This window comes from Papaver somniferum, chromosome 1 (assembly GCF_003573695.1).
Source record: "Papaver somniferum cultivar HN1 chromosome 1, ASM357369v1, whole genome shotgun sequence".
Taxonomy (NCBI): domain Eukaryota; kingdom Viridiplantae; phylum Streptophyta; class Magnoliopsida; order Ranunculales; family Papaveraceae; genus Papaver; species Papaver somniferum.
The window spans coordinates 173908558-173972370 of NC_039358.1; the positions used below are offsets into that span (position 1 = coordinate 173908558).

A 63813-nucleotide genomic window follows, 5' to 3' on the forward strand; every position below is an offset into this window, starting at 1 on the left:
AGCCGTGGATTCGATCATAGAATCAGAACAATTGTTTATTGCCATTCCATGGGATCAGGCCATGGATTCGACCATGGAATAGAAGCAATGATAGATTATTCTGAGAATTCAGTAGTGAATGTCACGACAGAGGTAATCTACTTCAGAAAAGATATTAGCCAGTTAAAGCGTCACATCTATTCTGAATGGTGCATAGTCAGGGAGTCACGATGTTGTTTACGACCTAAAGGCGTTGATGCTCTCAATCTACGGAGAACCGCCTGAATCTATGCACTCTCTCCACATAATCAGGGAACGGTGAAGTGTCACCGACGTCCTTAAGGCGTCCGTCGCCCAACTATTCTTCTATGTGGAGGTGGGTCACTCTCCTGCAGTCAGGGAACAGTGAGTATCACCGACGTCCTGAAGGCAAGTCCTCAATCTACGGAGAACCGCCCAAATATGTTATTCTGCATAGAGGGCACGATGAAATGCCAGGGGTCGAACGCTCAGCTGGTGGAGGCTTTTCAAAAACATATTCATCATGGCTTCGTAAAGTATGAATCGTTGCATGCCTAAAAGCCGCGTCAAAAACATGCCTCATGATTTTACGGTTTTGCCCTTCATTGAAAATCCACCATCTACAAGTCCTAGAGGAGATATGGGTGTGCTACAATCATATTACCGTTGAGATTCAAAATCCACCCCTAATTTTGAAGAAACACACATATCTCTGTTATCAAGATACAACTCTGGAAAGAAATTATGTAGGTAGGATTAGTTAATAATTTTTTTTCTATGTAAACTGAAAGTTCTGTTAACAGTGAAAGCCAGTAGAATAGTGAATCTGTTAACAACATAATTATCAAGCAATAGAAGAATCCCACAGTAATTGACGTCATCAAGGACGCTTTCATGGTAAATTTGAATGCTTTCATATTCCCTGATCCTATCTCACACGATTGGATTAGACATTACGCCCATCCGATGCTTTGTATAGATATTCCAGACTTCCCTAATATAAGGAACTGGTGAATTGGATCTTGGGAAATCCACCACCCAACACGAACTGCTTGTGTAATGAAACTGCTCCTATGATTCCCATCACACACCCAGATGCCTTACATTACTTAAAAGATAAGCAAATTAGTGCAAGCAGTTAATAGTATTATAAATTACTATGGTGATGGAGCTTTAAGGGATAACGGGAAATACAATGAGAACTTTTTTTGCCTTTCGAAAGGATATATCCATTGCCGAGCTTTTAATCTCCATATATGCTGTCATTTTGTGTCATCTCTAAGGCGACAACATATTTATGTCATTTTGGATAGCTTGATGGTCTTCTCTGAGTTCATTTCTGGAAGACACCTAAAAGAATAAAAAATATCAAGACAAACAACATCAGTGTCAAGTTAGAAACGTAACCAATGAAAAGTAGTAAAAAATAAGATCTTAATGGTATTCAAATGGTTGAATCTTATTAAATTTCAAAAACATGATGTTCTGGTATATAATCATTGAACATATGAATTACGAACATGTTGTATTCCATCCATCAGGATCAGAACTACATAACTGAGAACAAAGCAGTTGCTTTTCACTATACAAAAATAGTGTTCTTTAAATTGAAGAAACAACAATTTAACATTGGCTTAACACTTTTTGCAAACAGTTCCACTGCATTGCTTATTGATATAAGATTTACAAAGAATTAAAATCCCAGAATAAGCTCTAAAAATACATGAAAGTATGAAACTGACTGAGTTCTCAACAGTGGTTCTCAAATCCAATATTAATAAAGCATCTCATTTTTTACGTAATAAAAATTATTCATATGCAGGTTAGAAACAAACAACAAAGCAATCATCAAACATGCATCAACTGAGGTTTTGACGGAAGCTTTGATTTTAGAAACCCCAAAATTTTGAATCATATACATCAGGGCTAGTCTCAATTTTCGTGTCGTTATTGCGTTCGAAGAAATTTAAGATGAAAATAAATTTCAATCCAGAATCCCTACCTTCATGTAAAGGTCCAATCTTTTGATACTATATATATATATATATACTTCAGGGCAGCACTTCGTAAATCAGAAAAGAAAGAAATCAGCGACAAAGCATGAGAAAGGAAAAATAGCACACCAAAGCAATTCGAAATAAATTGCTTATTATTTGGTACTTAATGAGCCAGTAACGATTGAACATCAGATTCGTAATATGAAGTTATCTTGCAGAATGAGAACCACTAAAATCTGAATATAAACATAAATAAATAATCCCAAATCATCCATTTCCTTGAAAGTTTTTCATAGTGGATAAAAGACTAACCCATCCAGATCCCTGATGTATTTTAGCTGGGTAGAGGTGGTTTCCATATTCAAATGTAATCTGGTCAAGACAGTAGTGCAATTAATTGACACAGGTTCCCATTTGTGGTTCAATTCCAAAAACAAACTTGAAAGAACATAAAATATCATTTCCAGACGTAAGTAGATTCAAAATAATTAAGCACATTCTACCAGCATATTATTGTTACAACCAGAAAGAAGCAGATTGTGTCATGAATCCACCAACCAGGAACTCCACATTTTCGTAAGTATATGTACAGTAGAACATTGCCTTAGTTTTCAATAGAAGAGTAAATAACTTGACTACCCCAGTGTTGTTGCAGAGTCTTTCTCTGTATAACAGCAACTACGCCTTTCTCAGCTAAGCATCCATCTCCACCAAATGCATTGTGCCACAATGCAATACACTTGGTACACATAGGAACGACAGCAAATAAGTGATACACGAAGTATGGCTTTCCTATGAACTATGACTATTTCATAGACATCAACCAAATTTGCAATCAGAACTTCATTAGATTCTACAAACTTGACTGCATGACATGAAATAAGTGATACACGAAGTATGGCTTTCCTATGGACTATGACTATTTCAGAGACATCAACCAAATTTGCAATCAGAACTTCATTAGATTCTACGAACTTGACTGCAGGACATGAAAGTTATCAACTACATTAGGAGGAAAAGAATGAAGCTACCTCTCATTGCGACAACATATCTTAAGATAATTTTAGACTACTTTCTGTAATTCACTAAAGCCTACAAATATTTACAACTTGCAATGCTAAACAGGTCCCTTAATCAGTAGCTTAAGTACTTAATATATATGCCATTTTAAAAAATAAGAAAAATGAGGGAGGAGGAGGTACCCTAATCATGATTGTCTTAATTGTGATCTACATATACAACTATTATTCCTTGGGATCGACCGTTTTTACAGAAATATGCTACTAAATTGATTATTGATACTCAGAGGGATTTCTGTAGCAGTAATGGCAAAGAAAGTTGTTAACCCTTCGATTTCAATGATCGAACCCTAATATCTTGATAAAGAAAGAGATTTAACCAGAAATATGAAAACACAATTAGGAGAAACATTGCACAATCCCGAAAACGAATTCTTAGTAAAAAAAGATACCTTCTTTTATTTCGTCATATCCCTATGTCTTGATGGTACATCCAGATAAAAAAACATAACTCCGATGAAAATTTCAGACGAATTATGAATCAAAAATTTTGATGTTAAAGAATTAAAATTTTGAGATGGTGCTAAAAAGGGAAATATAGAATCCCATTAGTAATCCCCTTTCTTAAAATTGACATCAACGGTTTTAGAGGTCTATTGTTACCCTGCAAAAAAAAAAAAAATGTCGCCAAATGAGAGATACCAAGAAAGAATCTTGAAAAGGCGAGGGTACCCAAATATACCTCAAGCTAAAACTTTTCCTACCTATAAGTCCTTTATCCGAAAGTGATTGTCATTGGACTGAGTCGAGACAATGCAACTAATCGGTTCACACTTCGTTTGATCGTCTATGGATACGAGATCGAGACAATATAACAACGAAGTATGTTTACTTCATAAGAGGTTCGGACTTAACCAAACACAATAGGATTGCTATCAAGTAAATAGGAATTAACGTTTATGTAATTTACTTTAATTATAATAAAATAATTATAATGCGGAAAATAAAAGTAAATGACACAACAAGATTTTGTTAACGAGGAAACCGCAAATGCAGAAAAACCTCGGGACCTTGTCCAGAATTGAATACTCTCAAGATTAAGCCGCTACACAAAATTAAACCAACTTCGTATAGTTGAGACCAAGCAACTAAACCTATAGTTCACCTAGTTCCGTCTGTATTCTCATGCCTCCGACCTGTAATATGTCACGTACTTGGAACAATTCCTTTGGTTCGTATTCCAAACAGTAAAGGAACAACAAATCTGTTTGGTAGCAACTCTCTTCAACCAAGTGATGTGAGTTCGACAAAGACTCTTCTGTTTATCTCAATAAACTCCTTCGTCAGGTTCTTAGATCTATCTTATTCTCAACTACCAAAGGTAATTGTTAAGATTTTGCAATCAATACTTTTAATCACAAAGAATTGTATTGATGCCGATCTACACAACTAATCAATCCAATCTACCACAAGGATAAACCGATTATAGTTGGATCCTCTATATCGAAACAAGTATTGTGCACACCAAAGATTATGAACCCCAAATCAGAAATCTTCAATATCTTCTTTGTCTTCAAATCTTCTTAGATCTTCAATAAACGCCCGCACACAACAACCTGAATCTCTTGTGATCAATCACGCACAGAAAGAAGTCTGTTAACAATGGATTATGACAAGACGTTTTTAGATCTACAAACAGTCTAAATATCCCTGTCGAAACTTCGATCTAGTTTGAGTGAATCTTATATCAGAAGAGAAGATTCTCAAGCATAAACAAACTAGGTGCAATCAAAGTTCAACCATCGTTAGTCAATCAAATTAATCGAAAACACAAGATAAACCGCAATTATCTAGCTTCCCACCAACTCTACTAATAGAGATTCTCAATCCCAAAGAAGACTTTAAACTGAGCGGCCGTAAGAGATTTCGCCTAATTAGGTTACTCTCCTCTCCGAATAGGCGGCTTCACCAGTAACAACACAACCCAGGAAGTTTGCTGTCACGAAGGATTAGTTTTCTAGAAATGCAAACTTCAAGTATTTATAGATAAGGAAGTTTGGACACCAAGGAATTTCCAAAACCGAAAATATTCTCAAGATACGCAATATATTCCAAATTCGGTTTCCACAATTCCTGGAAATGTTTTGTCTAAAATAATGACCGAAAATCTCTTTGGAAAATCTTCAACTAGTAAATGCACATTACAAATTCTCATTTTTCTAAAATAAAATTAAAAACCTTAATTAAAATATTCTTAACTTATTTATGTTTCGATCCTGGGATTTTCTTCCTTTAGCTATTAAGGAATAACTTTGAACAATTAAAGATAAGCGTTACAACTAGAGCTGGCAAACAAGCCGAAACCCGCGGATAAACCCGTACCCGGGCCGTGAAAACCCTAACCCGGCTTGGCTGGTTTATAAACAAGTCGGGTTAGGGTTGGAAAAATGTTGGCTTGTAGGAAAACGGGTTAACCCGGACCGACCCGTGAAACCCCCAAGCTCACCCGTTAACCCGTAATTTCATTCCCTACAGTATATTTATTATGTCGCGTGTCCCATACTCCCACTCCCATTAATATAACGTGTGTCCCTCATATATAATTGAGAAACCCTAGTGGTAGCGGCATCTTCTTTTCTTTCTTTTTCTTCTTCTCTTCTTCTTCATTCTTCCCTGATGGACAAAACAATAGGTTCCTCTTTATTTTCTTCTTAATTTTAATTGAAACGGAAAAGTTATTAATCATCTTATCAATTGATGAAAAGAATTAACACGGATTTAAATATGGAGATAGAAATAGGTGGTGATTACTGTTGATTTGAGAAAAAGATGGAATTGAAAGTGAATCGGGAAAACAGGGAAGTTTCCGAAGAAGCTAGGGTTTGAATTTTCGCTGCTGCTGTGACAAACGAGAATTGATTTTGGTTTAAATCTGAATCTATGTTGCAATTCAGAAGATGGGTTAGTGGCATAAATTGAGATAGGGGTTTGACTAAATTTATGCATCTAAGCCGTGAGAGAAGATGAAGAACAGCTAGTCGGTGTCATGATTGAATCTGAAAAGGTGAATTAAGATATTGATTTTTTTTGGTAAGCATGTTTGATTGGTTAAATCAATCTTACGAAAAAATAATTTTTAATTTTGGGGTTTTGGAGATAACTCTATTAACATTGAAGTTACGAAAGAGAAGATTAATTGATTCTCCAAAAGAGAATTGTTAGTTTTTGGTTGAAGATATCATGAACTGATGAAGTTGTACTAAACAGTCTAAAGTCTACTAATGATTGTTGTTAAGTTTTGCAATTTTGAATCTTGATTCTTTGATCTTTTCATTAAGTTTTTAAATTTTGATCTTTTCAGAGGAAACTCGGTTTCTGGCAAGTTCTAACTAGAAACACGGGCTCACCCATGAACCCGCAAGCTTTACCTGTTACGGGCGCGGGTTGAGAAAATGACCACCCGTGAAGAATATCAACCCGCAGGTTTTGGCCCGTGTTAACCCGAACCCGTGTAACACGTAACAAGCCATCCCCGGCCCGCCCGTTTGCCAGCTCTAGTTACAACACATGTTCAAAGTATGTCGACATCCTTATTTTGTAAGTTCTCTTTCATACTTACAACCTTAAAACCGATTTGCCACACTTCCAAACAAGTTTAGAATTGGTTCATCTGACTTCCAAGAACTATGTGATTGATCAAGAACACTCAATTACAGATCATGGTTTAACTGTTCTACCAAAACAAGTTTCGGTTCTACCTCCATGTGAGTACGTTGCATGGTCACACTAGCTTTCCAAAATTCGGTTGACTAGGTACTAGGATCGGTTCCCCACATATATATGGTATCTAACTTGAATATGTTGCACATGTCCATAGGATCGGTTCCTCTTTGCCTAAAAACGTGTTGCACATGTCCATAGGATCGGTTCCCCTTTCTGCTAAACCATGTTGCACCTCATACAAGGATCGATTCCCCTTTGTGATGTGTTGCACCTCTTACTAGGATCGGTTCCCCTTTACCCATAGTCGGTCATACACAAAATCACAAACTCGATCATACCATCTCAGGTGATTACTTAAGATCGATTTCACTAATAAAAGTCATACCAATACATAAGTCAGGCCTTTGTGAATAGTTTTACCAAGAACACAAACAAGTCATGAGCGGTTATACTAATCACAGATATTGGTTGTTCACAAGATATGCAATGAATAAAAATACCAATAACGCCTGGCGATTTCCTTTTCGATTCGCAAAACAAGTTCATGAATTTAGTTTCTTAAAACACATGTAAAACATTGTTTCCTAGGACGAAATCCTCACCTCATACCCATACATAATCACAATAACATTTAAACGATTATGTCAATATCTTATCTACAAAGTTTAATGGTTAAGCAATAAACCTCGTATTGTATTCCTTAATACTATGTCTATCTAGAGTGTTCATGCTTCACAGTTTTGTTTTCAATATGCACGACTTGAAAGATACGTTAGGGAATGAAACAGTTCAAGTCAAATATCACTGACCTCAAGTGGAAGGATGATGTTGTCGTTGTAGCTTCTTACTTCTTCACTTCTTCAAGTATTCATAATACTTGTAATGTCTCATATCCTAATACTTTCAAGCTAACCTATACGAAGTTGACTCTAGTACATAATCAAGCGACTCTTTAAATGAGTTTTGATTCACTAAAATATGACAACCAAACTTGACATACCAACGCTTGGTGGGTTCAACCGAGCTATGCTCTAACAATCTCCCCATTTGTCAATTTTAGTGACAAAACTCTTACATCATATGGATAAACAAATTACAAGAATTCATTACACATACGCTTGATTCCCGAATTCAACAACACAATAACTTGTATACATTCAATCCTTAAATGCCGATTTTGACATTATAATAACAAAGAATATTACTCCCTCTAAAGATAAGATAGGTAGATTTTATCAATCCGCACGTCTTTGTTATTCCTTTGTAATGGTATGTTACTCCCCCTTAGTCTATGCTTTCAATCTTTCGTTAGATAAACGTTTAAGCACCTATGTTCTTTTCCTTTAGTGATACCAATCAATATAAAATCAATGCCAATATCACTTGTTTACTCCATATATTTCTCCCCCTTTTTGTCACAGAATGACAAAGAAACGAAAAAATAATGGACAAACCGAAAAGAATCTTACAAATCTCAAAATATACTTGCAACCTATAGAATTAAGTACGAGGGTTCCACATACCATTTCTGATAACCAATATCAAAACCGAAACTACAAAGTAATTTGGTTTGATATGTTATCAAGGAAACAATTTCCCGAAGCAATTTTCCCTAATAGTTTAGCAAACCAAAAATCAACTAAGCACCTTAGTTCCTCTGCTAAACCGATTGTCAAATACAATCGCTTGTTCGATAAGACCAAAATAAAGATAACTCTATTTTTCTCATCAGGCTCTGATTATCCATATAACTTAGACCTTTAAGTTTTAAACAAGAGCAGTACTAGGTTAGTTAACTAGTATTTCTTGTTAAGGCATTCGATTAGACTTGAATAACCGAAACCTCCACTTTGATAAGTCTAACTAAGATAAGAATTAACTTAGTTTCTCTTATCCGGAATCGAATTGGACTAAACAATTCATCCCGTAAACCTTTTCTTTCGTTAAGCCATAAACAATTCATACAAACCAAATAAATCAACTTGCATAATTATTCACCTCAACTGGAAGCAATTGAAACAACATAGACATTATAGCACCGCAATTGCACCGAAATTTTGTAAGCCTAAACAATTGATACCACACAATAAAGCAAGATAACAATAGTTTTTCTTAACCGGAAACAATTGAATCACACACACATCCATACACACATCATGGAATAAAACATCAATTGTACCGAAATTTTGTTAAGCAAAAGCAATAAATATATGAAATAAAAATCAGGCTTTTCTTAAACAGGAAAACAATTAACTAACAAGATTGTTACCTCAAATTTCGGATCCTCTTCTACAATACGTTTGCATCTTCTTCCAGGGAGAATTGATATCGAAATATCATTATGTTGTCATCCTTATGTAAAAAAAAATAGTAACAACATCCAACCTTTACCAGAGAAAGGTTGAAAACCGGTTTTTAAATATTGCAAGCAAAAGTTGAAAACCCTCGAAACACATATGGTTTTATGCTAAACCAAAACCGATTCAACATATTGTGACTTTTTCGCATATTGTTTCTACCAGAACCCCTCATGATCCTTTGATAAAGCCTACCAACATGGGCTAGAACTTAATCTTATTAAATCAAAAAGTCACCCAAACCATAAGGGTTCACTACATTATAAGATCGAATATCAAGGTAATAAAACCGAAATCAAACATCTCATAAACATCCATAGAAATAATAAAGCATTCAAGCACAGGCTATGCAAATCAAAAACTACCACAAGAAAAATTATAAATCAAATAATTTTATTCATAATAGTTTTATTCAAAATATACCAAATACAATCATTGAAAGAAATCAAAAATTGATGTCTATTTTCTTGGATTAAGTATTACATCATATAACTTAATCTCTAGTGGTGCTTTCATTGTTTACTGAAGTTTCATCAGTATTCATACTGTTAAAGTATGTCTCAAGGATTTTGTTGGCAGCCACTTTCTGTTTTCCAAGATTTTCAATTTGAAGCTTTAAATCGGCTAGCTCGCTTCTTGCTTCTTCCATTGTATCTTTCAAACTGTCTCGATCTTGTAACAAAGAAAAGAGACTTCCTATGAGTTCTTCAAAACCATGCATAGCTTCATACATACCATCTATGGAAAACCACTTGGTATAATCTGAATCATCGATCGCAAAGAGACTTATTCCATCTTGAGATCTATCAGAGTTGTGATTAGAAACGATTCTTGAGACAGTCTTCCTGATTCTTCGTTTTGAGAGAAAACCTGGACAGTTTCTAACTATTCGAGATTCCCTTTTATTACTCCTTGTAACACTTCGAGTTATAGGAGACATGATTTTTAGTTCAAGACTTTTCCAGGGAAGATCTAACTCTTAAGAGAAGATTTTTCTTGTAAAAATAAGAATATATTCGATTCACGAAAATAGGGTTTCCGAGAATAGGTTATTTTACCGAACTTCTCTTGTTATTAAAGGACATTATCCCCTATTATCGATTAAACGAAACAATACCCACTTGTGATATTGTTTTTATGTGCTTCTCTCATACAGGGTTACGAGCACAAAAAAAAATGGATGAGTTTGTACAGTCTCCCTACAACTAGGTTGTACTGGAGTAAGCCTTTTCTGGCTTACAGTGAGTATCAGAAACATAGTTCATGTTTCTCTTTGGGAATTTTTGCCCAAAATATTTTCTTCGAAGACGATGATCATTTTTAACTCTAGAGATATGATCATGTGGAGAAACTATACTGACGTGAGAATTTTCAGAGATAGATAAAATCTCTCTTAATTCTATCAATGAGATTTTCATAAGTTTTTCTCATTCTAAGGACTTCCTTATGATTCACATCAGTGTGATTATCTGAAACAATTATCGGAGATTCCTGATTGTTTCTTTTGGCAGAGATTCTCTCTTTCCCTTTCTTCTGGAATCGTTCTTCATCAAAACAAGAAATGTTTCGATATGGGTGAGGATGAACCTTTTTCTAGAAGCGATTATCAACTCTTTCCTCTGATTCTTTTGAGCTGATCTTATCGGGTAGTGGTATAATCTGTCTTTCTACTGAGGAATTGTCTTTCATTTTTTTAAGACAAGAAACTTCCTTCAATATTTTTACCACCGTATATTGAAGAAGTATAAGTTTCATGTCAAGTGACTGAAAATTGTATTCCTTAAGATCACTTTCACGGAATCGGTTCAAAGTTTTCTTCGGACAAGATTTCGTTTGATCATCAGTAGATATAAAAGATGGTTTCTTATCCTCTTCTGACTTGATGTAGTTAGGCAAACTACCATCATCTTGATCTGTTTCAGATGTGAATAAACCGGTTTTTTCACAATCTGTAAAAGTCGAGCAAGGACTTTTAGTTTCCTCAACATCAGAAGAAATCACAACAACACCATTAGTCAGAGTCATAGGACGTGTCTCTTTTTCTTGAGAAAGAGTTTTACCAAGAGATTCTAGTTTGACAGTAAGATCCATTTTCTCTATAGCTAGAATATTCAGTTGGATGTCTTTATCTCCGATCTCCTGTTTAAGAAGATTTGTCTCTGTCTTTAATAACACCACTTTAGAAGACAGAGATTTTATAGGCTTTAGGAGTTTTACCAACTCTTTATCAGCATCTTCTTTTCCATGAGAGATGGACACAGATGTTTTCGCAACTCCTGGATCATGAGTCAACGAAGTAGTAACATCTTCAACCTTTGAGTAGTCATACTCTTGCACAACGTTAACTAAATCAGACATAAATTCAATTTCTTATAGGTTGGATCGCACCAAACACAGATTGTTAGATCTTTTCGTGTTTGCCTGCTCTGATACCAATTGAAAAGGTGAGGGTACCCAAATATACCTCAAGCTAAAACTTTTCATACGTAAGTCCTTTATCCGAAAGTGATTGTCTATGGACTGAGTCGAGACAATGCAACTAATCGGTTCACACTTCGTGTGATCGTCTATGGATACGAGATCGAGACAAAAAAACAACGAAGTATGTTTACTTGATAAGAGGTTCAGACTTAACCAAACACAATATGATTGCTATCAAGTAAATAAGAATTAACGTTTGTGTACTTTAATTATAACAAAATAATTATAATGCGGAAAATAAAAGTAAATGACACAACAAGATTTTGTTAATGAGGAAACCGCAAATGCAGAAAAACCCCGGGACCTTGTCCAGAATTGAATACTCTCAGGATTAAGACGCTACACAAAATTAAACCAACTTCGTATAGTTGAGACCAAGCAACTAAACCTATAGTTCACCTAGTCCCGTCTGTATTCCCACGCCACCAACCTGTAATAAGTCACATTCTTGGAACAATTCCTTTGGTTCGTATTCCAAACAGTAAAGGAACAACAAATTTGTTTGGTAGCAACTCTCTTCAACCAAGTGATGTGAGTTCGACAAAGGCTTTTCTGTTTATCTCAATAAACTCCTTCGTCGGGTTCTTAGATCTATCTTATTCTCAACTACCCAAGGTAATTGTTAAGATTTTACAATCAATACTTTTAATCACAAAGAATTGTATTGATGCCGATCTACACAACTAATCAATCCAATCTACAACAAGGATAAACCGATTATAGTTGGATCCTCTATACCGAAACAAGTATTTTGCACACCAAAGATTATGAACCCAAAATCAGAAATATTTAATATCTTCTTTGTCTTCATATCTTCTTAGATCTTCAATAAACGCCTGCACACAACAACTTGAATCTCTTGTGATCAATCACGCACAGAACATAGTCTGTTAAAAATGGATTATCACAAGACATCTTTTTAGATATACAAACAGTCTAAAGATCCCTGTCGAAACTTCGATCTAGTTTGAGTGAATCTTATATCAGAAGAGAATATTCTCCAGCATAAACAAACTAGGTGCAGTCAAAGTTTAACCGCTGTTAGTCAATCAAATCAATCGAAAACAAAAGATAAACCGCAATTATCTAGTTTCCCACCAACGGTACTAATAGAGCTTTTCAATCCCGAAGAAAACTTTAAACTGAGCGGTCGTAAGAGATTTCGCCTAATTAGGTTACTCTCCTCTCCGAATAGGCGGCTTCACCAGTAACAACACAACCGAGGAACTTTGCTGTCACGAAGGATTAGTTTGCTAGAAATGCAAACTTCTAGTATTTATATACAAGGAAGTTTGGACACCAAGGAATTTCCAAAACCGAAAATATTCTCAAGATACGCAATATATTCCAAATTCGGTTTCCATAATTCATGGAAATGCTCTGTCCAAAATAATTACCGAAAATCTCTTTGGAAAATCTTCAACTAGTAAATGCACAATACTAATTCTCATTTTCCTAAAATAAAATTAAAAGCCTTAATTAAAAGATTATTAACTTATTTATGTTTCGATCATGGGATTTTCTTCTTTTATCTATTAAGGAATAACTTTAAACAATTAAAGATAAGCGTTACAACACATGTACAAAGTATGTCGACATCCTTACTTTGTAAGTCCTCTTTCATACTTACAACCTTGAAACCGATTTGCCACACTTCCGAACAAGTTTAGAATTGGTTCATCGGACTTTCAAGAATTATGTGATTGATCAAGAACACTCAATCACAGATCATGGGTTTAACGGTTCTACCAAAACAAGTTTCGGTTCTACCTCCATGTGAGCACCGTGCATAGTCACACTAGCTTTCCAAAATTCGGTTGACTAGGTACTAGGATCGGTACCTCACATATATATGGTATCTAACTTGAATGTGTTTCACATGTCCATAGGATCGGTTCCCCTTTGCCTAAAAACGTGTTCCACATGTCCATAGGATCGATTCCTCTTTCTGCTAAACCATGTTGCACCTCATACAAGGATTGATTCCCCTTTGTGATGTGTTTCACATCTTACTAGGATCGGTTCCCCTTTACCCAGAGTCGGTCATACACAAAATCACAAACTCGATCATACCATCTCAGGTGATTACTTAAGATCGGTTTCACCAATAAAAGTCATACCAATACATAAGTCGGGCCTTTGTGAATAGTTTTACCAAGAACACAAACAAGTTACGAGCGGTTATACTAATCACACATATTGGTTGTTCACAAGATATGCAACGAATAATATTACCAATAACGCCTGGCGATTTCCTTTTCGATTCACAAAACAAGTTCATGAATTTACTTCCTTAAAACACATGTAAAACATTGTTTCCTAGGATGAAATACTCACCTCATACCCATACATAATCACAATAGCATTTAAACGATTATGTCGATGTTTTATCTATAAAGTTTAATTTGTTAAGCAATAAACCTCGTATTGTATTCCTTAATACTGTGTCTATCTAGAGTGTTCATGCTTCGCAGTTTTGTTTTCAATATGCACGACTTGAAAGATAGGTTAGGGAATGAAATAGTTCAAGTCAAATATCACTAACCTCAAGTGGAAGGATGATGTTGTCGTTGTATCTTCTTACTTCTTCACTTCTTCAAGTCTTCGCAATACTTGTAATGTCTCATATCATAATACTTTCAAGCTAACCTATACGAGGTTGACTCTAGTACACTCTCTAAATGAGTTTTGATTCACTAAAATATGACAACCAAACTTGACATACCAACGCTTGGAGGGTTCAAGCGAGCTATGCTCTAACAAATCTAGACAGGCCTAGTTCCTTGTCCAGTTGAATTTTCCTTCGTTCGACAATATAAAAAAAAATATTGCTTCATGGACAATACCTAGATAATACTTAGGTTTTTGATTATTGGAAGATCAAAGAATACTGAGTTGAGGATGGAGAACATTTTCGACCAAGGGAAGGGTTTTGTATTTCAGATAATGGAAAGACTGATCAGATTATGGAAAGACTGATTAGCGTTAACATTAAGGAAGATAAACGGCCGTGGATTTATGTATTGTGAGAACAAATCTGAACCACTCTTTACATAGGCAAAGTTATCCAAACTGTGCTATGTATTCTTGACTGCTTGAGTTATGTTAGCCACAACTAATAATTGGCATTGGTTGATTCTTTTTGCTTAAAATCCCAACACAATCACAAGTACCAAAGTCTCAGGCTTAAATCCCACGCCTTTTGTCTGTAAGTGGAGACAAGAAATGAAAACTTGGAACCACTGTTTTCTTAGAAATTCTTACGAGTCCTGGGTGTTATCTTTTTTTCTTTGTAGAGCTTATATCTATCAATGCATTGATCGTTTTCTCATTCTATAATAAAACTGAATATGAGATACCCGTTTGATGCACGAAACCGACAAGTCCCCGACTGTTTAATAGGGTTCGGTTCTGGGCCCACTAATTTAGGAACCGAAACGGTTAAGACCCGAAACTGAAAAAAATAATAGGGTCCGGGTAGTATGGTACCCGGGAGGACACAGACCAATTGACATCCCTAGTTAAAAAGCGTAAAATTACTTATGTAAGGGGCCATTTCGTAAGAGAGGAACCACCTTGAACAATGACAGAGTGTAAACAGTTGCACTTGAAGTTCAAGGCTGACGCTTTGAAGAATGATACATCTTACTTATACGCCCATGTAAAGAGGTATAGTCGCGTTTTTTTTTTTTTTTTAATTTACTCTAACTGCCAGTTGATTTAGTTCCACACTTCTATTTATTTTTTGTGTTTTTTTGAACTGTCAGTTACATGAAACTGAGAATGATCGGCTTACCAGAACCGGATGGATATAACATAAACCGACCGGCTCGATTTTGGTTCTGGGTACCAAATATCGAACAACATGATTTCGGTTCTGGTTTGAGCAAAAGCCAAACCGAAACGTATCATGTACGACCCTAATTACAAGTGCTTTTATGAATCTAATTTAATGAATTTTTTTGTGTAACAAATATTTATTTATTTTTTCATAAAGAGAAAGATATCCTCCAACATTACAATTCAAAGTTTGTTACAAGGTCGGATTTGTAGTCGACTAAGGTACAGTTTCATTAAAGAATTGATATTGAAAAAGCTGAGCAAACCCCCTTAAGTCGACCAAGATACATAGTTATCCAGCTTATCTCTTTGAAATTACCAAATGGAGATGGTGGCACGTGGAAATAGCGCACTAGAGAGTTCAAAGACGTCTTAAAATATGAAATCATTAATTACTTCCTAGAAGTTTAGAATGCAAAAGCCGACGACTATTATTTTCGTTTATGTTGATCGACCAGACGACTCATATATTATTCAAAATGCAGTCACACTTTTGGGCAAACGTTGCGTGGCAACTCGGCTTTCGTCTTCTTGGGGATCAAGCAGACACACTATTGAGGTTGCCACGATAGTGCTTTTTCTCAACAAGAATACTCACGCCTTCCCTATCCATCCGGACCACATGATTTCACACATTAACAAAAAAAAACATTTGTTTTGTATTTGTATTTTTGGAACAAAAATCCAAATGAAATTCCCCATCCAAAAGTACGGACCAGCCGTACGATTTTTATGCACAAATCTCGTACAAACAGTATCAGCCAGCATTTTGAGATTTGTGCGTCAAGGATCAGTGTCTCGCCAACATCCTCACAAATATCCTACAGACCAGTCAACTAAAAAAATCACAAAACCAGAATTCTACTAAGGTTTAAGTTTTCCACAGTTTCATTTCATCAAATCAACCAATAATATCCGCCCACTTTAACCTTTCAAATCTCCAATGCTTTTCATTAAACCGCCCCTGGTTTCAATCAATTTTATTAATACCCTTAAACCCTTTTACTATTTCACTCACCACTACCATCCACTTCTCAAAAATCGCAAAAAATAGAAAAAAATGGGTTCCCATATTGAACTTGGAACTTCTCTACATCCTTCATCAAACTCGTCACCCTTACATCCAATTGCTTCAAATTCTGCAACACTTGGTAGACATTTAGCACGTCGTCTAGTTCAAGTTGGTGTAAAAGATGTATTCTCAATACCTGGTGATTTTAACCTATGTTTGTTAGATCACTTAATAGCTGAACCAGAACTTAATTTAGTTGGTTGTTGTAATGAACTTAATGCTGGTTATGCTGCTGATGGTTATGCAAGAGCAAAAGGTGTTGGTGCTTGTGTTGTTACCTTTACTGTTGGTGGACTTAGTGTTATTAATGCTATTGCTGGTGCTTATAGTGAGGATCTACCTGTGATATGCATTGTCGGTGGTCCTAATTCTAATGATTATGGTACTAATCGTATTCTTCATCATACTATTGGATTACCTGATTTTAGTCAAGAACTGCGATGCTTTCAGACTGTCACTTGTTTCCAGGTAAAGATTCATTGCGTTGAGTTACTGATTTTGTTTATTTTTTTAATGTTTTTGTTTTTGTCGAATATTTGTTGGATTTTCAATTGATTTAAGTAGCCTAGCTAGCTTCCCACTTCTAGTTTTATCGATAAACTCGGTGATTGTTTATGTTGTTCTTGAATAGCATTAATTATAATTTTTGTTCAATAGGAGCTTGATAAACAAAATTTGAGATTTATATTTTAATTTGATGATCAAGTTAATTTATATTGCTTGCCATAGTGCAAGTTGTGCGAGGCTCGGACAGGCCCGCGTAAAACCTATGTTCAACTCTTAGGAGATTTTCTCTAGTCGACCCGGTACTTGCTACTGGAAATGACTTTGGATTTCGGATTTCGGATCAAGTTAATTGATTAATTAATTCTAAGGATGCTATCACTAGACTGGTTAATTGTAACTGATCCCTGACATGATTTTCCATAGGAAGCCAAATTTGAGAATTACCACTGAAAGAGATTTGTTAAGTTCCGTTTCGATGTTGTTCATCTGGATTGCTTAATTTTGTTTGTGTTTTATATTTCTATGGAGTTGAAAATGCAAAATTATGTATTCTAACTATGTGTTGGTGGATGTGGAGATAACAGGCTGTGGTTAACAACTTGGATGATGCACATGAGCTAATTGACACTGCTATCTCAACTGCTTTGAAGGAAAGCAAGCCAGTTTATATCAGTATTAGCTGTAATTTGCCTGCAGTTCCTCACCCAACTTTTACTGAAGAGCCTGTGCCGTTCTATCTTGCACCAAGGTTGGTTAAACATTTTCTTTACCATTCATACATTGCTAATAAACTATATATTATTTTTTTTTGGTTGTACTTAATATGCAGTATTAGCATATCTCACACTAGGTTTTCAACACCAAGCGTAATTCAATTCAGTCTAAATCATATTGTAGTTTATGTGGAAGTTTCCTAGTTCATGAACTGAAACTTGGAGAAGAATGTCATTTCTTGAGTTGTAAATTGAATTTCAAGCTTCTTGATCGCAGCTACTTTAATAGTTCCTACACCGTCATATTGTAACTCATAATTTAATTGGTTGATAATTGGAAAAAAAAAAGGTTCATATTCGGGTAGATGTTAGTAATGTAAATTGACCAATCTACTCTTGTTCTTATAAATCATACAGGATCAGCAATCAAATGGGGCTAGAGGCTGCAGTGGAGGCTACAGCCGAGTTTTTAAACAAGGCTGTAAAACCTGTAATTGTTGGTGGGCCTAGGTTAAGGGTGTGTAAGGCTCAGCAAGCATTTGTTGAGCTAGCAGATGCTAGCGGGTATGCCATATCTGTCATGCCATCTGGCAAAGGTCTGATACCTGAACATCACCCTCACTTTATTGGAACGTATTGGGGTGCCGTCAGTTCCAGCTTCTGCGGGGAAATTGTGGAGTCAGCTGATGCTTATGTTTTTGTTGGCCCCATCTTTAATGACTACAGTTCTGTGGGGTACTCGTTGCTTATCAAGAAGGAGAAGGCTGTAATTGTACAGCCTAACCGGGTTACCATTGGCAATGGTCCTTCTTTTGGCTGTGTGTATATGGCAGACTTCTTGACTGCTTTGGCCTCGAAACTGAAGAAGAACACTACAGCTATGGAAAATTATCAACGAATCTTTGTTCCACATGGTATCCCTTTGAAGCGTGAAATAAATGAACCTTTGAGAGTAAACATCCTATTCAAGCATATTCAGGTAGAGTCATGAGAAACAGAATTCCTTCCATTGCTTTTAAAAAAAATATTTTTGTTCTTTGATCGTGCTTTCTTCCCTTTCTCTATACTTGCCTAAATGTTACAATTAGCCGCTGTTCTTTTCTCTTTTCTGATCTAAGGAACATTTATTATTGTTTAAGAAGTAAATTAATTGTAGATGGTCCTGATCATTCCTACGAAGAATGCCATAGGTGCACAGTTCTTTTTAGCAAGAGGGTTGGTTTTTGACATAGTGGACCAATAGGAGCACTAGTTTGTTTCAATGAACTGCTTTTAAAACACTTTCATCTGCACATAGTAACACACACACACATGTGACATGTGTATGTCCTTCATTCCTAAATTCTCTCCTTGGAGTCATTCAATGCGCTTTATTGCTGAGTTGTGTTTATTCAATGATGACATCATACAGGAAATGCTGAGTGGAGACACGGCAGTTATTGCGGAAACAGGGGATTCATGGTTCAACTGTCAGAAATTACATCTCCCAGAAAATTGCGGGTAAGCTCTAAGAGATTCTTAAAATTTTCACGCCTGCTTATGTCTCTACAAAATTCACAATTATCAGTAAAGAAAATTTGTGCTTGCAGTCTCAGTTTTAATCTTTCAATGATATTTCCCAGATATGAATTCCAGATGCAGTATGGATCCATCGGATGGTCAGTAGGTGCCACTCTTGGATATGCTCAGGCTGCCAAACATAAGCGTGTCATTGCCTGTATTGGTGATGGAAGTTTCCAGGTGAATCTCAATAATATCTTGTTCCTATACATCGGGCATTCCAAACTGACTATTTGGTATTTGTGCGGTATTTAAGAATCAATAAGAGTTGAAAAAGGAGGAACTTATTTTTTTTTATTTGTTGGCTCATGGATAGAAGTGGATGAATTTAGTTTACATTTCAATGTTTCCCTTGATTGTAGGTTACAGCTCAGGACGTCTCCACGATGATCCGCTGTGGCCAGAAGACTATCATATTCCTCATTAACAATGGAGGATACACAATTGAAGTTGAAATCCATGACGGGCCATATAATGTGATTAAGAACTGGAACTACACCAAGTTTGTTGACGCTATCCATAATGGTGAAGGAAAATGTTGGACCACCAAGGTGAGTGATCTTTATTGCCTTTCTTTTGTTTAAGATCGATCGCTCACCTTTTGATTTACCTGTAAAATATTACTACCTCCGTCCCACTATTAGTTATAAAGTAGGTCAACTGATAGTGGGACGGAGGGAGTACAATAGAAGTGTACTGCTCTTTTCCAAAAGAAGGAAAAGGGTTATTATTCCATTCAATGGGGTTCAGTCTAAGAGCATGATTGGTCTTGTACAAGTAAGATGCATGTTCTATCGGTGCACAGAAGAAGCCTCCCCATTGAACCTCCCCATCCTTGATTTCTGAGGCAAATTCTACAAGTGGTCAACACCCTTGACTGCCATTCTTCATTTGTTTAGCTCTTTTGGCTTTTCATCTTTTTCGACCATAGTTTTCCATGAAAACGAGTGAATTCAGTTGGATAACATTCATGGATTGATTACTGAAATGCAGGTGAAAACAGAGGAGGAGCTGATCGAAGCAATCTCAAAAGCAACAGGAGAAGAAAAGGATAGCTTATGCTTCATAGAGGTCTTGGTGCACAAGGATGATACGAGCAAAGAACTGTTGGAATGGGGATCAAGGGTTTCGGCTGCCAATAGTCGCCCACCAAATCCTCAGTAACGACTGTTCAGAATTATGTGAGCTGTCATACATCGGACCTCGAGTCTAAATTGGTTTCACAATTCTATCTTTCAGTAGGCTTATAAAGTTTAGATAAATAAGAGTCCGATAATAATATTAGTGAGAGATTGTAACCGGGAACACCTGGAATGCACTTCACATGAATTTACCAAGCACTCTAGTGATGTTTTTTTTCTTCTTTTTTTTGAACAAAAGAAACAAATATATTGCATAGGAAGACAATTTACATCATAAGCTAAGTGAGGATATAACAACTCAGGTGGATGTAACCACCATTCCTCACTAAGGTGTAACCTACGAACTGCTTTAGATAGAGCATCAGCAGATTTATTAGCACCCCTATTCACATACACAAAAGACCACCCAGAATTATATTCACATACACACAAGACCACCCAGAATTACAATGTTGATTAAACAAACTTATGCCCCTATTTAACAGAGAACTGGATTGCCAAGGAGGAAGAGGTAAACTAACAGTTACATACAGAACTAACAGTCAGATTCAATTATAACCTTATCCCACTTGTAAGTCGTAGCCCAGAGTTGTAGCTCACAACATAGCTTCAAGAAGAGCCCAAGTTTCTACTTGATTAGCATGGATTGCTCGCTTTAAAATTCATTTTCCTGCAACATATGCCCCTGCAGAGTTTCTCATTATCATAGCAACTCCAGCCAAATAAAAAGAGTTCCCAAAAGAAGCGTCAACATTGATCTTTAAAATGTCTGGTGGTGGAGGAATCCAATGATGTTCATGACCTACTGACTGTCTAAAATGCCTAGTGTGATGAGATGCTGAATCATTGGTAGCAATAGCTAAACTTCCAGATGTGCCAAAAGATTGCAGTGATTCCATGGATAAAATGAGCTTCAGAGGAAAAATTAATTTCTGCATCAAGAGAAGTCCAAGTAGCAAACCAACCACTAAGAGTTTAAAAATGACAAAGATAATGATAATGTTGGGGCAGACAAGCTCTCCATATAGCTTTTGCAAAAGGACAATTGAAGAACAAATGATTGATATCTTCAATATGGGATGTATACAAAGGGTGCAACTCCTTTCATCTGTACCGACATGATGTAAGTTAGCTTTAACAGGTAAAGCATTTTGAATAAACTTCCATAAGAAAATATGCCGTTTATAAGGAATGTGTAATTTCCAGAATTTTAACCAAAAAATGGTATTGAACAAAGAAGTTGAAGGTGCTGAATTGATATTACACAAATGGTTGTAAGTAGATTTTGTTGAGAAGTTACCATATGAGCGGCCACATTAAAGTATCTTCATGATTCAAATTAATTGGAATGGTTAAAATAGAAAATACCTGAAGAGGTGTGAAGAGCTTATGCAAAAGAGAAATATTCCACCGAGAAGTACCTGGTGTTTTTTTTTAGAAGTACCTGAAATCATTAGCTGAGAAACCCGTTGAATATCATTGGTATTGAAATCATCCCAATTATACAAATCACCTGATTCACTTGGAATCCAGTTATGTTCCAAATGCTAATGGAATTACCTCTGCCAACCTGTCACTTACTTAACTGTTGAACAATTTGAACTCCATGAGCAATACTCTGCCATATCCAACTGGGTTTATTATTAACTTGAGGAGGTTCATACTTCAGATCATGATATGAAGAGTCATCAATTAAATTATCAAGATTGATAATAGTATTGCTACATCCATCAAAATTGATAATTTCTCCCAAGAGTGCTACACTTGATCCATCATCCTCTTCGGAATCATAATGATCAGATGTTTCATCAAGCGTTGCACCAAGACTCTTGTTGCCAGTGTATTTCTTATGATTTGGACACTCATTATCAAAGTGATCGAACCCTTTACACTTGAAGCATTGTGGCATATCCTCATCGTCAGTATCGTTAGAATCCATGTTTTTGACAGAAATACGATTATGTGGCCTAGCTGACATAAGAGGCTTTTATCTATAGTGAACCCTTTATTTCTCTTCTTACGAAGTTCTATAAACTTTCTTGTGATCAATGTAATTGAGTTATCAAGATCTTCATCTGAAAAATCAGGATCAACAAGATTGTTCACAAAGTTATCAACACTTTCAATTTTAAGAGTTTCAGTGTTTTTCAGTGCCTTGAATGCAATATCCTTTCTGGCTTTGGATTGCAGTCCATGATCAAAGATCTTTAACTTTCCAACTAGAGTATTCCGGAAATAGTTTGAAGGTTTTTTCCTTCCATGATTGCATGTTTCTTAGACTCGTATCTTGCTGGTAAAGATGAAAGAAATTTATCACAATGCCCTTTTGGGGAATGGTCTTCCCTAATGCAAAACATGCATTAATAATTCCAGACACTTTTTGATTAAACTCATCAAAACATTCTTCATCAGACATACGAAGATTTTCCCAGTCAGAATTTAGGTTTTGAAGCCTAACTTCTTTCTCTTAGGTATCTCCTACGAATACGATTTTTAAGATATCCCAAGTATCTTTAGACTTAGTGCATGATGTCATATGGTGATAAAGATCTTGGAATATGGCCTGGTTAATAGTGTTTAACCCATCAGAATTATGCTCTGCAGCACTTGTCTCAGATAAACTATATTCTCCTAATGGCTTCGCACTAGTAGTTTCGTCTCTAACAACTGTTGGAGGATCGTATCTTGTAACTACAAGTTTCCATGTCTCAAAGTCACGGGCTTGTAAAATGGAGCGCATATCAATTTTCCACCATAAGTAATTCAAGCCATCAAATGTTGGCGGTACGTTTATTGAGATTGCACTCCTGTCCATAAAATCAGATTGCTCCAAACACAAACTTATTAGGTCTTAAACGTGTTTGCCTGCTCTAATACCAATTGAAAACATTGGTGGTACCAAAATATACCACCAACTTTTTCCGTAGGAAATATGTATGGATAAAACCTAAATACAATTCCGAGAGTTCAACTTAATGAATCTCAATCGAGGAATAATATTCAAAGTTATTTCCCTTTCTCTCACAATCAGAAAGTTTACATAACTGAATCTGTGAACCTGATTTACGTGTGAGAGTTCTTGGACGATCTCAAAAATTAATATCCAAGAATCAATCAAGTCGTATCCAACAAACAAGGATGGATGTATCTACTTTGATTGATTTGCGTACAACCTATGATATTTCAATTATAAAGATAAATAATATAATGGGGAAAAAGAAATAACACATACGCCAGATTTTCAAATTTTTCGAACCAATTAGATTTTACCAATCAAATGTTCGTCGATTTATCCCAAATTGCTTTTTGAGCAGGCAAACACTACTTTTATACTTCAAGAGTCGTCGAATTGGTCTAACTATTTTACAGTTTCAAACATCAATTTTGATATTTATTTAAACCAAACAGTTGATGTGAATTAATTATCTCAGTTGGTAACAATCATGTCATCGAACATTGGACTTGATATCCTGCTGGATAGTAATCTCATTGATCTCCGAGTTGGGAATATCTAAGCATATGTCATATACCATAATACTCAGAAATCCCACAAGAGAGTTCCCAACTTCAAATGGACATTGGATCCTACAAATGATTCTCATTGTCTTACTGCAAGGATACAATATTTGTTGCTAAAGTAGTCAGATACCAGCCACCGTTACAACTAACAGTTTTCCGGTTTGCCACCCGTGGATGGGATCATAGTAGGTCTGACAACACATACCTTATAAAAAGGGTGAGGGATGTCGAGTCGAATGCCAGGCTAGTCGGCTAACAGTTGTCATTACAACTATGTGGGTACCCACCCGTAAATGGGACCCCTGTGGGCATGAAAGTCACAATACTGATCAAGCTCATCCAACTATCTTTCTCAGATGATATGAACTGCTCCAAGAGTTAGTAATCTCTACATTGATAATATGAGCTGCCACCATTTACAACAACTATCCTTCTCGTATCATATGGGCTACCTCGTGTGATAATAACCATTGCTTAATTCACAAGCCGAGACAGATGATATAAATTACATCGAATGAAATAATCATCTATTGTCTTTTAGGTAGTACAATTATCAGATGGTATGAATTATCTCGGAAAGGCGACAATCATCTCTTCACTAGGTAGTATGAATAACCAGTACTACAACTACCTCTTACCAATGATATATACCTACCAAGGTCGCAATCATCTCTGAATATATGGTATGAACTTCCAAATACTGACCAAACTAAGCAATATGAGCAATCTCGCACAATTGTGTTGAACTGCATAACGGCTGCCTATGTACCATTTTTCGTAATTCGAAAGGGATCAAACACGACAATAGTTCGTATTTTTCATCTTTTTTTAATCATAACAACTATGTCTTTTTACATATCAAGTAAACTGTACAAATAATAAATTTCGAGTAAAGCGTTCAATAACTGAGCCTAAATAATTTAACCGTTAAAGTTGAACATCTAACAAGAAATATAAGAGTTCAGATAAAAGCGTCAAAATAATTTGGCATAGAAAGTAAATTTTGCAGCTCCAAATCATTTGACGCTGCAAGTTGATTTCACATTGTGTTCTAACGTTTGCTTGAGTGCTATCTTGAATTTGATGTCTTGGCCACGGTTTTGACCTTGAATGTTGAATATTGCACTCCAATACAATTCAATTTGTTTCCAAAATAGTCTAGAGTCCCCAAAGTAATTTGTATTTTCTGGTAAATAATCCAAGAACCATGAAAGTAGAACCCATAATTTCTAGGACATAAAGAATAGTCGACTCATTTGATTTTAAATGATGTTTGCACGACAACAACTATCTAGCTAGCTAGCACTTTTTTGCTGTTACATAAAAGTTGGTGTCTAAATTAAAATAAGAAAAAATCGATTCTCATTTCAATCTCCATTGTGGCTTCTTCGGTACTATCTTTTGCTTTCTCAATTTCCCCTAATCTGATCGTAATCCTTCTATTTACAACTGCTAATCCAGTATTAGGGTACTACAAATCCATCTTCAGCTTCGGAGACTCACTCGCCGACACTGGAAACGTACTCTACTCCCAAACAGATGAATATGTCGGCAAATTACCTTATGGAAGGACCTATTTTCATCGAGCTAATGGTCGATTTTCTGATGGTCGTGTAGTTCTTGATTTCATTGGTAGGTATCTGGTTCGAAGTCCATCAATCCTTTGGCGACACTTTCTGATACTATATCACGGTTTTGAAAACTGTTGTATAATTTTAAGTATGAAATTTGTCATTAATAAATTCTGTATAATGTATCAGCCCAATCTGTAGGACTGCCATTACTACCAGCGTATCTGGGTAGTAGCGGAAAGGATTTACACCAGGGACTGAACTTCGCCGTTGGTGGAGGCACAGCTTTAGATGCTTCTTTTTTCGAGGAAAGAAAGATCACCGTTCCTAGCAATGCTTCAGTTGGAGTTCAACTCGAATGATTCAAACAAATCTTGCCTTCCCTATGTAATCCATCTACCGGTATGTCTACTGTTTCTATAAAACGCAGTTCAAATAATCAATTACGAATCGTGGTTAATTATTGAGATTCAAAACTCACTGATTCATTGGTGCTAATTCGTTCGTTGACTATTTCAGTACGTAGTATATTGATTAGTCGTTATATTCATGACCACTACTAGGTGATTGCCATGAATATCTCAAAACATCGCTTATTCTCATGGGAGAAATCGGTGGGAACGATTATAATCATCCATTCTTTCAAGGAAGAGGTCTAGAAGAGATTAAATCTTTCGGGCCTGAAATCGTTAACGCCGTTTCCTCTGCAATAAAGGTATAAAAAAAGAATATTGAATTAATTAGAACATTACTAATTAGTGAGTTAACATCGGATGAATGACCGCAGGTTTTGATCAAGGAAGGTGCAGTGACATTCATGGTCCCTGGAAACCTACCCATTGGGTGTTCATCGTTGTATTTAACCCAATATAAGAGCCCCAACAAAGAGGATTACGATGAGAATGGCCGTCTCAAGTGGCTAAACGAATTCTCCATTTACCACAACAGTTTGCTTCAAAAAGAAATAGATATCTTGAGAGAATGATACCCCCATGCCAAAATTATCTATGCTGATTATTATAATGCTGCCATGAAGTTTTCCGGTATGTCTTACTCTCCACGACTTGTTCCTTATTCGTGGTATAATAACAACGCGCAATTGGGGGATAAAATTACTAATTGGGGATATATGAAAATGACAAAAACTAGATCCAAATATCAAATCAAGATCACCCCTTATAAATGTATTTGAACTAATTCCAAATCTATCCCTCACTAATCAGATTTAGTGGTTGACTATAATGAGTTAAGTTAATACATATTAGTTTGATAATGATGTACATAAATCATATCACTTGATTTTTGGTAGAGATTAGATGGAGAAGTTTTAGAGTCTTGGTTTAAATGAGTGAAGTAATGAACAGACAAATAAGTCTTCAGATTATCAATCCCCAAGGTTGCATGAAATTCACCTGAAAATTTTCACCATGGACAATCTGGAAATGGCACCGCCGGCATGGATTAAGTATGAATACCATGCCGGCAACCGTTAAAACGACACGGTCTTCATAATTATATCTATGCCGACATGTTGTATACCCAGATTTAACATATTGCCGGCATGGTATGTATAAAAAGATCTATGCCGGAACCAGTTACAATATTCGCAGAAAAAAAATAAAGACAGACATGGGTACTAACACCAGCAGCGCCGACATTGTGGGTGATTTATCGAGCAAGCCGGCAGACTCTGGCCGGTTTTGTGTATTTGCTGTCCAACAATGCCAGCACAATGTTTTCAAAATAAGTTAATAAGTTCCGCGTGATTTAGAAAAAAAAATGCACATCATTTCCTACAAAGTTGATTAGTCCTCAATACATGATGGTTTTCAAATAATGATTGTAGTTGTAGTGGTAAAAAGGGGTCTTTTCAGACTTGTGAAGAAAACAGTTTTTTAGATTTAAATTTAAACAGGCAAATAAATTTGTTTGAAAACTTTAGGGAAAAACACCAAGACTTGGATTCCACCATTGACCCATTATTTGATAAATTCTAATAATTAATATTCATGCAATTTTTCTTTTAGAGTGATTCTAATATTATGCCTTTTTGTATATTTTTGAAGTAATAATTGTAATCACAAAGTATAAAACATCAAAAGTTTTTAAAACCCATCATGCTTCATCAAAATAATTCACAACTATTCAATAAAAACTAATATTTCAAATTCAATTCCATGCAAATAATCAAATAATAATATTGCAAATAAATAATAAAGTTAGAATTATACCATAAATAAGGACCAATGGCTTCCTCCGTCGCCTTGCCTAAGGGGTTTAGCTCCTCATATCAAAAACTTGCTCAAAATTGCTTAATAGGTGTTTTTATTGATGATATGGTGTTTAACAGAATTTTTGCAACGCTGTATAAATGTTACAGCGTGACTGTTACAATGTTCGAAAAAAGACTGCCGTAAACGATACTTCTGAACTGCAGCAAAACAACGACACAGTTATGCTGCTGTAGGTACTATTGAAGAACGACGCTCCAGGAGCGTCTGTTCTTCGTTCTTCGTCTTCCTCCTTGAACAGCAGCAACAACAACAATCAATGGTATCTTCCTCGTTTCGGCTCTGAACTCTCTCCTATTTCTCTCCAAACTTTTCTAACCCCTCTAAGACTCGAAACAATGCTTTATATAGCCAACAAAACCAAAATTCTCGTGCAAATCCGAGAGTATTTCTCTTTTTTTCTTCTCGAGCAGTTGAGAGAATAATCTCTTTTCTGTTGCTTTGTACGCGTCCTCTGGCCAGTTATTACGCTTCAAACTTCTCTTAAGACTTGAACAAGACTAGGTGCATAGTTATCTAGCGTAAAAGTCTTCCACAAATCTCTCACAAATATTTGAAAGTGAACAATACGGTACTGTCCTGTTTGGACTTTGATCCATTCTCCCGGTCATTCCAGCCCAATTGGTTGGGTCCAATCGATCGTAACAGACTTGTTTACTCAATTACAGCCTATTAGTAGCAAATACAACAATTGAATCTCCAAAAATCACATCCAAAATTCGATCACCAAATCTGCCAGTGTTGTAACAAGTCTTCCCGCCAAAAACCCATTTTTGAATTTTGAGAAGGAATGCCCCTATCCTCTGATGGGGTGCGAATAGCAAGTGGGGTTGAAATAAAATTCTTGGGGTGGAAATAACCAAATCTTGGGTGCCTTTAGTAATTTTTCTTGGATGTTTTCCGGACTTTTCCGGGGTTCCTCCGGGGTACTTCTGGGTGTCTCCAACATACTTCTGGGATGCTTCTGGTAGTTATCAACGGAGGTCCAAATGCCGCATTTTTAGCCAATTTCTCCACAAAGCCTTATTCTTCCAAAAACACCTACAAATAAATAAAATAACCAAATAAGTACGATATCAAGCACCAACAATATATATAAATGAGCTATATTAGACACATAAATGCGTCTATCAAATACCCCCAAACTTATTATTTGCTAGTCCTCGAGCAAATCAACACTACAAAATAAAATCCTAACTCACTGTCGCAGGCATCGTCGATTGCATTTAGCGTATGCAATAAGCCTTTAAACCCCTAGGTGGCCTTAGTGGCCGAGTTATAGTCTCGGGAGGGCTTACCAGAGATATACCCACAAAACCTGTACTTCTAATTGGTCACAAGTATCCAAAGAGCTATGAGGAAATGCATATTCTCAACCTATCTCCAAGTAAGTAGAATGCTAGAGAAATTAAAGGTGTCAGCTCTAAAGCTGACTGAAGAAAAGGGGAGACACATCTGCATGACTGCTAGATAAAGAGATATCCGCTATACAGCTAGATAAACATTGTAAGATGCGTCCGCTGCTTTACAGCTGGATAAGATTAGGAGAGAGATAAAAATGAGAGGGACATCTGCTACACAGCTGGACTAATTACGTGTGATGAGTTAAACCAGTGCTAGAAAGATCTTGTTCCAGATTGAAAGCGGATTAACAAAGCAACCAAATGTATCTTTCTTCGACTCTCTCATAGTGATCAGTAGAAACAACGTCTTCTTCGGTCTTCAACTGTTGATGATAAACTATCGAACCTCATAGAACCTTGACAATTAACTCTTCTCTTCGATTTCTTGCTTGACTTATAAATTTCTTCTTCCCTATGGCCTTATTGAACAAAAAGAACGTAATGATGTTTCATATATTTTTTTTTTTAATTCTTTTTTTTTTTTTTTTTTTTTTTTTTTTTTTTTTTTTTTTTTTTTTTTTTTTTTTTTTTTTTAAATAGAAAAAATTACAAGACAAAAATTTACATGGCCATGAGAGAAGGACTTTCAAAACTTGGCTCTTCGCAACTTGTGATGTCTTGGTATCATGGATTCTAACAACTTATATCATTTGCTCTTGTAACTTCTTGTAACTAAGTCTTTTCAACTTTGATTTTTGAATTATTCTTTTCTATTGTTGCTTCTAAACCTTAAAACGTCTTCACTTTCTTCATAGATTTTGATGTCGCTCCGCTTGTTGATGATGATAAGTTTCTACTGAGAGAGAGTCGTCTAGTCACAATGTTCCTAATTTCTAGACCATCGGGTTCTTGAAAAAGGTCAATTGCTTTCTCTAAGTTATAATCAGGTGGTTCATCCTCTACTTGCTTCATAGCTGCTATGGTCCACTCTAAAACTTCCTTATTTTCTTGAAGCATGGTCTCTGGCCTATTCTCCTGATCACTATCCAAATCGGAAGTTATAGGCAAAATCTCAGATGGGCCTACAAATGCATAATTGGGGTCCAACTTAGGAGGATCTTTAGGCTCTTCGAAATAAGGGCTTAAGGTAGATTCGGTAGCTAGTAATGGTTCAAACCTAGATTTCCATCTATCGGTATCTAACATAGGAATAGAATCCAACAGAGCATTTACTTGTTCAATGTTGCTATCATCGTCGAAATCCATGCTAAAACGGGCTAGACAACTCTATAATGGATCTTCCGATTCGGTGTTTGGTACAGACTTCGGAACTAAGTTTCCTATCATGTTGACCTCTTCAATGCACGTGTCATCTAGCTCAGAATGTAGCTTATTGACATTAAAAATATTCAACTCAATAGTCATATTACCAAAGGATAGTTTCATAATACCATTTCGACAGTTTATGATCGCATTAGACGTGGCTAAAAACGGGCGACTTAAAATCACTGGTATTTGGTTCTCTGGGTCAGGGAGAGGTTGGGTATCTAGGATAATAAAATCCACTGGATAAATAAACTTGTCAACCTCTATGAGAACATCCTCGATCACACCACGAGGAACTTTAACGGACCTATCAGCTAACTGAAGTGTTACCTGGGTAGGTTTCATCTCACCAAGTCCTAGCTTAAGGTACACATGGTACGGAAGTAAGTTCACACTGGCTCCTAAGTCAAGCAACGCTTTCTCAACACGGTATTTACCTATTGTACAAGCAATGGTAGGGGACCCTGGGCCTTTATACTTAGGAGTAGTGGTATTCTGAATAATAGAACTCACATGACTAGCTATGAAGGCTTTCTTCTGGACACTGAGCTTACGCTTTCGCGTACACAAGTCCTTAAGGAACTTGGCATAAGAGGGAATCTGCCTAATTGCATCTAATAATGGAAGGTTTATATTAACCTGCTTAAAAACCTCCAATATATCATTAAAGTTGGACTCCCTCTTAGTCGGAACTAGCAGTTGGGGAAACGGGGCTCTGGGAACAAAGACGGGCTCATCAGGACCCTTATTGGTCTCTTTGGAGACTCTATCAGTCTCCTCATTTTCTGGCTCAGCAGGGTGAACTATAGCATGTTCACTATCAGGCATGTAAACCTTGTTGTCAACTTTCTTTCCACTCCCCAGGGTTGTGACAGCATTCACATGATTGTACGATTTCTCTCCCTTGGGGTTAGGATCAATATGACTAGGGAACCTTCCATTTTCTCTCTCACTTATAAACTTAGCTATTTGTCCTACTTGAAGTTCTAACTTGGCAAGACTCTGGGAAGTATTCTTCAATTCCTGCCTAGTTTGTTGTTGAAAGCTCATGTGGTTCTTTGATAGCATGTCATGGTTACTTACTAACATAGTGATAGCTTCCTCTAAGGTAGAGATATTTTTCTCAGAAGTGTTCTGAAACTGGGTTTGACCTGAAGAATTCTTTAAACCAAAACCTGGGGGAGGCTGAGAATTGCTAGACTGGCCTTGACTCTGGCCCTTAGACCAAGAGAAATTAGGATGGTTTCTCCAACCAGGGTTGTAGGTTTCTGAGTATGGGTCAAACTTCTGACGGTTCTCAAACCTAGCATTGTTATAGACAACATGGGATTGCTCTTCACTAACCTGACCTTCCCAGAATGAGTTATCGGGCTCTATTCCACAACTAGAGACTTGGGCGGCTCTATTAGGTTCAACAAGGGACCTATTATTAGGCTGATTAAATTCCAAAGCTTCTAACCTTCTAGATAAAGCAGCAAACTTAGCATCTGAACCAAAACTTGTATCTACCACATTGGTGCTACTTCTATTGACCAAGAGTCTTTTAGGGGGTTCAACACAAGATTCCCACTGTTGGGATTTTTCAGCGATAGCTCCTAAGAAGGTAAAAGCATCATCAGCATTTTTACTAGTGAACTCACCAGCGCACATAGACTCAACCATGGCTTTGGTTGAATAGTCTAAACCATCATAAATAATCTGTACGAGTTTCATATTATCAAATCCATGGTGAGGACACTGATATAGGAGATCATTGAATCGCTCTAAAAACCTATAAAGAGACTCTCCCTCTTGTTGCACACTAGCACTAATTTTCTGCCTAACAGCTGCAGTTTTATGCTTAGGGTAGTATTTCATATAGAAAGCAGCAATAAGTTCCTGCCATGTTTCAATGGATTCATATGGTAGGTTGTTTAGCCAGGTCTTGGCTTTATCTCTCAAGGAAAATGGAAACATCTTAAGTTTCAAGACTTCATCAGTAAGGTCTTTTATTCTAATTGTCCCACAGATTTCCTCAAAGTCCCTAATATGAAAATAATGGTTCTCATCATCCTTTCCTAAGAATATAGGGATCATCTGAAGAATACTAGGTTTTATCTCAAAATTAGCCGTAGTGGCTGGCAATTTAATGCATGAAGCTCGGTTGGTCCTAGTTGGGAACATGTAATCTTTCAAAGTTGCCATCGTTGGCACAACTGGAGTACTAGGGGTACTTTTATCACGAAGAGATAGGTTCTCAAAACTGAAGTTTCCAAAAACAGGGCTCTCAAAAGAAGAATCTTCGAGCTCCCTGCTTAAATCAGAAGAACTACTAGGTTTTTCGCTAATCAATCGACCTAGAGTATCTCTTTTCCAAGCCCTATTAACAAAATCGGGAATACACTAAAAAGGATTCAAAAAGAAATAAAAATTCTAACAGGAAGGTTCTAGCAATCACACAACAGGCTGACTCGACTTTACCACAGCAAACCTAAAGATTTCTAGCAAACAACAAGCATGATGGCTCCACTTAGATTGTTTCTAGACCAGCTTCTAATCCTTCGAAAGGGAATTCGTTACAATTTAAGCAAACCCCTCTGGAATCAATCCGAGTTAAAGCAAGTTGAATAGAGGCGAGGGAAGCTCAGTGGAGCTTTGATACCCAAAACCTCACCGATCCAATGCGGCGCAGTCACGCATTCAACTCGCAGAAACCGTCAAGAACTTCGAGGTGTGCTTAAAAGAGTAACCAATATTTTTTCGAATGATTATCCTGTTAAGCTCTATACCCTATAGGTCTCTTTCTAGTCCAAATTTTAGGATTAGGTTCGCTTTAGGTTTCGCTTTCCTAAGGCGGGCAAGAAGGGAGCGGTGATGAAATCCGAACCCTTATCTTGTTTAGGCCAGGCCTTGCCCTTTACTAGGAATATAAAAACAGTCCGGTTCGTCCTCAAACAATTATCACCTTAAGGAATACAGTAACCCGCTTGCAGGAGATTCGCGAGTGTTTCTATTGGACTTACCTCCCGTACCAGACGGGCGATGAACCGTTGAAGTCGACTCGGGCCACGACTCCTATGCCGTGTGCGAACCCGAGGGCCGAGACGATATCGTAATCGTCGTCCTTCCCTGCAAACAGTTTGTATTTAAGGATACCCTTCCGTAGGGTTTAAAAAATAAAAATAGAAATGTCCAAAAATTAATGTCCAAAGTCCATAAAAAAAAATACAAAAGAAAAGAAAGTCTAAAAAAAAATTACAAAAATAAAAATGTCTCTCTTTTTTTTTTCTCTTTTTTTATCAAAAAAATAAATAAATAAATAAAATTCTTCTTCTTTTGCTCCTTTTGCTTTGCCTTTTACTCCAAGTCTTTAAATGTCCACCAAAAACTTTGGCAAAAATTTCTTTCGCTCCAACTTCAAGAATCTGAAAGAAAAAGACAAAAAACAAGAAACGTAAAGAAGAACAAATAAATAAATAAAAAAATCTTAAAAAATGCTAACTAAACACAGGTCCGCGTCGGCGGCGCCAAAAATTGATGGTTTTCAAATAGTGATTGTAGTTGGAGTGGTAAAAAGGGGTCTTTTCAGACTTGTGAAGAAAACAGTTTTTTAGATTTAAATTTAAACAGGCAAATAAATTTGTTTGAAAACTTTAGGGAAAAACACCAAGACTTGGATTCCACCATTGACCCATTATTTGATAAATTCTAATAATTAATATTCATGCAATTTTTCTTTTAGAGTGATTCTAATATTATGCCTTTTTGTATATTTTTGAAGTAATAATTGTAATCACAAAGTATAAAACATCAAAAGTTTTTAAAACCCATCATGCTTCATCAAAATAATTCACAACTATTCAATAAAAACTAATATTTCAAATTCAATTCCATGCAAATAATCAAATAATAATATTGCAAATAAATAATAAAGTTAGAATTATACCATAAATAAGGACCAATGGTTTCCTTCGTCGCCTTGGCTAAGGGGTTTAGCTCCTCATATCAAAAACTTGCTCAAAATTGCTTAATAGGTGTTTTTATTGATGATATGGTGTTTAACAGAATTTTTGCAACGCTGTATAAATGTTACAGCGTGACTGTTACAATGTTCGAAAAAAGACTGCCTGTAAACGATACTTCTGAACTGCAGCAAAACAACGACACACTTATACTGTTGTAGGTACTATTGAAGAACGACGCTCCAAGAGCGTCTGTTCTTCGTTCTTCGTCTTCCTCCTTGAACAGCAGCAGCAGCAACAACAATCAATGGTATCTTCCTCGTTTCGGCTCTGAACTCTCTCCTATTTCTCTCCAAACTTTTCTAACCCCTCTAAGACTCGAAGCAATGCTTTATATAGCCAACAGAACCAAAATTCTCGTGCAAATCCGAGAGTATTTCTCTTTTTTTTTTCTTCTCGAGCAGTTGAGAGAATAATCTCTTTTCTGTTGCTTTGTACGCGTCCTCTGGCCAGTTATTACGCTCCAAACTTCTCTTAAGACTTGAACAAGACTAGGTGCATAGTTATCTAGCGTAAAAGTCTTCCACAAATCTCTCACAAATATATGAAAGTGAACAGCACGGTACTGTCCTGTTTGGACTTTGATCCATTCTCCCGGTCATTCCATCCCAATTGGTTGGGTCCAATCGATCGTAACAGACTTGTTTACTCAATTACAACCCATTAGTAGCAAATACAGCAATTGAATCTCCAAAAATCACGTCCAAAATTCGATCACCAAATCTGGCCAGTGCTGTAACAAGTCTTCCCGCCAAAAACCCATTTTTGAATTTTGAGAAGGAATGCCCCCTATCCTCTGATGGGGTGCGAATAGCAAGTGGAGTTGAAATAAAATTCTTGGGTGGAAATAATCAAATCTTGGGTGCCTTTAGTAATTTTTCTTGGATGTTTTCCGGACTTTTCCGGGGTTCCTCCGGGATACTTCTGGGTGTCTCCAACATACTTCTGGGATGCTTCTGGTAGTTATCAACGGAGGTCCAAATGCCGCATTTTTAGCCAATTTCGCCGTAAAGCCTTATTCTTCCAAAAACACCTACAAATAAATAAAATAACCAAATAAGTACGATATCGAGCACCAACAATATATACAAATGAGCTATATTAGACACATAAATGCGTCTATCAATACAGCTTATTCCAAAAACTACAGGGAACTTCATTCGAAGGAAATTAATTAACTAAAGATCGACCTCCCAGTGCTTGCTGAAATACCCATTCAAGCTTGCAAAAGCTCTCCTTATTTGTGCAAGAAAAGTTATGAATCGAGAAGTACAGAACAAGGAAGAAACATTCACAGTAAATGAAGAAAGTAAAAAGAAGAACAAGGAGGAATCCAAAGAAGAGTCTAGCTAGCAATATAGATCGAGAGATTCAATTCACTTTATAATTCTTGAAAAAGAAAACAAAATACACAATAATTTTTGAGTCGCGTTCAATCTTTACGTATAATCACACACCTGTACATGCTACATGGCAATTCAAGAATATATATGGTCACTGCTATCAAATCACACAATGCCGACATATAAGTTTCTTTTCACCTACACTGCCGTATACACTTTCGGCACAGATTTAGATTTGTATACACTGCCGGCATTGGTTTCAAGGTGTACAGAAAATGAGTACTTCCACCAACAATTCCGGCATAGTTAAATTTTCATCGAGCATGCCGGCATTATGTGTTGGTCATCTTTTAATGCCGGCATATAAGTTTCTTTTCACCTACACTGCCGTATACACTTTCGGCACAGTTTTAGATTTGTATACACTGCCGGCATTGGTTTCAAGGTGTACAGAAAACGAGTACTTCCACCAACAATTCCGGCATAGTTAAATTTTTATCGAGCATGCGGGCATGCACTTCCGGCATTATGTGCTGGTCATCTTTTAATGCCGGCATTTCGTTCTAAATTTGGCAGCCCTTTAACATTTCTTATGGGTAGCCGGCGTAGTAAGTTTTATATACAGTACATTAAGTTCCTTGAAGTTGGATTCGGCAAGACCACTGCACATACCAAAGAAATGAATCAATGCAAGAAATAAATAGTTAAGATTTTTACATTTCTACTTCAAATTTTCTATGTAGACAATAAGATTAGATCTAGACAAGTACTTTCTCTTTGGAAGCAACATTGACAATCATAAGAACCTTTCCAGCGTAGGCTTTCAAGCGTACATCATTTCCTTCAATATCCTGCAATCCAAATTGAGAGACAAGGCTAGTTAATCACATACAGGGGAGAACAAGGTCATGGAGAAGTATTACTAAAAGCAGCAGTTCAGAAATGCAGAACCAGACACATTCAACGTGTTTAACTTCATGTCGATCCTCCAAAACTGCTGCTTTAGCTCTCTACCAAAAACTAGGTTTTAAAATTGATAGATTGATTGAAGGATACTATTCCATGACCCGAGATTCTTATGTTATGTACATGGAGTTCACTGACTGATGCTTGAGGCTTGAGCAAAGCACAGGGAAGAGCTTCATTCATCTCTATGTAACTTGGTGTTTTAGGTTAAATTTCATTTTTTGTTCTTAGAATAATATTGATATTTGGAGCTCTTGATGCTCACTGAAGCTGATAGTATTTGTTTGGCTTCACAAATGATAGCTATATACTAATAGTTAAAATAAGAGTAATCTGCCGTCACAGGATATTACGGCATGAAAAATCATTCCATCCCGGTTTTCATATGCAGTATACTGCAACTTAGAAGCAGAATTGCCGGCATGGTATGCAACTAGAAATCTGTACCGGCAACCAAAATCGGCACGGCATTCATCAAAAAAACAATGCCGCCAAAGCTCCCGGCATGGTATTCAACTAGAAATCTGTACCGGCACGAAAATCGGCATGGCATTCATAAAAAAAAATGCCGGCAAAGCTCCCGGCATGGTATTCATACATGTTTCCATGCCGAAAGTGGCTTGTAATTGAAATTTTTTGGTTTCAATATGAAATTCGAAGTAGGAAGTAGTAAACATGTGCTTAAATCGATTATGGGTTTCACTTACATTTCAACGAAGCCCATTCCGCTTCTTCTTCTTGTTCAACAGCGATTTGATGTATCTATTCTTATTCTTGGTGAAACTATCACTTTTGATTTCGATGAAACAACATCCACTTTCGGATCAAATTTAGGTGTTTCAGTTTTTTAGGATAACCCATTTTTTTTTAATCGCATTTTTTTTTGGCAAAACTAGTCATAAAAATCCAAGGTGACCAAACTTGTGGTACAAAAACCCCACTCAAATGTTGGGATCCATTAAAACTCCATCTTAAACAAAGTTGATACAAAAACCCCAAATTTTTAAAAATTGATACAAAACTCCAAATTTCAAAATTGGTTTCATAAAATTTTATGATGAAACCAAAACTTGGTTTCATCAAATTTTTTGGGGTTTCATCAACTGCGAGTTACTTTTGTTTTGTTGGAGTTTTTGTGTTACTTTTGTTTTGATGAGTTTTTTATGGATGGATAGTGACACTTTTGGGGTTATAACTCGCGGACCGTTTTTTTTGGAGTAGAAAATTTAACGATGAAATCCGCATGGGACAAGATGAAGAGAAGATGGAGAGAATTGCGGATATGAAAAGAATAGTTTTAGGTATTTTGTTTAGTATGTATATGTTTTGAAGGGTTACTTAGTAATTTTGCATTCAAAAATCACCCCTTAGCAGGGTTCATTGGATAGGAATAGTAAATCATATCCCCAATTAGTATTTTTATCCCCAATTACGCGTTCTATAATAACTCACCAAAAACTGGGTTTGCTGAGATCAAACCAGAATTAATAAAGCACTCAGAATTTTAGTGGACTAACCAGAATTAATAAAGCACTCTATGATTTATGATTCATAGAGTTATTTTTCGACGATTTGAAGGGTTTAAGAATGGAGCTCTAAAGGCATGCTGTGGGGGTGAAGGTCCGTACGACTGTAACAAAGATGTTCTATGTGGAAGCGTCAATGCAAGAGTCTGAGATGATCCGTCAACATATGTGAACTGGGATGGTGTCCATCTAACTGAAGCTGCATACCGATTCTTAGCCAATGTTTTGATAGAAGAAAATCGTCAATTCTTCTTTCCCGCTGCCAAAATCATTGGTGCTACTACTACCCATCATACTGAAGAACTGTAATCATTTTTTGGGCAAATTGGATGATAAGTACCTAAAATGGTGGGAAAAGATAGAGCTCAGTGACTCTCCCCAATTGGTAAAAGAATTGATGGCCTATACCATAGTCCCGAGAAGATTTTTCGTTTTAGTCTATAAAATGACCTTGGATTAACGAATTGTCACCCATTATGATTATGTCTCTCTCCGATTAGAAAAGATCACAAATGATGCCGCCGGGTGATGTTGGATAGTTTTTTCTTGCTAATTCCATTAGTATTTGTTTTCCTTGGTCGATATTTATCAAATCGGTATTCGTTACGCTTCAAAAAAATAATAATTCGGTGTTTGTTTGTGAACTGCATTTGTTTTCCATTTAGTTCGGTCTCATAGTAAAAGTTGCGATGTACTATCTCCAGCAACATAGGTAATGTGGTACCTGATTTAGATTGGAGATTTACGTGGAAGTTAAACTGTCCACATCTGATAAGATTTTTCTTGTGACTTTTATGCCATAATAGGTTTAAATCTCTCTGTCGAAAAGGTACAGGGTAATCATCCGGATGTGATCTTTGTAACAGGGACTCCGAAACCTTATAGTATTTTAATTGCCGCTTTGGAGAAAAATTAAGGGTAGGATGGGTTTCCAACCTCATATAGATATTGTGTCCCCGACTGCTTTTAAAAAATTGATCCTGAAAATCAGGTATTATTGGTTGTGTCAACTGGCAGCACATCATTCGATTCATACTCTGGTCTATATGGAGGGGAAGAAATGAGCGAGTCTTCTGTTGAAACAGTTGAAAATAATAATGGATGACTGAAATAAATACACTGGATTGTGATGCATAGTGGTATTTCACTTATACCCTTGCTAACATCTTTCTCTCTTTTGTCCTGTTTTTTTGGCTTTATTTCTTGTTTATCCTTCACCTTTATTATATGTTTTGAAACCTTAGCTCTACTCCCCTCATGTTTTGTTTTAAGAGAGACTTGGTTAGAGCAAGTCTTATGGTGGAATCCATCCATCTTCCATCTTCCATCTTCCACGCCACCTCAGCACTTGGAACTGTGGACGGAAGCGCAAGTGTAATGGTGGAATAGTGAAAACGCTATTTTTAATAGCACTAAAAAAACGCTATTAAGAATAGCACTCAGTGCTATTAAGAATAACGCTTTTTTCTCAGCCGTTAGATTTTAACAACTCATTTTGAATATACGGATAAAAAAAACGCTATTCTTAATAGCACTGAGTGCTATTCTTAATAGCGGTTTTTTAGTGCTATTCTTAATAGCGTTTCTTGTCTTCTACTGCGCTATTCTTATTGGCGTTCACATGGATTCCACGGACCCTTCCACAAAACCGTGGAACTCTGCTTGGATTTTCTGTGGAAGACCCCAACTTGGAAGCCACTAGACTTGACATTCCATGGTTTTTCCACACTTGGAATAGATTGGATTCCACCATAAGACTTGCTCTTAGAACCCTTGTTTTCCCTTTCCTTCAGTCTTTCTCTTTGAGTTGAGTTGATGTGAGAGATGCCTCAATAAACTTGTAGCTTCCAATTAATTTTGGGTAGAAGTTGTAAGTATTATAGAGAAGAACTTTGATTTTTGTTTCTTCCTTATTCTAAGGGTAGAAGAAGCTTAAATTGAAAGGTTAGTAATTCTATTTCATGGTGTTTTTGTTTCAATTTTACATTATTATTGCAAGTAGAAGTTTCACTTTACATTAGTCGGTATCAAGAGCTTTGGTTTCTTTTTTTGGGGAAATTGTGGAGAAGATTTTTACTATTAGCTTGGGGGTTTGAATCTTTGTGTGTGCTATTGTCAAATTGGGTTCATTCTCCTTGTGATTTCTATTAGAGGAAAAGAGTTAATCAAGGTGAAATTTCTATGAAAGAAGAATTAGAGGTCTTTAAGCATGAAGTGTTTGATGAAATGCAACAAAGAATGGATGTAAAATTTGAAGATTTTTTTTTAAGATTTGGTAACTTAAATATCCATCAAGATCAATATAAAACTCAACATCATCATTATGAAGAAGAAGTGACGGATGAGGAGACCACTTCTTTTGATAGTCATGTTCATCCACAAGGGAGACGACAAATGTTTGAAGAAAGACCGAGATACCACAATGTTACTACTTCAAACCGATGGGAAGGTGGACTCAAAGTTGATATTCCGGAATTCCATGGGGGTTTAGCTCCGGAAGAATTTGTTGATTGGTTAGCAACAGTTGAATAAATCTTGGATTTCAAGGAAGTGCCCGAAAATAAGAAGGTTGGGTTGGTTGCAACTAGATTTCGAGGAAGAGCCGGCGCTTGGTGGCAACAACTTAAACAAATGAGGTTGAGAAGAGGTCAAGCTAAAATTGAATCTTGGGTGAAGCTTAAGAAACATATGAGACTGGCATTTCTACCCCATAATTATACAAGACTTATCTATCAACAACTTCAAAATCTTAGGCAAGGGTCCAAGTCGATGAATGACTACACCAAAGAGTTCTATCAATTGATTGCAAGGAACGATATTAACGAAACGGAAGAACAACTTGTAGCAAGGTATATATGAGGTTTGAGAATGCAATATCAAGATACTTTAAACTTATTTCATATTTATTCGGTGTCGGAAGCTTATCAAAGGGCATTATCTTTGGAGAAGCAATATGCAAGGAGAGTTTCAATACCAATTGGAGTACTCACACTCAAGGAGGTGTTAAAAATACTACTTATCCAATTCCAACTAATCGAACTCCAACTACTAATGTTCCATCAAAATCCAATACTTCTCAACAAGTCTTTCAAGGTAAATGTAACAAGTGTGGAGACGAAGGACATAAAGCATATGATTGTAGGAAGAGTGTTCGTCCGAGGAAGAACTTACTTGTTCAAGGTGATCATGAAGGTGATGCATATTTGGATCTTATGGAGCCACCAATATTTGATAAATAACCCGACGAAGAAGTGGAAGATGAGTTTCTCACCGGTGACCAAGGACCATGTTTGGTTGTGTTGCGTAACTATTTTACTCCAAAACTCGATGAAGGTGATCGATGGCTACGCCACAACATTTTTCAAACGACTTGCACAATTGGTGGGAAAGTTTGCAAGCTTGTGATTGATTCGGGGAGTTGTGAAAATATCGTTTCCGAAGAAGTGGTTCGCAAGTTAAAGTTAGAGACAAAAGAACACCCTTCTCCATATTCTTTATCATGGCCTAACCAAGGAAGCGAGGTAAAAGTCACTAAACGTTGTCTCATTAATTTTTCTATTGGTAACAAATATGTAGACAAAGTTTGGTGTGATGTTGTTTTGATGGATGCATGTCATTTACTTCTTGGGCGACCTTGGCAATATGATCGGTTTGTGAATCATGATGGGAGAACAAATAACTATTCGTTCATGTGGAGCAATAAGAAGTTGACTCTTGTACCCAATCGTGAGCTTATGCCTAAGCCACAAATGGTGATGGTAAAAATATGCTTACTTATCACAAGTTCATCAAAGAGTTGGATGATTGGAGGTTTTCTATATACTTCATGTGAAAGAATCTACATCGTATGATTTTGTGTCACCGCTAGTCAAGCCAATTATCGAAGAATTTCAAGATGTTTTTCATACCGACTTACCGGATGCATTACCACTATTAAAAGATGTGCAACACCAAATTGATCTAGTACCCGGTACAAGTCTTCCCAACAAAGCCCACTACCGGATGAGTCCCAAAGAACATGAAGAATTACGTCGCCAAGTTGAAGAGCTTATAGCCAAAGGTTTTATAAGACCAAGTCTTATCCCTTGTGCGGTACCGGCCTTGTTAGTACCAAAGAAAGATGGTTCATGGCGTATGTGTGTGGATAGTAGGGAAATCAATAGAATCACATTGAAGTACCGATTTCCAATTCCTCGTTTGGATGACTTACTGGATCAATTAAGTGGAGCATGTGTTTTTAGCAAACTTGATTTTAAAATGGATATTATCAAATTCGTATCAAGGTGGGAGATGAATGGAAGACCGCTTTCAAGACTAGAGACGGTTTGTATGAATGGATGGTTATGCCATTTGGGCTCTCAAATGCTCCAAGTACATTTATGCGACTAATGAATCAAGTACTTCGGCCGTTGATTGGGAAGTGTGTGTTTGTTTACTTTGATGGCATACTTGTTTATAGTCCCAATATGGAATCTCATATACGTCACCTCCGTGAGGTTCTCATGATTTGCAGACACAACAATTTTATGCTATCTTGAAGAAGTGTGCATTCATGACCGATAAAATTTTGTTTCTTGGTTATGTGGTTAGTAAGGATGGGATTTAGGTAGATGAAGATAAAGTGGAATGTATAAGGAATTGGCCTAAGCCAAAAACTTTGTTTTATATTCGAAGTTTTCATGGGTTAGCTTCTTTTTATCGTCGATTCATTGCAAACTTTAGCGGAATCATGGCTCCAATAACCGAATGCATGAAGGGTGGAAAGTATTCATGGACTCAAGAAGCGGACGAAGCCTTTCAATTGATGAAAATAAAGTTAAGTACATCTCCAATCTTAATATTACCAAATTTTGATAAACCATTTGAACTTCATTGTGATGCTTCTAAACTGCGCAATGGGGCGGTTCTTAGTCAAGAAGGGAAACCGGTGGCATTTTATAGTGAAAAGTTAAATGGGGCAAGACTTGCATATAACACTTACGATGTTGAGTTTTATTCTATTGTCCAAGCACTCAAACATTGGCGACACTATCTTATTCACAAGGAGTTCATCTTATTTTTGGACCACATGGCATTGAAGCATATTAATTCTCAAGACAAGCTTTCTACTAGGCATGGTAAATGGACTTCTTATTTGCAATAATTCACTTTTTCCATCAAGTACAAGTCGGGTGTACAAAACAAGGTAGCGGATGCCTTGAGTCGACGTACTTCTCTTCTTACACAAATGCAGGCTTGTATTTTGGGATTCGATGACATCCGAGAGCTTTTAAAAGTTGATACTTATTTTGGTCCTCTTATGGTTGATGAAAGGTTACTACGTAATGGTGATTATGTTATTTTCGATGGGTACCTTTACTGTAAAAATTGTCTTTGCATTCTGGAATCAAGCTTAAGGTTGAAAATTATTAAGGAGCTTCATGATGAGGGGCATATGGGGACTACTCGTACTTGGAACTTGGTTTCGAAATCATACTTTTGGCTGGGAATGTGGAAGGAGATTCATCGATATGTGAAGAGATGTCATATATGTCAAGTATCTAAAGGAACGCCACTAATGTTGGATTATACATGCCACTTCCTATTCCTTCTCGTCCATGGGAAGATTTGAACATGGATTTCATCTTGGGATTAACGCGCACTCAAAGAGGTATGGATTCAATATTTGTAGTGGTAGATCGTTTTTCCAAAATGTCTCATTTCATTGCTTGTAAAAAGACAACGGATGCGGTCATGGTAGCTCAACTCTTTTTTAAAGAGATTTACCGTTACATGGTATTCTTTCTTCCACCGTCTCGGATAGAGATAGTCGTTTTGTGGGACACTTTTGGCGTACCTTATGGAAGTTGGTCAAAACCAATTTAAGTTTTAGCACCGCTTATCACCCTCAAACGGATGGACAAACCGAAGTGGTAAATCGTTCCCTAGGTAATATTCTTCGTTGCTTGGTTGAGGAGAATTTGAAGACATGGGACCAAGTTTTATGCAAGGCGGAATTTTCTTACGACCATGCGGTGAACCGGAGTAGTAGGTATTCACCATTCATGGTAGTGTACGGGTTCAATCCAAGAGTACCACTTGACTTGTCTTTAGTACCGGATTTGAAAAAGCCAAATGCTAAGGCGGAAGACTTTGTTTCCCAACTCCACCTTATACATGAAAGTACCCGAAATCATTTAGAAGCTTCATCAAGAAAATACAAGAACAAGGTTGATCGAAGGCCCGTATGGTTGAGTTTGAAGTAGGAGATCTTATTTATGCGGTTCTTACTAAAGACCGTTTCCCCGTAGGTGAATACAACAAGCTCAAGGCAAGGAAGATTGGACCACTTCCAATTGAAGAAAAGGTTAACAACAATGCACATCGCCTCAACTTACCAAGCTCCATTCGCACATCCGATGTGTTCAATGTAAAGCATTTGGTTCCATATTGGGGTGACAATGCTATGGAAGCCGATATTGTCAATTCGAGGGCGAAATTCTCTTATGTAGGGGAGGATGATGCATAGTGGTGTTCCACTTATACCCTTGCTAACATCTTTCTCTCTTTCCCCCCCTTTCTTTGGCTTTAATTTTTTTTTATCCTTTACCTTTACTATATGTTTTGAAACCCTAGCTCCACTCCCCTCATGTTTTGTTTTAAAAGAGACTTGGTTAGAACCCTTGTTTTCCTTTTCCTTCAATCTTTCTGTTTGAGTTGAGTTGATGTGAGGAGATGCTTCAATAAACTTGTAGCCTCCAATTAATTTTGGGTAGAAGTTGTAAGTATTATAGAGAAGAACTTTGATTTTTGTTTCATCCATATTCTAAGGGTAGAAGAAGCTTAAATTGAAAGGTTAGTAATTCTATTTCATGGTGTTTTTGTTTCAATTTTACATTATTATTGCAAGTAGAAGTTTCACTTTACATTAAATTGTAATAAGTACACAGAGGACAAAGTCACTTGATCATCAAGTTGTCCTTAACACGATAGTTCACCGGTACGCCTCAAAAATGAGTGATGCTAATACCTTCTGCTGAAGCCGTATCCAGGATAAAACTGCCCGCTACAAGTATTATAAGCACTACATGGTACTTGCCCACTCAACGAACTCAACAGCAAAACACAAATGTAAAAACCACACTGGGGGAGAAAAAAGAAGAGAAGAGGGATAGTACCATCTTCTAGACACATTTCTGAACGAGGAATTCGAGTTTTTTTAGATCGGATATTAAATTAAATTAGGAAGATGAATTACCACATATATATTTGTATAAAATTCTGGGTCAGATATTTTCAGATGTGATTACCTTCACATCCCTATTTAAAACTTTATAATTTTAGATAATAAAATCCGGTATCTCTATTCTGATAAGAATACTTTATGATATTTCGGATAAGAATTTAGTCGGATTTCAGATATTTCCAAACTACCATCCTTAATTCAGATACTTTAAATCATCTCTCTGCATCAAACCTCTAGTAGGTCTGAAGGATTGACCTAATTAACCATCCAATAACACTACAACTCTAGTTGTTAAAACACATTGATATATTAAAGTGCATCAATCTTATGAAAAACCAAATCGCACTGAAGTTTTTATCAAAAAAGTCTTGATTAACTCTCTCGAAAACCTTCGACATGTTAATTTTGACACCCAACCAAACCCTTTTTCCTTTTCCTTTCTTCATTCAGTGTACAATTTCATGAGAAAAAAATATGTTGTTTGCGGTTCTCCTCAAAAAGAGAAAGAAAAACTGACTGATACGGGTAATTACCTTATCCAGTAAACCTTCCTATTTGGGAGAAGTTTGGCTATGATCCTGCAAGAAGTACTGTAACTACCAGTGAGACTAAATTCACTTGGATCTTTGGGTGTTTTGGTTTTAGAGTTAAAAAAAGGGTTATTTGGTATTTGATACTTATATTTTGTCCAAAGTTAGTGTTTGGTCTAATATTTGTCCAACTTAGTGTTTGGTACCTGAAATGGACGTTGACTGTGATCGACTTGCTCAAGTCTAATTTAATAAAATCAACAATCTTATGTTATTTATTTAAACCGTTGTTCTTAGCTACAGGTGGACGGCTACAAACATTTAACCATATATTAGTCTTAATCTCCATGATTTATAAAGGGGGATACCAGTTCTACTAAGTGCTGATACCGTTTCATATAGGAAAAAAAATCCCAACGATCCTGGACGTTGGATCGATGAAATGGTATCAGAACTTAGTAGGACTGGTATCCCTTTATAATTCGTGTTAATCTCTTCTTCATCTTTCGTCTTCTTCATTTCCCACCGAAAACAACCACCATTTTTCTCCTTCACTACTTCAAGAAAACATAAGAGTTGTTGGTGGTCCAAATGATTTGTTTCTCCAAATTTTAGCTTGCCAATGACCAAGAAATAATATATGCTTAGATAGGTCTGCATCTATTCTTCTTCGTCTCTGAATAAAAAAAAGTCTAATTTTAGGGTTTTTATTTTTATTTTTCCCCAAAAATTCATTCATTTTTTTTTTATCAATTTACAACTGAAGATTATCCATGGAATGCAAAAACAATCAACAAGTTGGGATTTGTTCCCAATTCAGTATGTGAAAACAATCGACAAGTTCAACTTTGTTCCCAATTTTAGTATTAGGTTTTTTGTTACTTTGTTAGTGAAATTAGGGATTCCTGAGTATTTTTTGGGGGGTTTTGTTTTTGGGGTGTAAGGAATGCAGTACATTCGATGGATATAGATGAAACCGGTAATGAAAATAAGGAATTCATGATCTCATGCATTTGATGGTGGTGGTGGTGCCGTGAAGAGGTAATGAATCGGGTTTTGTTTAAATTAGATGTTTGTGCCGTGTATGATTAATTGGGTTTTTGCATATGTTTGATTAATGGGAACATTGTGGTTTCTATACTTATGTTTTGTTAATCAATGGGGTTTCTGCTTATGTTCAATAGTGAGGTTTCGGCAAAATGGAGGCGGAAGAAAAGAGTAGGGATTTAGGTCAATGGATATAACACCGTAGCCATAGGATTGATGCTTTTAGTAGAGCCGTTAGATCTAAGTCCCACTTCAAGGTATAATTGTAAACTCAATACTATTTATTTTATAAAATTATCTTTCAAAAACAAAACAAAAAATATTGTATAAAATTAATCAAATTCGGATCAATCGCAGTCAACTACGGTCAACGTCTATTTTAAGTACCAAACACTAAGTTGGACAAATGTTAGACCAAATACTAACCTTGGACAAAACATAAATACCAAACACCAAAAATGATAAATTTTATTCATATCTCGTAATAGATTTTTTGATAGAAGAATTGTTGAACCATTAAGACAACAATGTCATTTGTGTGAGAGGAAATATTTTAAAGAAAATCTACGATGAAGACAAATGTAGAAGTGAAAAAGGTGATATAGAGTTAAGGGACAAAATTGTACCCACATAATTAATGATTTCCATAAGTACCTCAACGAAGATATCAATTCCAACAGAATATAAGGGCCAAGAACGGTGATGATTTCCTCTGTTCAACCATTCTAAAAATTCTTAAGCGCTAAGTCCTTTCATATAAGGCTAAGAAAAATGGGCGAAGGATCTCCGGAAAGACAAATCAAATCACCCTGAAAGGCTAAAAAAACTAAGATGGATAAAAAAATTGAGGAGAAAGGCTAAACTTGTATTAAAAGAAAGAAAGATACATGAAGTAAAAGCACCACCTAGTGCAACCAAACCAAAAGCCAGGTTCAAGAAACCAAGAGATCAAAGCTAAAAGCAACAAAGAAAAGAAAAAGTATGAAAACTAGATAAAACAAGCTACAAAGAACATAAGAACACGACATCAATGTCTCTTTTTAGAAAGAATTCTTTGTCCCCCTGCCAAGATGTTCATTGTTAGCCTCATCATTTACCCCAAATGTTTTGTGCTCCCTCTTTTTCTTATATTTTTGATAACTCTCACCTAATATGTCCATTAAGCTTTTGAAGAAGGTTATAGGTTCCTCCTTCATAAGCCCATTACACACTCATAACGGAGCAGAAAACTCAAAGGTTTTTCTTCTTCACATTTTTATTATTAGTCATGGGGACCCAAAGAGTTGAATCTTTAGCAACCTTGTCTACCTTTTAATTTCAACATCAAATTTTTTAGAAGGTTCTTCACCCGTCTGAATAGCATCCTCAACTAAAATTTCTTCTTATGTAAAGGCCTCCCACTATTTTTTGGAGCATCTTCTCTAATATCTTCCCTTACATTTTCATCTCGTGAAAATAAAACTTCAAAAGGACTCAGATTGCAAGTAGCAACTTGTTTGGATTATATCGCTTTCTACTTGAGTTCTTCTTTAGTTTGGTGTTGGTTGTCCACTGCTTAGTAGAAGGATTAGAAGATAATCCATCCCCATCCATCACACTTAAACTTCATAAGGTTCACAATTTACAGTTGGAGAAATAATTTTCATTGAAGATTTCCCTCTATCCACAATTGAAGGTTTTTCTCTATCCATAATTGCAATTGAATCCGTATATTTATGTTTATACCCTAATATTTTACACTAGAAATGGGATTACTAGGGCTTAATATACTCCTCTTATTACCCAATTATGGCTAACTAGGCCTCACTAGAACAATACAAAGAAGCTCATGTGCAAAGATCCAAATCAAGCAAAGGAGATGACACATCTACACTGACACGTCAACAGTGCCACGTCAGCAGTGCTACGTTACCAAAATAAACCCATCAGAGAGTGCCATGTCAGCATGAAGTGCCACGTCTGATATGACACGTCAGCGGTGTGGTGCCACGTCAACATAAAATACAGTCAACAATCCACTGTATGATGACATCAGCATCCAGCTGGGAAGTGGCGTCAACATGACGTCAGCAGATGCTGATGCCAACAGGATATTTCGTTACTGTCTTTAACACCGTCAGCATATACCGTTAATGTTTAGACACCGTCAGTTAAATCTAACGTCGTCAACGAGTAAGCCAATTAAGACCGTCCGAGGTAACGCCGTCATGACGTCGTTAACAGCGTCACAATGACGTCATCCGTCAGTATCACCGTCATCTTCTCCGGCAGCGTCGTCATATCCGGCAACGTCATTGACGGCATCGGAAGCAGCAATATGTTACCGGCGTCCATTGTCGGCGACCTGACCCGGCGGCCATTATCGGCGACGTTTCTCCGACTGGCATGTCTCAGTACTTCGCGCTCAACTTATTACCATGGTCCCTGGATTTTTCCGTCCCGCTACTTTATACTACTGGATGTTTACACCCTCCGACCCGAGCCGAGTTGGCTCGTCCAACCGAGTTGCTAACCGAGCCAAGCCAATGGCTCGGTGGATTTTTCTGCCCAATGCTATTAGTCTTTCGGATATTTCCGCCCCTCTGCATGGGATGGACTATTTCACCTGTTTGCTTGGGCTTGGTCAATTACTCTCTATGGTGGCTTAGTTCCATAACCCTAGAGGAAGTTTCTGGAAACAGGGAATATTCTGGAACATTCCAGGAGGCATGCAGGACCAGTTATTACATGAGGCATGTAGAACCAGTTATTACATGAGGCATGCAGGGCCAGTTATTACAGGAGGCATGCAGGGCCAGTTATTGCAATTCATGCCTGCCTCAAAAACGAAAATTTGTAACATATAAATGGATGGTTTACAACCCTAAATGGTAAGTAATCTTCTCTACACAAACCCTTGTGAAAAACTCTACCTAACTTAAGCATCAGAGGGTTTTTTGCAGGTACCCCCCAACACTGTTCGGCGCGGATACGATGTGGTCGGGCCGCATACTCAAAGTATGTGGCCCCTTTTCTTTTTTTTTGACACGTATATAAAGTAAAAAATAAAGTGAAAAACAGTTTTATTACAAAAGTATTTAACTAACTTTTTTTATTTAACTTCCTATTTTTTCTCAAAAACTGAATGTTTTGCGGGGATTTGGAGGGACAGGGTTTAAATTTATATACGTGTTAGAAAAATAAAGGGACCGTATACTTTGAGTATGCGGTCCGACCACATCGTAGCCGGGGCGAACACTGTTCACGTGGAGAGAAAGGCAACGGTTCGATCATCAACAAATCACCATCAGATTCGTGTTTGGAGGTGAAACTATTTTACCTTACAAACATTGGCGCCGACCAAGGGGAATCGAGAAAACATAATCGTGTTTTCCCAAATCGAGCTATGGCAGTAGTCAAACAAACTGCGCGAATGGTCGATTAGGATAGAAATCCTCGACAACACAGGAGACACGAAGCTGAAAGGCACGAGATTGAGGTTCAGTCAGCACCGATAGTACCCACTGGAAACAGACAGGGTCGAGATCGTGTTCATAACAGAACCACAGATCATGGTCATGATCGAGATCGCTTTCGTGACAGAACCACATATCATGGTCAGGATCGAGATCGTGTTCGTGACAGAACCCCAGTTTGAATAATCGGAGGAGCGAAAAAAGACAAATGATCGAAGAAAAAGGGATGGATGTTGACTCCATACCTGATGAAGTAAACTCACGAGTTCGAGCAGACAGAGGGCTTGTATTCGGCATCCCATCTAGGAGGAATAACGATCGACATGACATGCGAGATGGACGAACTGCGACTCCTAGTACGGAGGAGGAACTGTTGCGTCGTCAGCTGTATGAGGTTGAGAAAGAGAACGCTCTCCTGATATTAGAATGTGAAAACCAGTCTCGACCAAATGACTGGTAATATGAACAACCAGAAGGGTCGGTATGTATGGGAGCGTCTTGGAAGTCAAGTTAGCCCGCGAGATGTAGACCAAAACAGAGAAGTGATCGATCTTGATAGACTAGAGAAAAATCTATTTGTCACTGGAGATCTACCTAGACGAAGGCGTGTATGATACCGGTGAGCAGTGACCCGAGCACGGCCAACTACAACTCAGCAGAGTACGGCCAGAACTACCACCCGCTCAAAGCGTCTCAGGAATGACGAAGATGAGGTTCGAGATCGGCACGTTAAGAGAGAATTTTCTCACGACTACTATGCTCGTTCGGAGAAAGGCATAGATGGAAAAAGAATAAGATCCAAAGTTGATATTCCAGAAGATCGGGACTATGAGCATGAAGATAGTTCCTCTGATGGCGACGTAAGCGCAATAACGGATGCTCGCCTCTGCAAGATGATCGAGAAAGTAATGTCGAAAAAGCGCTCCAGAGAGGAAAAGATAGACAGGTTGCATCGAGCCCGCAGGAGCTCCTTTTCAAACTGAATATCAGAGTATTCCTGACGCCAATGAATTTTCAAGTTCCCAAGATGCCAGAATTCGATGAGAAAACATATGATCCAGATCAGCATGTTTTACATTATGAAACTTCCATGACTATGTGGAAGTACAACGATGAGTTGATGTGTAAGATGTTTCCACGGTCACTGATTGGTGGAGCAATAACTTGGTTCAATCATCTTCCGGCACAGTCGATCGCGACTTACCATAAGCTGGTTGAAGAATTTTGCACTCACTACAAATACAACAGACGTGATCGAAAGGGATGCCACGCATTGTTCCTTCTTGGAATTCGGAAGGAGGAAAGCATCAGGTAGTTTACTCGACGCTTCAAGCAAGAGTTGGCCGATGTGTATGGTGCCAACGATCAGGTCATCATTGCGGCTTACAAACAGGCATACCAGTATGATCAAAGACGTATATACGATTCCTTGGTCAAGAGACCACCAAAGACTCTGGAAGAACTGTATGATCGAGAAGAAGAATACGCTCGAGTTGAGGATGATTCCAAAGCTCGAGAGACAAGAGAAGTTAACATATCATCCAATCATCCAAATGATGGGAAGAAAGACAAGTCAAAGAACCATTCGAGTGGGCAGCATAATGATCGAGGTGAAGTTCGAGAGAAAAATCAAGGGGAATGAATGGAAACTGGATATCAGAAACATCATGATATGAAGCTGACACCATTGAATATACGACTTACAGAGTTGTATGAGAAAATAAGCAAGGATTTGAGCACTCCACGGCCTTTGCCACGTGATAAACGTGATAAAAGCAAATACTGCAATTATCATAAGGACGTTGGTCACAAGACTGAGAATTGTCGCTCCTTACTGATGGAATTCCAGCGAATGATAGACGCTAGAAAGCTACAAGAGTACGTGAAAAGGGATTTTGGGAAAGGTTCGGGACAATTTTGCACAACACATGTGATTAATGCATATGCGATTAATGTCATTCATGTCAGGATACATTCAATGACCAGACGGGCATCAGAAGATGATACCGGGAGAAAGCTCATGCAATTAAAGGAATGGTACGTGACAAATCACATTGATTTTGTCCGTGGAAATTGAGTATAAATTCTGGAGCTTGGATGCAAAAAGATCGAGTTTTCTGAAGCAGACATGATAGGCGTATATGCTCCCCACAATGATATTATTGTTATAACAGCTTGGATTGGCATGTTCCGTGTACACAGTATTCTAGTGGATACGGGAAGCTGAGTGAGTGTGTTGTTTTCAGGAGCGTATTCCAATATGAATCTCTCGTACAACTTGATCGAGGAGGACGAAAATCCAATTATCGGATTCAGTGGTGAAGTTACAAAGGCGATTGGGAAAATAAAGATGCCTATAACAATGGCTGACAAGTCCGTTTTAGGCAGTTTCCTGTTGCTGGATTGTCGAGCTCCCTATAATGCGAGCGTAGGACGAGACTAGATGCATGCGATCGGTGCAGTCACATCCTCGTATCATCAATACCTGAAGTTTATTACCCCTGAAGGGGTCGTGAAGGTTAGAAGCGACCATATGGCCGCCCACAAGTGTCACGAGAATGCTATGGATGAATACAGAAAATCAGAAGTTAGCGGGAACCAGATCCTGCGAGTCGAACAAAAATTGCAATTACAGAATCCTCTCCGTCGAGAATCATATATGGGAGAGGACGCGGCTGAACCCCCAACGGTTGAGAAACTGATTGAGGTCCAGATTGGGGATGAGAAGCACAAAACCATGTTCATAGGGGCAGACCTACCCGCGCACGAACGCGATGGTTTGATTACATTGCTAAGGGTGAACGCTGACGTTTTCGCATGGAGTTTTGCTGAAATGCCTGGGATAGATCCGTACGTAGCCTGCCACAGGCTAAATATCGATGACAAGTTCCATCCAGTTCGTCAGAAAATTAGGAATATGGCACAAAGCAAAAAATATATGGAGTTGCTGCAGAAATTGAGAAGTTGTTGGAAGCAGGCTTTATACGACCGGTACAGTATCCACGATGGTTGTCCAATGTCGTACCGGTTCCAAAGAAGAATGGTAAAATTCGTGTCTGTATCGATTTTACTGATTTGAATAAAGCATGTCCGAGTGATCCGTACCCACTTCCGTGGATCATAGTTTTGGTGGATGCAACCTCAGGGTACGGAAGACTGTCATTCATGGACGGTTTTTAGGGGTATAACCAAAAACCTTTGTTCGAGGGAGATCAAGAGCATACTGCCTTTGTGACTGGCAGAGGAGTTTACTGCTATACTGTAATGTCGTTCAGGCTAAATAACGCAGGGGAGACCTATCAACATTTGGTAGATCATATGTTCAAAGATTTGATTGGGAAGACGATGGAAGTATATATCGACGATATGGTAGTGAAATCTAAGCAAAAAGAGTCTCACTTTCTCGATCTACAGAAGACGTTCGATATCTTGAAGAGACACCGTATGAAGCTCAATCCATCAAAATGTTCATTCGGGTTATCCTCGGGAAAGTTCCTTGGGTACTTGATGACGCACAGAGGTATCGAGGAGAATCCGGAGCAAATCATAGCCATCAGAGAGATGCCATCCCCAAGAAAAAATAAGGAGGTCCAGAAACTAGCAGGACAATTAGCAGATTTAAATCGTTTCATTTCACGCTCGTCAGATCGATTCAAACCATTCTTTGTCGTTTTGAAGAAAGCGGTGAATTTTGGTTGGACAGATGATTGCAAAAGAGCTTTTAATAAAATCAAACAATATTTGTCAACCCCTCCGGTATTGGTGAGTCAAAAGACTGGGAAACCTATCAGAGTTTATCTGGCTACAACGGAACACGATGTAAGCTCAGTGCTGTTTGCTACTGATCCACATGAAAAGCCTGTTTACTTCGTCAGTAAATTTTTGACAGCGGCGGAAACACGGTATATTTTTTTTTTGGAAAGATAGCACTTGCAATGTTGCATGCATCTCGTCGCCTAAAACCATATTTCCAAGGGAGACAGATCATAGTCTACTCTGAATATCCGCTAAAGAGAATCCTGGAACGTGCTGATAATTCCAGCCGACTAGCCATATGGTCGAATTTTCTGGGGGCGTATGAAATCAAGTACGAAACCAGAACGACAGAGAAGGGACACGCTCCAGCTGCACTGTTAGCAGATTTCCCTGTAGACGACATAGAAACAGTTACCGAAGAAGAAAAGTTGTTGAACAAACCCATAGAGTCAACCACTAATCATACTGGAGGCGAGTCCGCAATGGAGATTAGTACACCTGAGCCACTATGGACTGTGTTTACTGATGGGTCATCAAATTTTGGTGGAGCCGGGGTTGGATGTGTCATCCTTACTCCCGAAGGTTCAATGATCGAGAAAGCGACTAGATTAGGCTTTCGAGCATCAAACAATGAAGCTGAATATGAATCATCAATTACCGGTTTAAAAGCTGTCAAACAGTTAGAAGCGAAGAACGTGAAGCTGGTAACTGATTCTATGCTAGTAGTTAACAAGTTTCTGGGGACCTACAGAGCCAATGAAGAGAGGATGGCCCTATATTTAGATCATATGAGAGAGCTGGTAAATGAATTCGACCAATTCTCTATTGGGAAGAGACAACGGTTGGAAAACAGGCACGCAGATGCTTTAGCATATCTGTCTTCCGCAGTCGAAAATGATATCACTCATTTCGTTGTAGTAGATTTCCAAGAGTTACCTAGCATCTCCGACAACCACTTTGTTCTGTCTCTCGGACACGCTACTGTGGGCGAGAGGGTAACTACTTCAGCACAAGAACATGTCAAAAACGTTGACAGCAATATAGATGTTGACAGTCCAGTGATAGACGATTCAGGCAATCCTGCTGAAAACGCTTCAGACTGGCGTCAACCTTATATTCGGTATTTGACAACCAGTGAACTTCCAGAAGATGAGAAACTCGCTTCAAAAGTGAAAAAGAATGCATGGAGATATTCAATGATCGAGGGACAGTTATACCGCAAACATGTAGCTTTGGAGCCATTCTTGCGATGCATATTAGCCGAGGAAGGACAACAGATATTGGCAGAGGCTCATGAAGGAATATGTGGCAACCATTCTGGAGGGCGCAGTCTCGCGCACATGGTACTTACCCAGGGGTAATTCTGGACATACATACAGAAAGATGCTAAAGAATACGCGCAGAAGTGTGTGCCATGCCAAGATCACGCTCCAATTCGTAAAAGGCCTGCCAACGAATTGCATCCAGTTTTTAGTCCCTGGTCGTTCAATAAGTGGGGACTAGACATCGTCGGACCACTCCCCCGAGCTCCTGGAGGAGTGAAATATGTACTCGCCGCAACTGATTATTTTACAAAATGGGTTGAGGCAGCGGCATTGGTATATGTTACTAGATACGACGTAAAAAGGTTCATATGGGAGAGCATCGTCTGCAGATTTGGAATCCCACACGAGCTGGTGTCAGACAATGAAAAGAAATTCGATTCCGGAGTGATCAAAGAATTCTGCGAGAACCTGAACATTCGCCATAACTTTTCTGCTCCATATTATGCTCAAAGCAATAGGCAGGCGGAAGCAACAAACAGTATTATTATGGACAATCTCAAGAAAAGGCTAGAAAAGGCGAAGGGAAAGTGGACAGAGGAGTTCCCTGGAGTCTTATGGTCTTACCGGACAACCCCAAAAATATCCATTGGATTCTCCCCATTCACATTGGCTTATGGAACAGAGGCAGTCATACCCACCGAGGTACATCTTAAGACTACCAAGACTCGTGCTGTCAAATCTGGAAGCAACAACAACATAATGGCTTTAGATAAAGAGTTGTTGGAAGAACAAAGAGAAACAACCTTACAGCAGTTGGTTCGATACCAGCAGGAAATCAAGTTGAGCTATGATCGTAAAGTCAGAGAACGATCATTCAAACCAGGGGAATATGTCTTGAAGAAAATCCGAGCAACCACAATGGAACCAAACTGTGGAAAGCTCGGAGAAAACTGGGAAGGTCCATACATAGTGGACATGCCAGCATCTCGTGGCTCCTACTACCTAAGGAACCTCGATGGTACTCAAGATTCAAAACCAAGGAAGCCATGAAATTCGTTCCACTTGAAGAAGTTTTATCATTAGCTAAATTCGCATAGGAGTAGCTTCGTTCAAATCCTATGGTGCTGCACTCTTTTTCCTTTATGATGGTTTTATCCCACTGGGTTTTCCACGCAAAGGTTTTAATGAGGCAGTTTTTGTTGGACGGCAGGTACTTATCTTGTTATTCATATTCAGATATTTAATTCAATATTATTTGAGTATTCCACATTCTATCAAAATTGTTTGTGTTTAATTATAAGCTGCTGCGGATGTTTTGAATCCACAGTCCTTCTCAAATGACAAAACAGTGCAATTCGAGCATGTTGTCAACAACATCTTGCAAATAGGGTGAACGCTAAGTTCGAGCAGGTCCACCCTATTCCAAAATACCCCCATCATATGGGACGATAGCAAATGTGGCAAATATTTTCTCCTGTCCAGGCATGGGAAAATGTACACATCTCAACTCTGCGCGCATCTTGAATAGTAGGATTGTCCCCCTGCGCGAATTCAAGATAGCAAAAAAACTCATTTTCATTCCATGCGCGAGCAAAGTGCAGCAAGGAAGTGCACCCTTGCGCGAGCATTGAGCAGCATGACATAAACGATATACTGGGGGCGAGTTTTATATCACCTCAATTACCTGGGGGCGAGTTGCATAACACTCCATAACACACTTGAGGGCGAGTTATGCAACACTCCAACATGATGAGAATTCAGTCGCTAGCAGAATTGGGGAACCCGAACTTCTTAACCCATAACAAGTTATGGATTAAGAGGGGGAGATGTTTGTACCCTAATATTTTACACTAGAAATGGGATTACTAGGGCTTAATATACTCCTCTTATTAGCCAAGTATGACTAACTAGGCCTCACTAGAACAATACAAAGAAGCCCATGTGCAAAGATCCAAATCAACCTAAGGAGGTGACACATCTACACTGACACGCCAGCAGTTCCACGTCAGCATGAGATGCCACGTCACCAAAATAAACCCATCAGAGAGTGCCAAGTCAACATGAAGTGACACGTCTGCAGTGACACGTCAGCGGTGTGGTGCCACGTCGGCAGCAAATACAGTCAGCAGTCCACTGCATGATGACGTCAGCAGCCAGCTGGGTAGTGACGTCAGCAGATGCTGATGCCGACAGGATATTTCGTTATCGTCTTTAACACCGTCAGCATACATCGTTAATGTTTAGACACCGTCAGTTAAATCTAACGTCATCAACGAGTAAGCCAATCAAGACCGTCCGAGGTAACGCCGTCATGACGTCGTTAACAGTGTCACAATGACGTCATCCGTTAGTATCACTGTCATCTTCTCCGGCAGAGTCGTCGTCTCCGGAAACGTCAACGTCTCCGGCATCGGAAGCAGCAATAGGTTTTCGGCGGCGTTTCTCCATCCGGCATGTCTCAGTACTTCGCGCTCAACTTATTACCATGGTCCCTGGATTTTTCCGCCCCGTTACTTTATACTGCTGGATGTTTACACCCGCCAAGCCGAGTTGGCTCGTACAACCGAGTTGCTAACCGAGCCAAGCCAATGTCTCGGTGGATTTTTCAGCCCAATGTTATTAGTCTTTCGGATATTTTCGCCACTCTGCGTGGGCTTGGACTATTTCACCTATTTGCTTGGGCTTGGTCAATTACTCTCTATGGTGGCTTAGTTCCATAACCTTAGAGGAAGTTTCTGGAAACAGGAAATGTTGTGGAATTCCAGGAGGCATGCAGGAGCAGGACCAGTTATTACAGGAGGCATGCAGGGCCAGTTATTGCAATTTATGTCAGGAGGCGTGCAAGGCCAGTTATTGCAATTCATGCCTGCCTTGAAAACGGAAATTTGTAACATATAAATGGATGGTTTACAACCCTAAATGGTAAGCAATCTTTTGTACACAAACCCCTGTGAAAAACTCTAGCTAACTTAAGCATTAGAGGGCTTTTTGCAGGTACCCCCCAACACTGTTCACATGGAGAGAAAGACAGTGGTTCGATCATCAACAAATCACAATCAGATTCGTTTTTGGAGGTGAAACTATTTTACCTTACAAACAATTTATTGCTCTTTGGAACCCATATGATCTTCAATTTACCTACATTGCTAGAAATGCACTTTGCACCGATATGATCAAACTTGTACAATGAGATCATGGAAAAGATTCCATGGATATTCTTTCCTCACTTCAGGCCTTTCATTTTCGATTTAATATGGAAGAACAATTTACATCTATTTCTGCATACACTCTAGCATATGACATCCTAGTTTCATAACGGTTTACGAATCAACCATAATTGGTTTTCCGACTATACTAGTTAGTCTTGCAAATCCCATATCATTCCATAGATGAAGTGGAATACCTATAAAATTCATCTAAATAGGGACATAGTTTATAACTCCATTTTGCTACTCAATAAAGGGAGAGCAAGGTTTATTGATGAGAAACCTACTAGCAATGTGAACGTAGCATATCTCTAAAATTCTAGCTTTGTCTTCTTCATTCACAAATTTAAAGAAATATGTTTTTTCACCATAGATCGACATTGAGAAATCAACCTTAGTATTCCATAAAGATTTTAACTTAGTCTTTAATAAATGAAAACGATAGTTTTGTACCTATAAAATATCCAACAATAAATAATTCACAAACCTTAACCGACAAGTTAACACCTGATGAAAAACAACTCTTGATTCACCATCAATCGGATTAGTATCTTCAAAATTTAGGTTCAAAGAAGTTATAGAAGCACTGGGAGAATGATATCGTCCTAACCAGCATAAACTATGGTTTTGTGCCGAAACATTGTTTCCCCATGAGAAATATTCGATGAAACTTTTAATTTAGCAAATTAGATGACTCAAGATTGACATCTTCGATCACAAAAAGATTTGAGGTGTTTTCTCTCTGAAAATTGAGCGGATGAGGGGATGAATCCATCCATGAAGAATATGAAAAAGAAGAATAAACCTTTAAAAATTTGCATCTAAAATCCACCAAGAAGACTAAATTGGAAGGTAAGAGCTTTAAATAGAAAAAAAATAATGATAATCCTATGGTGAAATAATACCGTTACTATGAGTATGTAACACCAAACTAATTACCTGACAAGAGACATCAATGAAAGTGATAAGCTAATAATAAAAGGCATGGAAATTGCCGAAGAAGAAAAAGGTAGAAGGAAGTAAAATATACAACCAAAGAACCATAAATAAAAATATCACAAAGCAAAGAAAAAAAAATTTCCAAATAAAAGAAAAACCGAAGTTAAGATCGAGCTTCCAAAACTGATTGAATCGGTAACTGATATCCTGATAAGTTTTGTGAGAACTTGAAGAAATGGAGTTAAATTTTTTTATCTTGGAATAATGTTTCTAACAAGTTAGGTTTGTTAATATATGATGCGTATAGAACATCTATTTTTTATCTTAGACATTTTACTTTATTTTTAACTAGAATATAACCCATGCTGTAACGACGCGGCTCGATAATAATTAATTTCATATGTTCTAATCTTGATTCGTTTCGTTCCTCTATAGTTATTAAATAACATGACAATTGATTCCAGTTTTTTTTTATTGTCACGTGTTTTAACAGAGTTTATTTTAACATTAAAACGATCAAAAATGTTTTATATTTTATGAATGTTATTTGTTTTGTGTCGTTACAGAGTTAACATAATATGTTATTGCTCACCAATACTCTCCACCACCACCAAACTGTATGGTACCATTTTTTTTCGCCATCACCACTTAGTGGTAGAGCCAAAGGTCGACTAACCTAACTTTAGTCCCTTTAAAATTTAATTGCTACGTAATAATCTTTAATTTTATCCGGTAAATAGTACTTTGTCCATCTATATTTAATGTTTATTCCACCAAAGTTCACATGTTTTTTTTATTTAAAAAATGTCAATTTCTGACTCCGCCACTGTCACCATCACTACCGCCCAACCCCTGTAGGTTATTGAACGTAATTGTAATTTTCAATCACAAAAGCCATGTATGAGATTTAGATTGAACAAAAGGTCGTCAATTAATTGTTTTATTATTTTTTTTCCCATGTAATATTTTCTTTTCTATTACAATCAATTTTATTCTAACATAAAAAAATCATGATTTATACGATATGTTACAAAAGATAGCATGGGTACCATTTGGGTGATCCAATAACGATCATGAACATTGTGTCTTATTGATGTCATACCTGGAATATATGGTACCTGCCGTTACCAATAGTTATGTTTATGCCATATCCAAAAAAAGTCATTCAAGAGATGAAATTTGAGAGAAAAATTCACCCAACAACAAGCTTTTTGTCAAATATTAGCAAAAGAAATGAGAACTCATATTATGTCGATCCAATTTGGGTTTCCTTTGAAGATAATTATCATGGTGCTAACCACGGTACAAAGTTAGGAGGTCTACATGGTGTTTCTTTGCTTCTTAAGTGCGCACTTGACTATCACCACAAGAGGTTAGACTTGGTGAGTAATTATAAAGGAAGAAATCGTGGTCGAGTAGTTTTCAAGAAGGGAAGTATTATAATCATTAATGAGTACGTTTTATTTTTGGACTACATAGCATTGAAGCACACCAATTCTCAAGACAAGCTTTCTACTAGGCATGATTATTGGGTTTCTTATTAGCATCAATTCACTTGGTTTCGTATTGGGGCAAAAATGATTCGGATGAAGAATATGACTATTCGAAAGCGAATTTCTTTCAAGAATGGGAGGATGATGCATATTGGTATTTATAATATACCATTCCTATCCTCTTTATTTTTGTTCTCCTTCTTACCCCCTTATTTGGTTTATTTACTAGTCTATCCTTTATGTTTACTATTTATTGTTGAAACCCTAGTTCTACAAGGGGAGAAAGTTTTGGCTTGTTTAGGAAAGTGGTGTAAGAACCCTAAATCCTTCCTAAGAGAAGAGCCTCCAACACTTTGTTATTTCCAATTTGAAATTGGGTAGAAATTTCAATTTGTAAGAGATGCATCTATTATCTTCTAGTTTCCAATCTTAGAATTGGGTAGAAATTTGAAGATTATTAGAGAAGAACCTTAAATATTTGTATCTTCCTTGTTCCAAGGGTAGAATAAGCATCATTTGAAGGTTGGTTACTTTTATTTCATGGTGTTTTGTTATAATTTAACATTCCAATTTCAATTATAAGTATTAATTTACATTAGACAGTCATTTTATATAGACTCAGAATGTTTCGTATTGATCCATCGATCACTTGAAAATTGCTTTGAAGCTAATATTTTGTATGAGACAGCTATTGTCGTCTACTAAGAATGTTTCAATGATTGAAATGAGAGTTTAGAACGATTAACCATGATTGGATATAACACATTATGCGTACTTTTATGCTAACTGTTGCAAGTTATTCCAAGTCCGAGAACCATAGTATGCATACCCGTATGCGTACTGGTTGGTTAGTTGAAAGTCTGGGAACTTAGTATGCATACCCGTATGACCAACGTGAAGTTCAAGTCCGTGAATTCAACTGAGTTTGGAGGTATGCGTACCCGTTCGCATACTGGCGAACCCAAACTATGTCTGGCCACTTAGGTATGCGTACCCGTTTGCATACTTGAGTAGGTTATGTTCTAAAATCAGTTTGTTCATGAACTAATACATTTATATAATAAGGAATGCAATCTTTTGCAATCCGTTGCTATAATGTTCATGAATTGATTCGAGTGAATCAAAATCGATTTTGCTTCAATTGTGTCTTGTATACTTCTATGAGAATATAAACAATTGAACAACTCTAGAACTGGTTTCATTTGAGTCATTTGAACTAGTTGTGTTAAGATGAACAAGGTTGATATGAAAGTGTTGATATGGCTAACTTCAGTTAACTATTGTTGAGCCAAGAAGGTGTACATGTTTAGGTACAGTTACCCATATCTAAATGAAGTCACTTTTCATTTGTGTGTAACAAGCTAAGTTCGATCTAACGGTTGAAAGATATTATCTTGAGTCTAATCAGGTTTTCATCTAACGGTGAATATTGAATGCTTTGTTACCAAGGTAACATTGATTGTGAACCCTGGTTAGAAGAATATATAAGGGAGAACTCTAGCAACTGGGAAACCTAATCCCCATACCTTCTGTGTGATACTAGTTGTGACTAGAGTTGATTCTCCTTTAACTTAGGTTTTTCTAAAACCGTTATAGGTTAACGACTTAAAGACTTTATTGGGATTCTGAAGCCAGACCCAACTATTTTCTCTGTAGGTGTGTTCTGATCTTACTTTATTCTATCGTATTGAGTACTATCTTATCTAAGATTTGCTCGAGATTTAATCTCCGATAGGCAAGATAAAAAGTAGTTACAAACATCTTCGTCTCATTGTTTGTGATTCCACAATATCTTATTTCACTACCATATAATTAATATTATTATGAGGTAATTGATATTACTTGGTTGTTCTTCAGGAATATAAGTCTGGTGTATCAATTGGTTCATGTTCACCTTGATTTATCAAAATATGGAACAAAACTCATAGGTATTTCTGTGAGAGACAGATTTATCTATTCAATATACTTTTCTGTGTGAGACAGATTGGTTTATCAAGTCTTCCACTTTGGGTCATAGCAACTCTTAGTTGTGAGTGAGATCAGCTAAGGGAATCAAGTGCGTAGAGTCCTACTGGGATTCAGAGGCGTAAGGAACGAAACTATACCTTGATCAGTATGAGATTGGTTAGGGCTAAAATATATTTCAGTACGAAGTTAACTTGGAGTACGCTAGTGTCTGTAGCGGCTTAATACAATGTGGTGTTCAAATCTGAACTAGGTCCCGAGGTTTTTCTGCATTTGCGGTTTCCTCGTTAACAAAATTTCTGGTGTTTGTGTTATTTATTTTCCGCATTATATTTTCTATATAATTGAAATATCACAGGTTGTGCGTGGTCCAATCAATAAGATAATCCAATATAAATTGATTGACACTTGAACATTGGTCTTTGGTACCGTTCAAGTTGTTTCACATAATAATCAGGCTCGCGGATTTCTATCTGTTTGATTTGCTGATTACATTGTGAAACAGAGATACAACTCTTGGATATATTTCAATTGATTGAGTCTGACTGTCTAGTTGATTCTCTTGGAATTATATCGGAGTTTGTCTATACAGATTGCCTAAACGAAATATTGGGTGAGGTTGTTAGACACCCCCC

At 37.3% G+C, this 63813-nt stretch overlaps 2 protein-coding genes and 2 long non-coding RNA genes across 8 annotated transcripts; 3 read left to right on the plus strand and 1 right to left on the minus strand.

Annotated features, from left to right (window-relative positions):
* Nucleotides 1–756: 756 nt before the first annotated feature.
* Nucleotides 757–3667, minus strand: LOC113334163. Of its 4 annotated transcripts, XR_003352584.1 has the most exons (5): nt 3469–3667; nt 2501–2736; nt 2310–2369; nt 2003–2062; nt 757–1350 (listed from the first exon to the last, which is right to left on the minus strand). It is a non-coding gene; the product is annotated as an uncharacterized LOC113334163 (long non-coding RNA). The 4 variants fall into 4 exon arrangements; XR_003352582.1 differs by lacking the exon at nt 2003–2062; XR_003352585.1 differs by lacking the exons at nt 2003–2062; nt 2501–2736.
* A 12666-nt stretch (nt 3668–16333) lies between these two features.
* LOC113308313 (pyruvate decarboxylase 1-like) lies at nt 16334–20665 on the plus strand. The gene is made up of 7 exons (XM_026556795.1): nt 16334–16957; nt 17581–17744; nt 18127–18688; nt 19121–19209; nt 19332–19449; nt 19632–19820; nt 20263–20665. Exons 1-7 carry the CDS (start codon nt 16478–16480, stop codon nt 20431–20433), a joined length of 1773 nt encoding a protein of 590 aa, XP_026412580.1. The 5' UTR covers nt 16334–16477; the 3' UTR covers nt 20434–20665.
* Nucleotides 20666–25253: 4588 nt separating this feature from the next.
* LOC113334175 lies at nt 25254–38866 on the plus strand. 2 transcript variants are annotated; one of them, XR_003352594.1, is made up of 5 exons: nt 25254–25562; nt 25691–25903; nt 26065–26216; nt 26289–26544; nt 38350–38866. It is a non-coding gene; the product is annotated as an uncharacterized LOC113334175 (long non-coding RNA). The 2 variants fall into 2 exon arrangements; XR_003352591.1 differs by lacking the exon at nt 38350–38866 and having other exon boundaries at nt 26289–26862.
* Nucleotides 38867–52997: 14131 nt separating this feature from the next.
* On the plus strand, nt 52998–56625 carry LOC113354269. The gene is made up of 4 exons (XM_026597660.1): nt 52998–53545; nt 53830–54456; nt 54597–55653; nt 55804–56625. Exons 1-4 carry the CDS (start codon nt 52998–53000, stop codon nt 56623–56625), a joined length of 3054 nt encoding a protein of 1017 aa, XP_026453445.1.
* The last annotated feature ends 7188 nt before the right edge of the window (nt 56626–63813 follow it).

What these genes read in the sequence shown, in the direction of transcription:
- LOC113308313 (XM_026556795.1), top strand. Translation starts at nt 16,478, where the DNA reads ATGGGTTCCCATATTGAACTTGGAACTTCTCTACATCCTTCATCAAAC. An exon ending in CCGTTCTATCTTGCACCAAG is followed by an intron (nt 17,745 to 18,126) that starts GTTGGTTAAACA and finishes TAAATCATACAG; the next exon opens with GATCAGCAATCAAATGGGGC. An exon ending in TTGGTGATGGAAGTTTCCAG is followed by an intron (nt 19,450 to 19,631) that starts GTGAATCTCAAT and finishes CCTTGATTGTAG; the next exon opens with GTTACAGCTCAGGACGTCTC.
- LOC113354269 (XM_026597660.1), top strand. Translation starts at nt 52,998, where the DNA reads ATGCATGCGATCGGTGCAGTCACATCCTCGTATCATCAATACCTGAAG. An exon ending in AAGCAGGCTTTATACGACCG is followed by an intron (nt 53,546 to 53,829) that starts GTACAGTATCCA and finishes AATGTCGTTCAG; the next exon opens with GCTAAATAACGCAGGGGAGA. An exon ending in GGCGCAGTCTCGCGCACATG is followed by an intron (nt 55,654 to 55,803) that starts GTACTTACCCAG and finishes TCGTTCAATAAG; the next exon opens with TGGGGACTAGACATCGTCGG.